Source organism: Phyllobates terribilis, unplaced genomic scaffold, assembly GCF_046119375.1.
Source record: "Phyllobates terribilis strain yellow unplaced genomic scaffold, ASM4611937v1 Scaffold_3__8_contigs__length_932513732, whole genome shotgun sequence".
Classification (NCBI taxonomy): Eukaryota; Metazoa; Chordata; class Amphibia; order Anura; family Dendrobatidae; genus Phyllobates; species Phyllobates terribilis.
In genome coordinates this window covers 867007648-867079736 of record NW_027362763.1, presented here as the reverse complement: position 1 = coordinate 867079736, position 72089 = coordinate 867007648, and positions in this window count along the sequence as shown.

Below are 72089 nucleotides of genomic sequence, written 5' to 3'. Positions count from 1 at the left end.
CAGGACCTGCAATACTTTATTATTTCCCGGTGACATCTGGGCCAAAAGAACCTCTGTACGATCCATTCCTGCATTTTTTCCACTCCCAGATGTCCTTCCAAGATATGTGAATGGGCCATGTCCGACACCCTCCGTCTATAGGGCCCCGGCAACAATAACTGTTCCACAAGCCCCTCCCTCACTTTCGTAACACGGTACAACAACTCATCATAAAATAGGGAAATCTTGTGTCAGCCCCCGGCTCCTGTGCAATCCCATTTATGACTGTGACATTGCTAATAGTGTGGTCCAGGCACCCGGACACATTTCAGAATCTAAATTATTTCTGCTAATATTGTGGTCCAGCCAGCACAGTGGTACGTCTTGTAGATGAGGGCGGGAAAGATTATAAGCTCCAGTGGATGGTAAGTGCTGCATTAAGTGGCCTCTCTTTCTCTTCCTCTACCTTAACATCACACACAGTATAATCCTCAGAGGTGGCATCCCAATTATCCTTGTTTCCCCCTGCGTCACAACTCTCCAATCGCAAAACTGACTTTGGGGAACCACAGATGGGTGAGTCTGCAGAGCAGTTCACACATTCTATTCCATGGGCATCAGAGGTCTGCTCCAAAGATTCACAGACTCAAGAGGAGGAAAGCATCTGCGCCAAAGCCCAACATTTTTTTCAGTTGGATCCTGTGCCGGAAGAAGTAGGGTCTGAGCAGAATCGAAACCCTCGTCACCAGATGTTAATCCCCGGGGGTGGAGGTGATACTGATGAGACTCAGATTCCTGAGGTTCATGCGAACAGTACTGTGCTGTCAGGGAAGGAAGAGGAGGAGGATGACTCTCAGGGCAAGGAGTGGGAAAACAGACAAGATGATCATGAGGTTGTAGATCCCACTTGGTGTGAACCCAGAGGCACGCAGCTGAGTAGCTCAGCAGAGGAAGTGGAGGAGGAGGAAGTGGAGGAGGTTACGTTGCAGCCTTCCACTAGTCACAGAGTGATGTAACTAGGAGAAGCACTGCATCATCAGCCACAACTGTGGCTGTGGACAGCTGCAGTCACGGGTCTGCAGTTCGCAGTGGCGGAAACGGTTGCCTAGCCTGGGCTATATTTAAGACCGCAAAGGATGAGCCAACTCTTGTTATCTGCCAACTTTGTAAAAAATGACTCAATAGAAGCAAAAATTGCAATAATTTGACTACAACATGCATGAACTTGCACATGCGCGATCAACATTCCTTAGTCTGGGAATCTCACTGCGATAAAATGTGGACTAGGCCTTACTAACCAACGTCCGCCCCGTCAACCACATCCCTTGCTTCTTCATCCTCCGTCACTATGGCAAGTGTTCTCAGACAGGTTTCCATTCGCAGAACCTCCACTTGTTTACCCCCTACAGTCAGAGTGAGTGAGTGCCCGTCAGCTGTTATGGAAGTGAACATGCCTGCTGTTTTTGTTTCACTGAGCACACCACATCTTTCTCAATCCACCATAACATCTCTGCCTGCACCTCACTCACAGTCCAACAGTGTGTCATGTTTACCCTACTCCACCCTCTCTTAGCACAGCATCCAGTCCTCGGTCCCACAATTGTGTTCACGTAAAAGATTGCTAGTTAGAAAAGTTAGAAGCTTGAACTCCACCATCTCCAATCTGTTGGCCTTGGAAATGCTGCTTTCATGCCTGGTGGATACAGACAGTTTCCAAAAGCTGATGGCCGTCACAGTCCCCCAGTGCCAGTAGCCATTACTTTACTTACAAAGCTGTGCCCACGCTACACCAGCATGTCGCAGACAACATCATCTGTTCCGTGAAAAAATTCATGTCTGCCAGGGGCATTTCACCACTAACACTTGGACAAGCAAGTATAGCCAGGGGCGTTACATCATGCTGACTGGGCACTCGGTGATGCTGGTGGCTGTGGGGGAAGGTTGGTAAGGGGCTGCTCCCCAAGTCTTGCAATGGTCAAGGCTTGCGGGACAAACCTCTGTATCTAACATTTTCTCGGCTGCTTTTGCCTCCTCCACCTCCTCTAGGGCCTCCACCTCCACCCTTATCCCTCCCTTTATAAGACACGATTTCCAACTGTGCAGAGAAAATCCTTCGCCCATCTCCGTACTGCGCAACCGAGGCTCACTGCAATCAGGCAGTGTTTAAATTAATATGACTTGGAGATCTCAGTCACACAGCACAAGAGTTGTGAACAGCTATCCAGGCTGAGTTTGAGCAATGGCTGTCTCCACTAAACCTGGAGCCAGGGGAGGCTGTGTGCGATAATGGTGCAAACGTGGTGGCGGTCCTATGCCTGGGCACCCTCACACACGTCTCTTGCATGGCTCACGTCCTCAACCTGGTGGTACATTAATTTCTCTGCCACTATCCCAGCCTTGATGCGCTGCTGCAGAAAGCAAGGTCACTATGTGCTCACTTCCACCATTCGCACCCCGGCGGGTCATCGACTTGCATCGTGGCAGAGGTCTTTCGGCCTACATGTTAACCGATTGATATGCGATGTGCTGACACAGTGGAATTCCACTCTGCACATATTGCAACGACTGTGGCAGCAGCGAAGAGCACTGATGCAGTATGTAGTTTTGCATAGCCTGAGCCAATGCATTACAGACGTGGTGCAAATCATGCTTGCAGAGTGAGCACAGATGAAGGACCTCTGCTCCCTTCTGCACAGTTTTGAAATGGCTACTAAGATGGTTAGCGCTGATGATGCCATCATCAGCATCACTATTATGGTCATCTACATGCTGGAGCACACTTTGAATAGTCTGCCGGAGGAGGTGGTGGTCCCAGGTGAAGAGGAGGAAGCAGAGGAGGATGCGGAAGGGATAACAAATATCTCTAAGCTCCGGACTGTCGTTGCACAAGCGGGTGCCATTGGGGGGGGGGGAATTCAGCGATCGAGAGGTGCTCATTGTACCAGACTAACTGTTAGTGAAGGTGCAGGAGCCGAGGAACAAATGGAGGAGGACAAGAAGGAAGAGGTGATGGGCGCGCAACCCAAAACAGGTCGATTTCCCCCAAACAGACAGCTGTCTCGACGGGAACGTCGAGTCATCAATGCAAAAACTTTAGCAGCAGCAGAGTAAGTTGCAGAAGCAATTTCTGTGAGATGTTTCAGACATATTTTAGACAAGTCAGTGCACGATCAGAATAGTGTACAAGTCTGACACATTGTGAATGACTGGAGAGGATGGTGCAGGAGTATCTCGCGCTTAATATCAATGCCATCAGGGGCATTGCATTTTGATCTTCAAAAATGGAAGAGTGGACTGAGCTTTCCTGTCACGCCTTTGAGATTTTGTCATGCCCATCAGCCTGCGCTCTCTCAGAACGTGTCTTCAGCGCAGCTGGTGGTGTCCTGATGGATAAGCGCATCCGGCTGTCCCCTGAAAGTGTAGACCAGCTAACTTTCATCAAGATGAATAAGCCATGGATCTCTAATGACTTTTGCACTTCAGTCACAAACTGTACTCACTAGGCAATGGTGTAGTTTTTAGTGTGCTGCACTGATCTCGCACTATTGCTGTCTGTGACACTTTTATCGTGACTTCTGTGCCTGCTGTTGCTACTGCTGCGGATGTTACTATCAATTTTTTGAAATGTGGAGACTCCAACTTGGGCCTCCATCTGGGGTGTCAGAGCCTCATCAAACTATTTCTACTCTGGGGAAATTTATGAAACTTTAGTGGTGTCTTATCCTAATTTTAGGAAATATTTGGACTCCAAGTTTGGTCTTCTTCTTGTGTGTTGCCTGTAGCAGTAGGGGTCCCAGAACAGCAGGCCTGCACTTACTTTCAGTCAACTACCTGTGTTACTACCCATATATTTTTCAAGCAATAGTAGTCTACAAAGCTGATATTTGTGCCACCTGAGTGTGGTTAAGCAGAAAAGCAGTTTGAGCTGTTGCATGAGGTATCAGGGCTCCCAGCACGGCAGGCCTACACCGGTCAATCACCCACCTCTTAATTTGAACTTAAATTCAAAGCTGTAAATGCTGGGCCAGACCCTGTCTCATACAAGGCCCTTGCCTGACTGCTGTTGTACCATTATAAAAATTTTACTGTGGGTCAATTGATGCCACTTTTCCTGGTACCTGCTCCTAATTTTTGGAAATGTTTGGACTCTAAGTTGGGTCTCCTTCATGTGTGTTGCCTGAGTTTGGCAGGGCTATCAGAGCACAAGGCCTACACCTGTCACTCATCCACCTGTTACTGATAAATGTTTAAGCTAGAAATGCTGGTCCAAGCATTGTCCCAGGCCCTGTCCCGTGCATCCATGCTGCGCAATAATACTATTTGTTCTCTGGGTCAATTGATGCCACTTTTCCTGGTGTCTGCCCCTAATTTGTGCTGTTTTGGCAGCTTTTGTCCTCCCCAAAGGTGTTGCCTATGCGTTTGGTATTGCCTCCCATTGAATTTAATGGGGTTCAGATATGTTTGATGAACTGTTCGGCGAACTGTTCGGCGATCCAAAGTTCAACGATCCGAACTGAACCGAACCTTGAATGGTTCGCTCATCTCTAGATAAAACTACTTTCTTTAAACATAGATTTCAATGAATAACATTATACAGGGTAAAAATTGTAAAAATTAGATAAATTTTTTTTCATTTTGCAGTAAGAAATAAGTATTTTATCCCCTACAAACCATTATGAGTTCTGGCTCCTAATCAACTCGTTACCTGCATTAAAGACAGCTGTCTTACATCGTCACCTGTATAAAAGACTCCTGTCCACAGACTCAATTAATCAGTCAGGCTCTAACCTCTACAGCATGGGCAAGACCAAATAGCTTTCTAAGGATGTTAGGAACAATATCATAGACCTGCACAAAGCTGGAATGGGCTACAAAACCATGAGTAAGACGCTGGGTGAGAAGGAGACAACTGTTGGTGCAATAGTAAGAAAATGGAAGAAATACAAAATGACTATCAATCGACATTGATCTGGGGCACCAAGCAAAATCTCACCTCATGGGGTATCCTTGGTCATGAGGAAGGTGAGAGATCAGCTAAAAACTACACAGGGGGAACTTGTTAATGATCACAAGGCAGCTGGGACCACAGTCAACAAGAAAACCATTGGTAACACATGACACCTTAAAGGTTTCAAATCCTGCAGTGCTCGCAAGGTCCCCCTGCTCAAGAAGGCACATGTGCAGGCCTGTCTGAAGATTGCCAATGAACACCTGGATGATTCTGTGAGTTATTGGGAGATAGTGCTGTGCTCAGATGAGACAAAAATTGTTCTCTTTGGCATTAACTCAACTCGCCGTGTTTTGAGGAAAAAGAAGGATGAGTACAGCCCTAAGAACATTGTCCCAACCGTGAAGCATGGTGGTGGAAACATTATACTTGGGGGTGCTTTTCTGCAAAGGGGACATGATGACTGCACTGTACTGAAGGGAAGATGGATGGGGTCATGTATCGCGAGATTTTGGGCAACAACCACCTTCCCTCAGTAAGAGCATTGAAGATGGGTTGTGGCTGGGTCTTCCAGCAAGACAATGACGCAAAACATACAGCCAAGGCAACAAAGGAGTGGCTCAAAAAGAAGCACAGTAAGGTCATGGAGTGGCCAAGCCAATCTCCAGACCTTAATCCTATAGAAAACTTATGGAGGGAGTTGAAGCTCCGAGTTGCCAAGCGACAGCCTCAAAATCTTAATGATTTAGAGATGATCTGCAAAGAGGAGTGGACCAAAATTCCTCCTGACATGTGCGCAAACCTCTTCATCAACTACAAAAAATGTCTGATTGCTGTGCTTGCCAACAAGGGTTTTGCCACCAAGTAGTAAGTGTTGTTTGCCAGAGGGATCAAATAATTATTCCTCACTGCAAAATGCAATAAAAGTATCTAATTTATACAATGTGATTTTCTTGATTTTTTTGCACATTCTTTCAATGTTAAAATTAACCTACCCTTAAAATTATAGACTGCTCATGCCTTTGTCAGTGGGCAAACTTACAAAAACAGCAAGGGATCAAATACTTATTTCCTTTACTGTATATGGTAATGCTGCTGGGTTTTTAGGGGACCTGACAAGTTCCCTTTTAGGAAGGCTACACTAAAAATTGGTTGAGGAGAAGCTTTATTTCTTATATATTAGTAACTTTGTCAAAATCATGTCTCCAACACATTTGTAAAAATAAAAACAAAGTCAAAGCCATTGGCAAAACATATGTCAGGAGTGCTTGATGGGTGAGCAGTAGTGTTGAGCGAATGTATTCGTTACTATTCGCTATTTGCACGTATAGTACGGTATTGAGGTTACTCACTCTATTGCGAGTATTTGTGTACTCGCATCACTATATTTGGATGTCCCGCCCCGTAGTTTTGGCACCTCCTTTTCAGCCACTAAACATGCTGGGCTTCTTAACCAATCATAGTAATGCCGCAGACATCTTGGTTGTGACATTACTGTGATTGACTGGCCGCCCAGGGTCATAGGGTCTATTTAAGCCCTGCCACCGCCATTTTGTGCACATTGCGTCCAGAGCCTGCGTTCTATAAGCATAGGGAGAGATGGCTGAGCTGCTAGGGAGAGTGTTTAGGCCTCTTGATAAAAACAAAAGCCCTTGTAAGGGCTACCTGCAGTGTATACTAGTTCAGTGTTTAAAGGAGCCGCTCACTAGCTCCATAATACCACCAAAAAATAGCTCTTTTCAGAGCTGAAGACTCACAACAAATTCAGAGTACAGGGAGGGAGAGATTGTGTATTATGTAGGGAGAGGTTAAAGTGTTCTTGCAGTGTCCATCTTAAAACAACTCTTGTCAGAGGCAAAGCAATATTTTCAGAACACAGAGTAGTAGCATTTTGTGCTGCCTTTTTTTTTAAAAGCACCAGTCTATTTTCCCCGCTGTTTTAGGGGTCAGAGCCTGGCTTCTGCTGTCCTCATTAGTCCACAAAAAAGGCGGTTAGTGCCCTACACAAAGCAGTAGTCCAAACATTTCCTACTGCCTTCTACCAAGCACGCACCAGCCCATTTTCCCTGCTGTTTTTTTGGGAGACAACCTGACTCCTGTCCACATTAGTCCACTTAAAAAAGCGTTTAGTGCCCTACACAAAGCAGTAGTCCAAGAGAGAGAGAGGATTCAAAAAGACCTAAATAAACTGGAGCAGTGGGCAGCAACCAACAGAATGGTTTTTAACAGGGAAAAATGCAAAGTACTACATCTGGGCAATAAAAATGAAAAAAGCATATACAGAATGGGAGGAATAGAGCTAAGCAACAGTACATGTGAAAAAGACTTAGGTATACTAATAGATCATAGACTGAACATGAGTCAACAGTGTGATGCAGCAGCAAAAAAGGCAAATACATTTCTGGGATGTATTAACAGAAGCATACAGTCTAGATCACGTGAAGTCATTATCGGTCTTTACTCCTCTTTGGTCAGACCTCATCTGGAATACTGTGTACAGTTTTGGGCACCACATTTTAAAAAAGACAAAGACAAACTGGAGCAAGTTCAGAGAAGAGCGACCAGAATGGTGACTGGTCTGCAAACCATGTCCTATGAGGAACGGTTGCAGGATTTGGGAATGTTTACCTTGCAAAAAAGAAGACTGAGAGGAGACTTAATAGCTGTCTACAAATATGTCAAGGGCTGTCACATTGTAGAAGGATCATCTTTATTCTCATTTGCACAAGGAAAGACTAGAAGCAATGGGATGAAACTAAATGGGAGGAGACACAGATTAGATATTAGAAAAAACTTTTTGACAGTTAGGGTGATTAATGAGTGGAACAGGCTGCCACGAGAAGTGGTGAGTTCCCCTTCAATGGACGTCTTCAAACAGAGGCTGGACAGACATCTGTCTGAGATGATCTAGTGAATCCTGCTTTGAGCAGGGGGTTGGACCAGATGACCCAGGAGGTCCCTTCCAACTCTACTATTCTATGATTCTATGATTCTATGATTTCCTACTGCCTGCTACCAAAAACACAAAAGGCCTTGTTCCCCGCTGTTTTTGAGGTGACTGCCTGCCTTCTGTCCATATTAGTCCAATTAAAAAAGCGTTTAGTGCCCTACACACAAGCAGTAGTCCAGACATTTTCTACTGCCTGCTACTAAGCATGCACCAGCTCATTTTCCCCGCTGTTTTTGGGGTAACAGCCTGCCTTCTGTCCACATTAGTCAACTTAAAAAAGCGTTTAATGCCCTTCACAAAGCAGTAGTCCAAACATTTCCTGTTGCCTGCTACCAAGCACGCACAAGGCCATTTTCCCCGCTGTTTTTGGGGTGACAGCCTGCCTTCTGTCCACATTAGTCCACTTAAAAAAGCGTTTAGTGCCCTTCACAAAGCAGTAGTCCAAACATTTCCTACTGCCTGCTACCAAGCAAGCACCAGGCCATTTTCCCCGCTGTTTTTATGGGAGACAGCCTGCCTCCTGTCCACATTAGTCCACTTAAAAAAGCATTTAGTGCCCTACACAAAGCAGTAGTCCAAACATTTCCTACTGCCTGCTGCCAAAAACACAAAAGGCCATTTTCCCCGCTGTTTTTGGGGTGACAGCCTGCCTTTTGTCCATATTAGTCCACTTAAAAAAGCGTTTAGTGTGCTAGACAAAGCAGTAGTCCAAACATTTCCTACTGCCTGCTGCAAAGCATACACCAGCCCATTTTCCCCACTGTTTTTGGGGTGACAGCCTGCTTTTTGTCCACATTGAAAAAGCATTTAGTGCGATACACAAAGCAGAATTCCAAACATTTCCTACTGCCTGCTACCAAGCACACACCAGGCCATTTTCCCTGCTGTTTTTGAGGTGACAGCCTGCCTTCTGTCCACATTAGTCCATTTAAAAAAGCGTTTAGTGCCCTTCACAAAGCAGTAGTCCAAACATTTCCTACTGCCTGCTATCAAGCACGCACCAGGCCATTTTACTCACTATTTTAGCTGTGACAGCTAGCTTGGCTTGTGCCATCAAAATCTGTCAACAAAACCCAAAATGCAAAAAAAGCCTGTTGTTAAGGGACGTGAATGTTGTTTAATCAGTGGTGAATGAGAAGGCACCCAGTCTGTGTCAGGTCAGAAGAAGCTTGATGCATCCACTATGTTCCTGGAAAAATTTCACGGTCTGAAACATAAACGTGTGTGGAAGCCAGAAGAGCGAGAGCAGATTCTTTTTTGGGTAGCAGACAAGGCCTCTACGCATTTGCCAAGCAGCAACAAATCTTCCACGACCACACAGTCTACTGTCTATACGCAGAAAGCTGGCCCATACAATCCTGATGCTGCTTCTCCTTCCTCCCGCCATTATCAGTCACAGGAAACATATGACCCTAAGCTTGGCCACTATGAGGATCTGTTTGGTACGTATCCTTTGGTTAGCTCTGGCCTACCACCATGCAGAATTGAAAAGGGACAAGAGGACAAGAGGAGGTGGCGTGCATTGATGTTCAAGTGTTTGAGGACCTATGGCCATTAGAAAGCCACTTGAAGGAACGTCATTACTAGAGATGAGCGGTGTTCGACTCGAACTGTTCGCCAATCTCAAATTCGAGGTTATGTTCGATAACTGTTCGTGCACCAAAAGCGTAACTGGATTTTTTCACAGTAATACTGTTAATTAGTGATGAGCGAGCATGCTCGCCACTGCTCGGTACTCGCCCGAGAATCTCAGTACTCGAGATGCTTGGGCGGGAGCTCGGGTCATAGTTCTGCATGTCTGGTGCTATTTAGAGCACCAATCATGGAGGGATTGTTTGGCACTCACTCTAATGCCACAGCCATGGTGGTGGTCAATTTTTGACCTTCTGCAGACCGCCGGGGGGGACCGCCAGAAAAATGCTCGAGTTTCCCATAGACTTACATTGGGCTCGTTGCTCGGGTCGAGAACCCGAGTATTCCAATGTGCTCGACCCGAGCTTCAAGCACCCGAGCATTTTAGTGCTCGCTCATCACTACTAGTGTTGAGCCACCCCCGTAGTGTTCGAGTTCGGTTCGGTTCGTCGAACACCCGTGTGTTCGCCGAACTGTTCGTCGAACTGTTCGTCGAACACCTTCGAACACCGTTAAAACCAATGGCAGGCAAACAAAAACACATAGAAACACATAGAAAACACCTTCAAAGGTGTCCAAAAGCTGACAAACTGCTCAGAAGACACAACTAACACATGGAAAAGTGACAAGTACATATAGTCATGCGAAAATAAAAGAGGTGGAGGAGTAAAAGGAGGGGGATGTTAGAACCTTGCTCTTAGTTTTTTTTTCCTTTGCTGGTCACATGACCTTGTTGGCCTATTTAAGCCTGCTCCGCCCTTCTGGCTTTGCTGGACTTCATTGTATATCTACTTTCTAGCTAGCCTGTGCTCTGTGTCTTGCTCTGTTAGTTTGCTTGGTCTACTGACCTCTATGTTCTATATATTTTGTTTGTTCGTCTGTCTGCTACTATTTCTGTTAGGAGGTGTCCCATATTCCTCCCAGTCCTTAGTACTTGTAGGGATTCCTTCCCCACATCTATAGGTCTCCGTACAGACTAGCTTAGGACTTTAGCAGGTCTGATCGCAGGATCAGGTCCCCTGTTACATCGTAGGGATTAAGCTGAGTTCTATCGTAGGGACAGATCTCCTCTCTTTCCTTAGCTCTGGTAGCAGAACATAACAGTAAGTCCAGCCTGCAAATTCTCTAAGGAAAGATTTTTCTGTTCCATCATGGTGTCGGTTCAGGATTTGGTTCATCGCCTGCAGGGACTCTCTCTGGAGGTGGCCGAGCTCCGTCAGCACGTGAGTAACTGTCCTGGAGCACATTTCTTGGAGCCTAAGGTATGTTTGCCGGATTTATTTTTTGGTGAACACCGAGAATTTTTTTCATTTAAAAATGCTTGCTTATTGTATTTTCGTTTGAGACCTAAGTCCTCTGGGGATGAATCCCAGCGCGTAGGGTTCATAATGTCACTTTTGCGCAAAGAGCCTCAGGAGTGGGCCTTTTCTTTGCAACCTAGTGATACATGCTTCAGATCAGTGGATAGTTTTTTTTCTGCTTTGGGACTATTATATGATGATCCTGACCGTGTCGCATCAGCTGAGACTGAGTTGAGACGTTTAAAACAAGGATCAGGTAATGTGGAAAAATATTGTACTCATTTCCGTCGTTGGTCTACTCAAACAGGGTGGAACGATTCTGCTCTGAAAAGTCTATTTCTTGCTGGGCTCAGTGAAAGGGTTAAAGACCTGCTAATTGCTTATCCTACACCTGAAGATTTGCAACAGGCTATGCAATTAGCTATACGGGTGGATAGAAGACTGCGTGCAAGGGTTAATGAGAGCAAATCCTCTGCTATGTCAGTTTCTGGTTATGAGAATGTGTGTACTAACAGTGGTGAACCGATGGAGATTGGAGTGATGGCACCTCGCTCTCAAGAAAAAGACCGTTGATTTTCTGAAGGCTTGTGTTTCTATTGCGGAAAATCTGGTCATTTGATTAAAGGCTGTGAGCTTCGTATGAAGAAAGAAAAAAAAATGGTCAGTCACGCCCGTATTGCCTGTTTAAATTCCAAGGGTATAGTTTTAGCTGCTTCCACGATTGCTCAGAAAAAATTAATGGAATTTCGGGTATTTGTTGATTGCGGGTTTACTCTGAATGTAATTGATGGGGGATTCGTGGAAAGACTCAATTTAAAACCTGAACCTTTATCATCCCCCATTGCTGTGGTTTCTGTGGATGGTTCCCCTTTGAAGAATATTACTCTCAAGGTCTGTGAATTTCCTCTCACTATTAATGGTGTTCACCATGAGAAATTGGATTTGGTAGTGTTGAATAACTTGCCTTCTCCAGTAATATTGGGATTGCCCTGGTTAAAATTTCACAATCCTGTACTGGATTGGTCTACCAGTGAAATTAAATCCTGGAGCCATAAATGTTATGACAAGTGTTGTAACGGGCGTATTGCAGCTTTGGATAGGGGAGAATTTCCTGTTCCTATTCAGGATTTTTGGAGAGTTTTTTCTGAGAAGGAATCGCAGGTTTTGCCTCCCCATAGAGACTATGATTGTTCTATTGAATTTGTCCCTGGAGCGACTCTTCCTAAAAGTCGTTTATTTAACCTTACTATTCCTGAGAGGAAGGCTTTGGAGGAATACATACAGACAAGTTTGGCCGCCGGTCACATTAGGCCCTCTAAGTCTCCTGTGGCGGTTGGATTTTTTTTTGTAAAAAAAAAGGACGGCGGTTTACGTCCTTGTCTGGATTTTCGTGAGATTAACAAAATTACTGTATGCAATCCTTACCCACTGCCATTGATTCCTGATCTGTTTAACCAGTTAATGGGGGCCAAGTGGTTCTCTAAAATTGACCTTAAGGGGGCATACAATCTGTTGCGCATGAAGGAGGGTGACGAATGGAAGACTGCTTTTAACACTCCTGTGGGTCATTTTGAGAATCTGGTTATGCCTTTTGGTCTTACTAATGCTCCTGCATTTTTTCAGAATTTGATTAATGACATCCTTAGACCTTTGATCGGCAAAAATGTGGTTGTGTATTTGGATGACGTTTTGATTTATTCGCCGGATCTGGAGTCTCATTGGCGGAGCGTGCGTGAGGTATTACAGTTATTAATGGACAATTCACTTTTTGCTAAGCTGGAGAAATGTGAGTTCGCTGTACAGAGAATTCGTTTTTTGGGCTACATTATCTCCAGCAAAGGTTTTGACATGGATCCGGTTAAGGTTCAGGCTGTGCAGGAATGGCCTAGGCCTATTGGTTTGAAATCGATACAGAGGTTTTTGGGTTTCGCCAATTACTACAGAAAATTCATAAAAAATTTTTCTAGTATTGTCAAACCTCTGACTGATCTCACCGGGAAAGGTGCTGATGCTGTTCAGTGGTCTTCTGAGGCCATTGAAGCTTTTGTGTATCTCAAGGAGAGGTTCACCACTGCTCCCATCCTTATGCAGCCTGATGTTACTAGGCCGTTTTTGGTTGAGGTTGATGCTTCCTCTGTGGGGGTTGGCGCAGTATTGTCTCAGAATAACGGGGATGGATTACATCCCTGTGCCTTTTTTTCAAAAAAAATTTCGGAGACTGAACTGAATTACGATATTGGTAATCGGGAATTATTGGCTATTAAACTCGCATTTGAACACTGGCGCCACTTCTTGGAAGGTGCAGAATTTCCCGTTCAGGTTCTTACGGATCATAAAAATCTGATATATCTTGATGCTGCCAAGCGCCTGAATGCCCGTCAGGCTAGGTGGGCACTGTTTTTCTCGCGGTTTAATTTCTCCGTTACTTACATCCCTGGTACTAAGAATGTTAAGGCGGATGCCTTGTCTCGCAGTTTTTCTCCCATAGTCGGTGCTGAGAAAGAGGAGAACATTTTACAAGAAGGTGTTGTGATAGCTGCTTTGGACTCCGTTTTGGAAAATGAGATTCTTAAAGCACAGGAGAATGCCCCTTCTAACACTCCTCATGGGAGGTTGTTTGTGCCTGGGACCTTTAGGAGAGATTTGTTTGTTGAGTGTCACGAATCTCGGTTGGCAGGTCATCCCGGAATCTCTGAGACCAAGAGACTGGTGGGTCGCAGTTTTTGGTGGCCTGGATGGCAGAAGGAAGTCATTAAGTGGGTGCGTCAATGTACTATATGTGCTAGATCTAAGTCCTCACATACTCCTGCTGCGGGGTTGCTTTGTCCTTTGGAGGTTCCCAGTGCTCCTTGGACACATTTGGCTATGGACTTTATAACTGACCTTCCCCCCTCTGAGGGTTTTACTGTCATCTGGGTGGTCGTGGACCGTTTTAGCAAGATGTGTCACTTGGTTCCCTTTGTCAAACTGCCCTGCGCTAAAACTGTCGCTAAGGCCTTTGTCAAGGAAATTGTCAGACTTCATGGCGTTCCTACTGACATTGTTTCTGATAGGGGTCCTCAGTTCGTGGCTCGTTTTTGGCGTGCCTTTTGTGACAGGTTGGGAGTTCATTTATCGTTCTCGTCCGGATATCATCCTGAATCTAATGGCCAGACAGAAAGGAAAAACCAGGATGTTGAGCAGTTCTTGCGTTGTTTTGTGACAGACAATCAAGAGGGGTGGTCTGAGTTTCTGCCACTTGCTGAATTTGCTCTGAACAATCATACATCTTCTTCTGCTGGTTGTTCGCCTTTTTTTTGGTGTTCTGGGAGACATCCGTCGTTTGGGTCGTTCTCCAAGTTGGGATCTGCCGTGCCTGAGGAGGAGAATTTTTCCGGTGATTTGGAGAGAGTTTGGACGGATGTGCGTGGTAATCTTCAGGAGGCCAACAGAAAATCTAAGGACTACTTTGATAGGAAACGACAGGAGGTTTTGTTCGCTGTTGGTGACATGGTTTGGTTGTCCTCTAGGAATCTGCGGTTGAGGATTCCTTCTAAGAAATTGGGTCCCAAGTTTGTAGGGCCCTTTAAGGTGCTTCAGGTTGTCAACCAATCTGCTGTTAGGTTGGAGGTTCCTACCTCCTGGAGAATTAATCCGGTATTTCATGTCTCTCTGTTGAAAAAAGCTGTTGTATCGGATTGTGACGCCTCTGCCTCTGTTCCTCCGGTGGTGGAGGACGGGGAATATGAAATTTCTCGCATCCTTAACTCTAGACTGTATAGAGGTAGTTTGCAGTATCTTGTGGCCTGGAAAGGTTTCGGACCCGAGGATAACTCTTGGGTGAGGTCGGATGATGTTTCCGCGTCCAGACTTATCAGAGCGTTTCACAGGAGATTTCCTGATAAGCCTGGTCCTAGGGGATCCGGAGGATCCTCTTAGAAGGGGGGGTACTGTTAGAACCTTGCTCTTAGTTTTTTTTTCCTTTGCTGGTCACATGACCTTGTTGGCCTATTTAAGCCTGCTCCGCCCTTCTGGCTTTGCTGGACTTCATTGTATATCTACTTTCTAGCTAGCCTGTGCTCTGTGTCTTGCTCTGTTAGTTTGCTTGGTCTACTGACCTCTATGTTCTATATATTTTGTTTGTTCGTCTGTCTGCTACTATTTCTGTTAGGAGGTGTCCCATATTCCTCCCAGTCCTTAGTACTTGTAGGGATTCCTTCCCCACATCTATAGGTCTCCGTACAGACTAGCTTAGGACTTTAGCAGGTCTGATCGCAGGATCAGGTCCCCTGTTACATCGTAGGGATTAAGCTGAGTTCTATCGTAGGGACAGATCTCCTCTCTTTCCTTAGCTCTGGTAGCAGAACATAACAGGGGAGACACAGATATAGGCATGTCATGCCCTTCTAAAATCCAAAAAGTGAGAAGCCGACACGGCCAGTCCGCTCCTGCCCGTGCCACCTCCGTGTCGCCGGGTTTGTGCCAGAGCCGCGGTGAACCCTGATGGCCAGCCCCCCTCTCCCAATACTGGTGCCTGTCCGCTGGTGGGTCGAGCGAGCCCCCCTGTGGTGGAGGCAGCTCTAAGCTTTTTAATTTAAATTGTCTCTCTAATTTGAATGAATACACTTTAAATCCATTTACAAGGATCTATTGGAGGGCAAGTCTCATGCCAGCAGCCGCGTAATTCCAGCTCCAGTAGCGTCCACTAAAGCTGCTGCAGTTAAAAAGCTTTTATAAGGATCGAGCTCGGCTGTCCACCGCAAGGCATCCTACTGCCAGTCCCAGCCCCTATGCCTTGGGGTGCCTCCTGATGCTCTTCACTGAGTATCCCATGGTCCCGAAGCATTTCCTTTGAAAAAATTAAGTGTCTAAACTACAGGTGGTGTAGCTTGCTTAACAGCCGGGATAATCCGCTGACTAGCAGACACTGCTACTAGGCACAAAGTATTTCCTGGGCTAGATGCAGTTAAAAATTTGTAATTAGATACTCTCGTTGGATGCTGAGAAAGCATTCCATAGAGTCTCCTGGCACGCCATATATGATTCTCTTAAAAAGCTTGGGGTAGGGGTCTAGGGGACCCTTTTATAGCCAAAATCATGGCCCTGTATCGCAATACGTCACCTAGGCTGAAGATAAATGGAACTGTAGCACCCTGAGGGCTCGGTTGCTACAGACGTATTGCACCTCACCCAGAGGTGTGATATCTCACTCTCAGGTAAGGATGGAGTGTGGATCAGGACCCGACACCTGCATGCATTACACCACATTGCCGTGGGGCAGGGCGACCAATATGCCCCTGAGATGGGCACGACAGTCCCTGTCCCTGGCTGGAGTGGGGGGAGGGAACACTGAGGAAGGGGAACCCTGTAGTGCAGGAGCAGGGAGGAAGCAGTTCCTGGGTGCATTGAGAAGGGAGTATAAAAGGTGGGCACCATCTTAGTTCAGTGCAGAGAAGTCTGAGCAGAAGTGGCAGGGAGCAGGGGCTCTGCATGAGCTCTGCTCCGGAGGCGGGCCTAGTAACAGAGGCCCAGGCCTGGAAGAGGGAGAAGGAAGGAAGAGGAGCGGAGAAGGCTCCAGGAACGAGGAATGAAGGGATCCCAGGGGTGCGGACGGGCGAGTCGCCACCGCACGCCCGAATCCACCTGCGTGGAGGGGTCAGGCCAAAGGGGGAGACCGGTCCCCGAACTAGTGGAGGCAGGAAATGACCCTCAGCTAGAAACCGGAGGCTCTGACATTTTATGTGGCGCAGCCCCTCGCTACACCCGCTAGGAAGGCACCACATAGGGTCAGATAAACTGGCGCCAAGTTTACCAAGAGGAGGCCCGAGGCAGCCGGACAGAAGTGTTGGTAAGAAAGGCCAGACAAAGGACACACAAAGGGGGTCCTGTGAAGTGCTCCAAAGTTATCTGGGAGTTGTCTGAGCCCCTCACCTGGTGAGCACAGTACGACGTGGGCAGCCGTTACCTGCAGACGTGGTCTGGATAATAAGAACTGTGAGTAAAGGCCCTGGACTGCATCACTGACTCCGTGTCGTTACTGCTGCTGCCCTGCACCATCACCCCCATCCTCCGCATACACTGCCCTGAGGCTATACTCCTCCCGTGGGGAGTTATGCTACGCTCTGCTGCACCCACAACACCAGCCTCAGCGGTCTGCCCTGTAGCGGCGGTTCACTCTGACCGCAATCCACGGGTGGCGTAGTCGGACATTTAAACATCAAAACCACATAAATAGTTCCGCCACTGGTTTGACCGCCCTGAGCCATGGAACCGGGTCGCCGCCACGAAGACTACAACCACCAGCATCCACCAAAAAGGGTCCGGCTCCGGGTGTCCCAAGGCCCAGGGGGTGCGTCAGAACATTTTCATCACCTTTCACAATCACCAATGGGACAAGGCAGGGATGTCCTCTGTCCCCTCTCTTATACATCCTAGTGACGGAGCACCTGCTCTCATCAATTCGCCATAACCCCAATATTAGGTGGATTGAGGTGGGAGGCACCGAGTACAAGTGCTCTCTATTTGCTGATGATGTCCTAGTATATATCACTCAATCACATATATCCATCCATGCTGTTATGGCTGAAATAGATCACTTTGTTACATGGTAAAATTTTAAAATCAATGCAGCGAAGTCTGAGGCCCTCGATGTCTCCCTCCCCAAATCCATATAGGATTCCATCCAGTCCAACTTTCCCTTTGCCTGGCCCTCACAGGGTATCAAATACTTAGGAATTCCTATTCATAGAGACCTCTCCCATCTATGTTATCTTAATTTTGGGCCCTTTATTGAACAATTCCATACAGACCACGGTTGGCAAGTTAGAACTGTAAGATTCACTACGTGAACCGCTGGTGTTTTGTGGAAAAGCACATGTACACCGCGTTCCAAATTATTATGCAAAAAGTGTTTAGGAGTGATAAGGGAAGAATTTGTTTGTTTGTCAGTTAAACTCATTGATGGTGATGTGTGTCAGGGCTCTTTATATCACTGTAAGCAATTGCAGACACCTGTGCTAATTAGTTTGGCAGGTGTGTCCAATGAAAGGCAAGACTACTTAAGAAGGCTCTCTCACATTATTAAGCAGCCTACATTTTCTGCCAAAATGGGAAAGAAAAAGGATGTGTCGGCTGCTGAGAAGCAACAAATTGTGGAGTATTTAGGTCAAGGCATGACTACAATCAACATTGTGCGATGATCAGGATGAAGTGTCTTGGCAATCAAGAAGTATGTAGCTGATTCACAGTACACACGTATGCGTGCTGATAAGGGCAAATTGAGGACTCTTTCCTACAGGCAATTACGTCAGGTTGAAAGAGCAGCGGCAAAAAAGCCTTGTCATAGCAGCAGACAAGTTTTTGAAGCTGCTTGTGCCTCCAACGTCCCCCGAACAACAAGATGCAGGGTCCTTCAGAGGTTTGCAGCTGTGCATATGCCATCCTGTCGACCTCCTCTATCCACTTCACACAAGCAGAAACGGCTCCAGTGGGCCAAACATTACATGAAGACTGATTTCAAAACTGTTTTGTTCACGGATGAGTGCCGTGCAGCGCTCGATGGTCCAGATGGATGGAGTGGAGGATGGCTGGTTGATGGACACCCCACGCAAACACGGCTACAGCGCCAACAAGGAGGAGGTGGAGTAATGTTTTGGGCTGGAATCATGGGGAGAGAGATTGTCGGCCCCTTTAGGATCCCTGAAGGCGCTAAAGATGAACTCCATAATGTATGTGGATTTTCTCAAACAGCACTTCCTGCCATGGTTCAAGAAGAAGAACCGTGTATTTCAGAGCAAGATCATTTTTCTGCATGATAATGCACCTTCTCATGCTGCACATAAAACATCTGCATCTCTGGCTTATATGGGCATAAAAGGGGACAAACTTATGGTGTGACCCCCATGCTCCCCTGACCTCTACCCCATTCAGAACTTTTGGAGCATCATTAAAAGGAGTGTCTATGATGGCGGGAGGCAGTTCACATCTAAGCAACAGCTCTGGGAGGGTATTCTGTCCTCATGCAAAACAATTGAAGCAGAAACCATCCAAAACCTGACAAATTCAATGGACGAGAGAGTTCAGAAGCTCCTTTCGAACAAGGGGTCCTATGTGAAAATGTAACATCACCTAGAATAAAGTTTTGAGTTGAAAACTGTTTGATTTCAGCTTCTAACAACCTGCTAATGCTTATAATTTCAAAAATGACCATTTTTTTGGTCTTTATTAAAATGAAAAGGTTGATCGAAAAGTTTGGGGGATCTAAGAGTGTGGCAACCCAGTAGTCATGATTACTTCGAATTCTGACAATATGAGGGTCATGCTGCAGGTAGTGCAGCAAGAAGGCACTTATGTGTCTTGCGCATCTCGGAGCCCCAAAATTATTTTCCGGGCTAGATGCAGCTAAAAATTATTTTTAATTTTAAATCTGGTGGAGCTTATTATAGATGGCCTAATAGGATCAGTGCTGCACACTGCTACAAAGCCCAAATTATTTTCCAGTCAAGATACAGATAAACATGATTAGTAATTTGAAAGCTTAAAACGTTTGGTAGGGTGATTTTAACCAATCATCAAGCTTTTACTCTCCCCAGGATGACACAGGGGTAGAAAAGTCGTTTCGGATCCATGATTTGTTCATCTTTATGAACGTGAGTCTGTCTACATTATCAGTGGAGAGCCGCGTGCGCTTATCTGTCAGCACACCACCAGCAGCGCTGAACACACGTTCAGACAGAACGCTGGCTGCGGGGCATGACAAGATCTCCAAGGCGTAAGTGGCTAGCTCCGGCCATTTATCCAGATTGGAAGCCCAAAAAGAGCAAGGGTCCAGTGACACAGTCGTGGCTTCAATGTTTACTTGGAGATACTCCTGTACCATCGTCTCTAGGCGTTGACTATGTGTCAGACTTCTTGTCTCCTGTGGCCTTGCAAAGGATGGGCTAAAAAAGTGGTGAAATGATTCCGCAAAATTGATGTTACCAGCAGATACTGTGGTTCTGTTACGGTTTGAGTGCTGAACACTTGACGGTCCCACGGTTGGCAAGTTGGAACTGTGAGATTCACTACGTGCACCACTGGTATTTTGTGGAAAAGCACATGTAAGATTCTGCAACAGTCTCTGCTGATACTCCTGCATGCGTGCATCCCTTTCTATGGCAGGAATAATTTCTGCAAATTTACTTTTGTACCGGGGATCTAACAGTGTGGCAACCCAGTAGTCAGGATTATTTCTAATTCTCACAATTCGAGGGTCATGTTGCAGGTAGTGCAGCAAGAAGGCACTCATGTGTGTTGCGCATCCAGGAGCACCAAGTCCCTGTTGTGTTGGTGGCGAGGTAACAATCATGCTTCCTTCCTCTGTCCTCTCCCCCCAACCTCGCACAACAGAAATGTGATCAAGGTCTCCCTCATCTGATGAGTCTTCCATCAGTTCGTCCTCCACTTCTTCCTGGGCTCCTGCACCTTCCTCACTAGTTTGGCTGCTACCATGCGCCCTGGTAAAACCATCTCCCCCACCCTCACATGCCTGCCGCCTTGGTGCTGCCGACCTTCTGGACCTTGCAGATGTTAGCCCTTCCGCATACAACTCCTCCTCCTCTACTTCCTCCACTTCCTCTTGTGCCACCACCTGACTCCGAATTCTGTTTAACATGTGCTCCAGCATGTAAATCACTGGAATAGTCATGCTGATAATGGCATCGTCAGCACTAAACATCTTCATCGCCATTTCAAAACTGAGCAGAAGGGTGCATAGGTCCCTGATCTGAGACCACTCCTCCAGCGTGATTTGCCCCACCTCTGAATCTCGTTGGCCCAGGCTATACGTCAGAACGTATTGCACCAGGGCTTGTCGGTGCTGCCACAGTCGCTGCAACATGTGCAGAGTTGAATTCCACCGGGTAGGCACATCGCATTTTAGCCGGTGAAGTGGCAGGCCCAACGACTTCTGTAGAGATGTAAGTCGCTGAGCTGCGGGATGCGAACGGCGGAAGTGAGCACACAGCGACCGTGCCCTCTGCAGAAGGCCATCTAGTCTGGGATAGTGGGCTAAAAATTGCTGGACAACCAGGTTCAACACGTGAGCCATACAAGGCACGTGTGTGACATTGCCCCGGCGAAGGGCCGCTCCCAGGTTTGCAGCATTGTCGCACACGGCCTTCCCTGGTTTCAGGTTCAGTGGAGACAACCATTCATGAAATTGGTTCTCCAGAGCTGACCACAACTCCTCAGCTGTGTGACTCACATTTCCCAGACATTTCAATGTAAAAACCGCCTGATGACGTTGAGCCCTACTGCCAGCATAGTAAGGAGGTGTGCAGGATCCCTTCTGCGCAGTTAGAAAGCTTGTGGCATGACCAGACAGGCTTTGGGTGCAGGTGGAAGACTGAGAGGAGGTTGAGGAGGCAGAAGCAGTGGAGGAACTTTGACATAAAGAGGATTGACGCACAACTCGTGGGGACGGCAAGACTTGGACAGCAGCCCCTTGTCCTGCTGTCACCATAGTTACCCAGTGCCCAGTCAGCGACATGTAACGCCCCTGTCCATGCCTACTCGTCCAAGTGTCTGTGGTGAAATGCACCCTGTCACACACAGAGTTTCTCAAAGAAGCGGTGATGTTGTGTGCGACATGCTGGTGGAGCACAGGCACACCTTTCTTTGAGAAGTAGTGCCGACTGGGCATCTGGTACTGGGGCACTGCGACGGACATAAGGTCTCGAAAATCCTCTGTGTCCACCAGGCGGAAAGGCAGCATTTCTGTAGCCAAGAGCTTGCAGATGGTGAAATTCAACCTCTTAGCTTTCTCATGGCTAGGAGGAAATGGTCTTTTACTTGTCCACATCTGAGGGACCGAGGGCTGGCTATTGTGCTTAGACGGGGTTGATAAGGGTGTCCCCGGCAAACTGCCGGTCTGTGAGGAAGATGCAGGCGGACATGTTAGGTTGCCTTCATCCAAAGGTGGTGCTATCGATGTCGGACAGCGCTCAACACCAGCTGGTGTTACCACCTCCAAAGAAAATGATGACCTGCCAATCACGCTGGCTGTTGCGGGTAAAGAGGTGGCAGGTCTGCGCCCCAAAACAGGTGTGACTGCTGTCCCCCCAGTCACAGAGGATGAAGAGGCCGCGGATGCACAAGATATGGCAGACGGTGGTTGGCCCGGCCGGCTAGGCCGCATTGTAGCACACTGAGCTTCCCACTGCAACTTATGCTTCATGTCCATGTGCCGGTTCATGCATGAAGTACTCAAACTATGTATTTTTTGGCCTCTACTTAGCTTTTGCTGACAAATGTTACAGATAACACGAGTTGGGTCATCTTTATCGATCTGAAAAAATGCCCAGGCTATGCAAGGCTTAGCACCCATGCGACCTGAAGAGCCACCACGACTTGTGGTGAGAGGCAGAGTTGTGTTTGAGGATGCAGTTGTTGACGTGCTTCCAGTACTACGTCTCTGTCCAGGAAGGCGCAACCTGACCTCGTCGTCACTAGCATCTTCCTCCACCTCCTCTGCTGACCTCATCTCTTGGCTGACTGTGGGTTGACAGTAAGTGGGATCTCCGACCTCATCATCATCACCCTGTGCGTTATCACACCCGTCGTCCTCAGAGCCAACCTGTTCCTGCCCTGACAAAAAACTAAAGTTGTCGCTCCAATCAGGTATTTGAGTCTTATCATCGTCTTCCTCATTGTCTCCACCAACAGGAGTTACAGTTTGGGAATGAGGGTCTACATTATGGTCAGAACCTTCTGCGTCTGGTCCTGGATCCGACTCATAAAGATTCTGGGCATCAGTGCAGATCATTTCCTCGTCTGGATTCACAGAAGCGCTGGAGTCGACCTCTGATTCCCAGGCTATAGTATGAGTAAACAGCTCTGCAGACTCAACCATCTGTTCTACCTCATACTCAGACGGGCAGCTGGAGATTTGGGAGCTGTGAGGAAGCAAGTGCGATTTGGGTGACACCTTTGAGGACTGGAGTATTTGTGATGTTGAAGTTGATGTGGAGGAGAGCCCACTTAAAGGAGCACTTGATATCCGTTGAAGCACCTGCTGTTTTTGTGCCTCATCTGGAATTTGTAGCGATTGGCGTGGCCGTAAGAAAGGGATCTTATCACATTGTCCGCTAAAAGAAGTAGACATTTTAGTTTGGCTGGAAGATGGTCTTTCTTCTGCAGATGTTACTGTTGCTTTAACACCTACCCCACGGACACAACCTTTTTTCCCCTTCCCAACACGCCTATTCCCCTTTCCACCAGCAGCAGGCCTTTTTCCACTCATTTTGGTGGTTAACTAATTCACAACTCTGGAGTTGTTTGCACAAAAAAACAATGGATGGTAACCGAGCAGAGCTGAGTGGCCAAACTGTGGTATTAGGCCAAAACTATTGGCTGGGTTAGATGCAGAAAAAAATTATTTTGAATTTGCAACCTGATGGAGGTCAGTATAGATGGACTAATAGAGAAAGTCCGACACACTACTAGAAGGCCAAATATTTTTTCAGAGGTAGATGCAGAAAAATATATATTCAGTTTGCAACCTGATGGAGGTCAGTATAGATGGACTAATACAACAAGTCCCGCACACAGCTAGAAGCCCAAATATTTTTTCAGAGGTACTGTAGATGCAGATAAAAATTATTTTTAATTTGCAACCTGATGGAGGTCAGTATAGATGGACTAATAGAGAAAGTCCGACACACTACTAGAAGGCCAAATATTTTTTCAGAGGTAGATGCAGAAAAAAATATATTCAGTTGCAACCTGATGGAGGTCAGTATAGATGGACTAATACAACAAGTCCCACACACAGCTAGAAGCCCAAATATTTTTTCAGAGGTACTGTAGATGCAGATAAAAATTAGTTTTAATTTGCAACCTGATGGAGGTCAGTATAGATGGACTAATAGAGAAAGTCCGACACACTACTAGAAGGCCAAATATTTTTTCAGAGCTAGATGCAGAAAAAAATTATATTCAGTTTGCAACCTGATGGAGGTCAGTATAGATGGATTAATAGAACAAGACCCACACACAGCTAGAAGCCCAATATTTTTTCAGAGGTAGATGCAGAAAAAAATATATTCAGTTTGCAACCTGATGGAGGTCAGTATAGATGGACTAATAGAACAAGTCCCACACACTGCTAGAAGCCCAAATATTTTTTCAGAGGTACTGTAGATGCAGATAAAAATTAGTTTTAATTTGCAACCTGATGAAGGTCAGTATAGATGGACTAATAGAAAGATGCTATGCCCAAAAGATTTTACTTCACTAGGTGCAGTAAAAAAATTGGTATTCTATACACAGGTGGTATATCTTGCAACACAGATAGGCTACTCCACTGACTAACACACTCTGCAATAGGCCAAAAAGGATTAGCTTTGCTAGATTCAGCCAAATGCTGTGAAAAAAACTTGCACAGCACTGGCACAGACCTGCCTGGCAAAAACTGATAGGAACTCATGTAACCTAGTCCTGAAAAGGACTCCAATTACAATTAGTCTTTACTCCCACAACCTATCTATTTAAGAGCACAGACCTCCCTGATAAAAGTCGTAGGAAATGCTGTAACCTAGTCCTTAAAAGGACTGCAATCACAACTATTCCCTACTCCCAAGCTATCTGTATATTTGTGCGAAAATTGGCTTGAAATTAACAAGGTATAGCGCACACAGCAACAGCGGTGCCGTCTAACACGCAGCTGCAGCAGTGAGAAAATGGTGGCGACGGGGAAAATGGCTTGGTCTTATAGGGCAAGGACATGTGACATACACTGCCAATGACACATGCCCTTGCTTGTGTGAAAAAAAGCACTTTGCTCCGTGTGTGCGCTGCTGATAGGCTGACAGATTGCACCTCCCCACTGTAAATGCGGGAAAGAGAAAAAAAAATGGAGATCTTCATTGTTCCTGCAGAGATCCATCCCCTGCCCCTCCCCCCACCCCGCTGTACACTCAAACTGCGTATTAACATTAATTTTCATCATTACTGAGAAAAAATCCAGTTATGATTTTGGTGCACGAACAGTTATCGAACATAACCTCGAACAGCCGAATTTTTCTCAAATTGTTCGTGTTCGCCGAACGGCTCGAACACCGCCCAAAACAGCTCGAATTTGAGATTGGCGAACAGTTCGAGTAGAACAACGCTCATCTCTAATCACTACTGTTAATCAATGTTAATAGACAGTTTCAGTGTAGAGGGGCGGGGGGAGGGGCAGGGGATGGATCTCTGCAGAAATAATGCCGATCTCCATTTTTTTTTTTTTTCCCGTATTTACAGTGTGGCGGTGCAGTCTGTCAGACTATCAGCAGCGCACACACGCAGCAAAGTGCTTTTTTTTCACAAAAGCAAGGGCATGTGTCATTGGCTGTGTATGTCACATGTCCTTGCCCTATAAGACCCAGCCATTTTCCCCGTCGCCACCATTTTCTCACTGCTACAGCTGAGTGTTAGACGGCACCGCTGCTGCTGTGGGCGCTATACAGTATAACTGTGTAAATTGCAAGCGAATTTCCAGTTACATAGAGAGATAGGTTTAGGGAGTAGGGACTAGTTCTGATTGCAGCCCTTTTGAGGGCTAGGTTACAGCACTTTTTGCCAGGCAGCTCTGTGTCAGTGCTGTGCAAGTGTTTTTCACAGCATTTGGCAAAATGTAGCTCAGCCAATCCTTTTGGGCCTGTAGCAGTGTCTGTTATTCATTGGAGTAGCCTATCTGTGTTGCAAGCTACACCACCTGTGTATCTAACACCAATTTTTTACTGCATCTAAGCCAGCCAATCCATTTGGGCCTGTAGCAGTGTCTGGTAGTCAATGGAGTAGCCCATCTGAAGCAAGCTACACCACCTGTGTATCTAATAACATTTTTTTACTGCATCTAACCCAGTAAATCCTTTTGGGCATAGTATCAGTGTCTCATAGTCAGCGGAGTATCCCACCTGTGAAGGAAGCTACACCGCCTGTGTATCTAATTCTAATTTTTTACTGCAACTAACCCAGGAAATCATTTTGGGCCTAGTAGCAGTGTGTGGAAGTCATCGGAGTAGCCCACCTGTGAAGGAAGCTACTCCGCCTGTGTATCTAATTCTAACTTTTTACTGCATCTAACCCAGGAAATCTTTTTGGGCCTAGTAGCAGTGTGTGGTAGTCAGCGGAGTAGCCCACCTGTTAAGGAAGGTATACCGCCTGTGTATCTAATTCTAATTTTTTACTGCATCTAACCCAGGAAATTCTTTTGGGCCTAGTAGCAGTGTCTGGTAGTCAGTGGAGTAGCCCATCTGAAGCAAGCTATACCACCTGTGTATCTAATAACAATTTTTTACTGCATCTAACCCAGTAAATCCTTTTGGGCATAGTAGCAGTGTCTGCTAGTCAGCGGTGTAGCCCAGCTTTTAAGCAAGCTACACCGCCTGTAGATCTAATTACAAATTTTTAACTGCATCTAACCCAGGCAATACTTTGGTCCTAGTAGCAGTGTCTGCTAGTCAGCGGGGTAGCCCAGCTGTTTTTCAAGCTAGACCGCCTGTAGATCTAATTACAAATTTTTAACTGCAACTAGCCCAGGCAATACTTTGGGCCTAGTAGCAGTGTCTGCTAGTCAGCGGAGTAGCCCAGCTGTTAAGCAAGCTACACCACCTGTGCTTTGGACACTTAATTTTTTCAAAGGAAACGCTTCGGGCCCCCGGGACACTCAGTCAAGAGCATCGGGAGGCGCCCCAAGGCAAAGGGGCTAGGACTGGAGGTAGCACGCCTTGTGGCGGACCGCGAAGCATGATCCTTATAAAATCTTTTTAACTGCAGCAGCTTTAGTGGATCCTACTGGAGCTGGAATTACCGTGGCTGCTGGCATCAGACTTGTACTCCAATAGATCCTTGTAAAAGCATTTAAAGTGTATTCATTCAAATTACAGAGCCAATTTAAATTACAGAGCTTAGACCTGCCTCCACCGCGGGGGGTCTCGACCCACCAGCGGACAGTCACCAGTATTGGGAGGGGGGGGCTGGCCGTCAGGGTCCACCGCGGCTCTGGCACAAACCCGGCGACACGGAGGTCACACGGGCAGGAACGGCCTGGCCGTCTCGGCTTCACACCCCAGCATAGTCCCTCTGCCCGCTCGCACCCGTAACCTCAAAGAGATGCGCAAGTGGATTTTCTTCCCAGTGCTGTTCCCCGCCCAGCAGGAACGTGGGGGGGCTCAGGTGGGCCTTCCACCATACTCCCTTACCTCCCTCGCCCTCTTTCCTTCTTACGTTCTCCCTCTAACCCCTCGGCTCTGTGGTGTCCGCTCTCCCTCCAGCTCTCTCCTTCCCACAGGTGGACTACCGCGTGTATTCACACTGTGGCGAATCTTTTGGGCCCAGGCATAAGAAGTCGTCGAGGTAATGGATAATATGTGCCCCTTTAGAAACGCCCATGACGACCCATTCGAGGAAGCAACTAAGCGCCTCAAATAGTGAGCAGGATATGGAGCACCCCATGGGCAAACAACGATCTATATAGTATGCTCCTTCCCCGAAGCAGCCCAATAGGCGGACACTATTCGGAGGCACAGGTAGTAAGTAACTGGAACGCTCCCTCAATGTCTGTTTAGGCCATTAGGGTGCCACTTCCCAACTTCTTGACCCGCCTGATTGCCTTGTCAATGGAGGTACAGTATATACTACTGTACTTGGTTCCACGTCAATGTTGTCGTTTACTGACCTGCCCCTTGGATATGACAAATGGTAGATAAGTCCAAATGTATTGGGTTCCGATTTTGGCATGACTCCCAATGGGGATACCACTACATCTTGTAAGGAAAGTGTTCTGAATGGAACCGCCATTCTACCTAAAGAAATTTCTTTTTTTAATTTTCTTGTCAAGACGTCTGGGTGTTGTCTGGCTGATTTTAGATTTTTACTCTAGCCTTTCTTGATTTTAGAAGGGCATGACATGCCTATATCTGTGTCTCCTCCTCCTTTTACTCCTCCACCTCTTTTCTTTTCGCATGACTATAAGTACTTGTCATTTTTCCATGTTTTAGTTGTGTCTTCTGAGCAGTTTGTCAGCTTTTGGACACATTTGAAGGTGTTTTCTATGTGTTTCTATGTGTTTTTGTTTGCCTGCCATTGGTTTTAACGGTGTTCGACGGTGTTCGACGGACCGTTCGACGAACCGTTCGACGAACATGCCGGTGTTCGATGTACTGAACGCGAACACTACGGGGGTGGCTCAACACTAGTCATTACTGTCTCCAAAGGTGGAGGCTGATGATGATGAGACAGAGTTGCCATCAAGTCATCCTACAATGTCAACTGGGAAGGAAGATGAGATGGAATACGATGTGGTCAATGATGAGTCCACTGATCCGACATGGACCGTTGGCATACAAAGCCATGACAGCAACACAGAGGAAGATGGATATGTAGCACCAACACAGACAACAAAGGGTCGTGGTTTACCTAGAGTCAGAACTGGGTTAAATGTTCCCAAGAGAATCTGCATACCAAGTTAAGCAGGGGCGGACACTGACAGCTTGGGACCCCTGTGCAAGAAATGTGTCTGGGCCCCCCTCCCTTCCCGGCTCGCCGCTTATGATCAGGGCAATCTGGCCGTGAGGCCCCTGTAGCCTTGGGCTACATGCAATATGCCAGGTTTTCCTCATTCTTGCCACCCTGCAAGAAGGGGCGAACATAAAAATCACAGGGCTCCATAGCAAAGGTTCTAATTGGGCCTCCGCACACCACCAAAAAATATTTATTTTTATTCACTGAGATACATACACACATGAACTTATACCGTACATACACATATACTGTACATACTCACATACCATACATACTGTACATACACACACTATATACAGTGGTGGCCAAAAGTATTGGCACCCCTGCAATTCTGTCAGATAATACTCAGTTTCTTCCTGAAAATGATTGCCATCACAAATTCTTTGGTCTTATTATCTTCACTTAATTTGCTTGCAAGGAAAAAACACAAAAGAGAATGAAGCAAAAATCAAATCATTGTTCATTTCACACAAAACTCCAAAAATGGGCCAGACAAAAGTATTGGCACCCTCAGCCTAATACTTGGTTGCACAACCTTTAGCCAAAATAACTGTGAGCAACCACTTCCGGTAACCATCAATGAGTTTCTTACAATGCTCTGCTGGAATTGTAGACCATTCTTCTTTGGCAAACTGCTCCAGGTCCCTGATATTTGAAGGGTGCCTTCTCCAAACTGCCATTTTGAGATCTCTCCACAGGTGTTCTATGGGATTCAGGACTGGACTCATTGCTGGCCACATTAGAAGTCTCCAGTGCATTCTCTCAAACCATTTTATAGTGCTTTTGGAAGTGTGCTTTGGCTCATTGTCCAGCTGGAAGACCCATGACCTCTGAGGGGGACCCAGCTTTCTCACACTGGGCCCTACATTATGCTGCAAAATTTGTTGGTAGTCTTCAGACTTCATAATGCCATGCACACAGTCAAGCAGTTCAGTGCTAGAGGCAGCAAAGCAACCCCAAAACATCATGAACCTCTGCCATTTTTGACTGTAGGGACCGTGTTCTTTTCTTTGAATGCCTCTTTTTTTTTCCTGTACACTCTATGTTGATGCTTTTTCCCAAAAAGCTCTACTTTTGTCTCATCTGACCAGAGAACATTCTTCCAAAACGTTTTAAGCTTTCTCATGTAAGTTTTGGCAAACTCCAGCCTGGCCTTTTTATGTCTCGGGGTAAGAAGTGGGGTCTTCCTTGGTATCCTACCATACAGTCCCTTTTCATTCAGACGCCGACGGATAGTATGGGTTGACACTGTTGTACCATTTGACTGCAGGGCAGCTTGTACTTGTTTGGATGTTAGTCGAGGTTCTTTATCCACCATCCGCACAATCTTGCGTTGAAGTCTCTCGTCAATTTTTCTTTTCCGTCCACATCTATGGAGGTTAGCCACAGTGCCATGGGCTTTAAACTTCTTGGTGACACTGCGCACGGAAGACACAGGAACATTCAGGCCTTTGGAGATGGACTTGTAGCCTTGAGATTGCTCATGCTTCCTCACAATTTGGTTTCGCAAGTCCTCGGACAGTTCTTTGGTCTTCTTTCTTTTCTCCATGCTCAATGTGGTACACACAAGGACACAGGACAGAGGTTGAGTCAACTTTAATCCATGTTAACTGGCTGCAAGTGTGATTTAGTTAATGACAACACCTGTTAGGTGCCACAGGTAAGTTACAGGTGCTGTTAATTACACGAATTAGAGAAGCATCACATGATTTTTCAAACAGTGCCAATACTTTTGTCCACCCCCTTTTTTAGGTTTGGTGTGGAAATATATCTAATTTGGCTTTAGGACAATTATTTTTGTGTTTTTTCATTGAAGACAAATTAAATGAAGATAATAATACCAAAGAATTTGTGATTGCAATCATTTTCAGGAAGAAACTGAGTATTATCTGACAGAATTGCAGGGGTGCCAATACTTTTGGCCACCACTGTACATATTGTACATATATATACCGTACATACACATATGCCGTACATACACACACAAACATATACTATACACACACATATACCATACATACACACACTGTACATACATACTGTACATACACACATACTGTACATACACACACACACTATATACTTACTGTACATATACAGTGGTTACGGAAAGTATTCAGACCTCTTTAAATTTCTCAATCTGTTTCATTGCAGCCTTTTGGTAAATTCTAAAAAGTTATTTTTTTTCTCATTAAAGTACACTCTGCACCCCATCTTGACTGAAAAATAAACTGAAATGTAGAAATTTTTGCAAATTTATTAAGAAAGCAAAACTGAAATATTACATGGTCATAAGCATTCAGACCCTTTGCTCAGGCACTCATATTTAAGTCATATGCTGTCCATTTCCTTGTAATCCTCCTTGAGATGGTGCTACTCCTTCATTAGAGTCCAGCTGTGTTTATTAAACTGATAGGACTTGATTTGGATAGGCACACACCTGTCTATATAAGACCTCACAACTCACTGTGCATGTCAGACCAAATGAGAATCATGAGCTCAAAGGAACTGCCCAAGGAGCTCAGAGACAGAATTGTGGCAAGGCACAGATCTGGCCAAGGTTACAAAAGAATTTCTGCATTACTCAAGGTTCCTAAGAGCACAGTGGCCTCCATAATCCTTAAATGGAAGAAGTTTGGGACCACCAGAAGTGTTCCTACACCTGGCTGTCCAGCCAAACCGAGCAATCATGGTAGAAGAGCCTTGGTGAGAGAGGTAAAGAAGAACCCCAAGATCACTGTGGCTGAGCTCCAGGGATGCAGTAGGGAGACAGGAGAAAGTTCCACAAAGTCAACTATCACTGCAGTCCTCCACCAGTTGGGCCTTTATGGCAGAGTGGCCTGATGGAAGCCTCTCATCAGTGTAAGACATATGAAAGCCCGCATAGAGTTTGCTCAAAAACACATGAAAGACTCCCAGACTTTGATAAATAAGATTCTCTGGTCTGATGAGATGAAGATAGAACTTTTTGGTGATAATTCTAAGTGGTATGTGCAAAGAAAACCAGGCACTGCTCATCACCTGCCCAATACAATCCCAACAGTGAAACATGGTGGTGGCAGCATCATGTTATGGGGGTGTTTTTCAGTTGCAGAGACAGGATGACTGGTTGCAATTGAAGGCAACATGAATGCGGCCAAGTACAGAGATATCCTGGATCAAAAAATATTCCAGAGTGCTCTGCACCTCAGACTTGGCCAAAGGTTCACCTTCCAACAAGACAATGACCCTAAGCACACAGCTAAAATAACAAAGGAGTGGCTTCAGAACAACTCTGTGACCATTCTTGACTGGCCCAGCCAGAGCCCTGACCTAAACGCAATTGAGTATCTCTGGAGAGACCTGAAAATGGCTGTCCACCAACGTTCACCATCCAACCTGACAGAACTGGAGAGGATCTGGTGTGAAAAACTTGTTGCATCATTCCCAAGAAGACTCATGGCTGTGCTAGCTCAAAAGGGTGCTTCTACTCTATACCGAGCAAAGGGTCTGAATACTTATGACCATGTGATATTTCAGTTTCTTATTTTTTAATAAATTTTCAAAAATTTCTACATTTCTGTTTTTTTCAGTCAAGATGGGGTGCAGAGTGTACTTTATTGAGAAAAAAATGAACTTTTTAGAATTTACCAAATGGCTGCAATGAAACAAAGAGTAAAAAATTTAAAGGGGTGTGAATACTTTCCGTACCCACTGAATATACTGTACATACACATATACCGTAAATACACACACATACATATACTATACACACATATACTGCACATGTACACACTATACATACATACTGTACATACACATATACCCTACATGCACACATACTGTACATGCACACATATACATATACACACATACTGTACATACAGACACATCCTGTACATACACAGACACACACATATGCATACACATATACCGTACATACACATGTGTATACACAGATATACACACACTGTACATATACTGTACATATATGCACAGAGATACACATAGATACACACATACATAATCACACATACATACATACACAAATACTACCCTTCTATTTCAGGTGTTCAGATGAGCTGCGTAGTCAGAGATCAGCAGGAGAGGGCTGCAGAAACCACTGTGGGGGATGCAGACACAGCAGAAAAGTCTGATAGGGCACTGCTGCTGCCGTCCCTTGCAGTGAGCCTACTCCCCCAACCTCTTCTTTACAAGATGCTGCTGGACGGAACGGAGGGAGCAGAATACTCACAATCACTCCTGCTCTTCCTCCATTATTGTCCCCACCCCTGTGTACTGTGCGCTCGGGTCCCCTGACTACAGGTGAGTACTCACCATTGGGACATGCCATGCAGGAGGACAGAGGCTGCAGCCAGTGAGCGCTCTCATCAGTGGTCTGCTGGGGAAAGCGTTCATTGGCCAGCTCTCCCTCCGTGTATGACACACCCACTTTTTGAAGTCCTGCACTCTGCGCACCCTCTCTCCCCGGCTCTGGGTCAGAATGATTAGAGGTGGGAGTAAGAGGGGCCCCATGCTGTTTGATACAGGGCCCGTTTCACTCCCGCCTGTAATCTTTACTAAGAGTCTCGATAGCAGCTGTGTGCGCTGCTGCTATGGCCAGTATGCACCTGCCTGCAAGGGCCCCCCCTCAACCTCCGGGCCCTGGTGCAGCTGCACCGGCTGCACCGGCGGTATGTCCGCCCCTGAAGTTGAGCAGAGGCCAGGGCAAAGGCATCCTGAGCACCACCAGTATGCGAAACCACATGGCAGCCAAGCCCCCCAGTAGGTGGGCGGAACACCAGGGAACCAAATCTGTGTCTGTGGATCAAACCAATGCCATGTCGCCTGGGCTATGTCCTTCAGAATCTGCTGTTCAGTAAGCAGGCACTCATACCTCCTACCCACAAGCTGTGGTTGCTCACACACAACAAACATCAACCACATCCACTTCCTTGTCCCAGTGAAGCATTCAATTGTCCGTGCCTGAGAGCTTGGAAAGAAAGCGTAAATACCCAGCCACGCACCCACAGGCACAAATACTAAACTCACACATTGCCAAATTGCAAGCTGTGGAGATGTTGCCATTTAGGCTTGTGGGAACACAGTCTTTCCATGATCTCTTAGCTGTGGCTGCCTCACAATACAGTGCTCCCAGCCGCCACTATTTTGCCTGGTGTGCCGTCCCTGTGTTACACAAGCACGTGTTAAACAATCTGAACCGAGCTCTCACCAACACCATAACTGGAAAGGTCCACCTAACAACAGACACCTGCACAAGTTGTTGTGGACAGGGACAATACATATCTGTCACAGCACACTGGGTGAACCTGGCGGAGGGTGGGACAAAGGCGCAAACTGGAACATCACACATCCTACCCACGCCAAGAATAGCGGGCCCAACTTCTGTCAGCGTTTCCGCCTCTTCATATTCCACTTCCTCTCTCCCCTCCTCCTGCTCCTCATCCTCTGCTGAATTACTCTCCCCATCACTGCCAAACTGGGACCTGTGCAGCAGCGCATTGTCAAAGCGGCAACACGCTCTGCTGAAGAAAATCTGTTTAGGTCAGAAGCACACACCGCAGTAGAGCTGTGGCAAGCTTTAAAACAACAGACCAATCAGTGGCTCTCCCCGCTGCACCTCCAACCCGGTCTGGTCATCTGCGATAAGGGCGTAACCTGGTGGTGGCTTTAAAGGTCGGCAAGCTGATACATGTGCCATGCATGGCTCATGTGCTGAACCTAGTTGTGCAGAAATTTCTGAAAACTTACCGTGACTTGCCATACCAACTTGAGAAGGTGCACTGTATTAGCAGCCATTTTCGCCATTCCTCTACCATTTTTGCTGCTCTTACAGCGCTGAAAAAGTGCTTGAATTTGCCAAGTCACCAACTCATTTGTGACCTGCCCATGCGGGTCTCTTGAAACAGTCACTGCATAATCTCAAAGAGGAAGCTTTGAGTGCCCAGCATGTTGGTATGGAGCCAGATTTCCCAATGGGTGATTCTACCCAGCCCAGCCAATATTCTGAGGCAACATTGGGTGATGAGGTGGAAGATGAGGAGGATGAGGAGGGAGAGGACTTGTTTTTCTGTGCTACCGAGGGGACTCGTAATGCTACAGAGGGGACACCCAACCCAAGCTTCATGTCTGTCCAGCCTGGATGGGCTGGTGAGGAGGAGGTGGAGGAGAAGGAGGCGAGTCAGCGTGAGGAGAGCATGGGTACTGTTTCTATTGTTGGGGACACAGAACATTTGCCTTTTTGCAGCTGGCCCACATGGCACAGTTCATGTGTAAGTGTCTGTGGCAAGACCCTCCTATGATACACATTTTATCCAACAACCTATACTGGTTGGCCACCTTTCTCAATCCACAGTACAAGGAGAAATTTCTTTCTCTCCTTTTGGAATCACCAAAGAGTTTTACAATGGAATCGTTCAAGAGTGCTGTTGTAGATCAGTTGCTGAAAACATCAACCTCAGACAATGCTGGTGGCAGAAGTACCGGCTCTTTTCAACACCAAGGGATAATGGGGAGAGACACGACCACCAGCTCCAACAGAGGTGGGGGGAAAATGGGCACAAATTGGGCAGTTTTCAATAAATCAGCACAACAGCAAGGGCTATCTGTGCCTGTAACAATGCCAAGGAGGGATAACTTGCAGAACATGGTCAAGGGGTACTTAAGTGACCGCACGTGCATCATTTATGACACTTCAGTTCCCTTTAATTATTGGGTGTCTAAGCTGAACACTGGGCCCAACCTCTCCTTATATGCCTTGGAGGTGCGGGCCTCCCCGGCTGCTAGTGTGGTGTCAGAGCGTGTTTTCAGTTCCGCTGGGGCAATCATCACTGATAGGCACACACACCTCTCCACGGAAAATGCAGACAGACTTATTCTGATTAAATTCAACAAGGACTGGATATCTCCACAGTTTGTAATCACTCCAGATGACAGCAAGCCAACCTAAATTCACCAAAAATGCAGATTCATGCTACTGCTGTTAACATCATCCCTTTCGCATAAAAACCCATTTCCTTCCTTCATCAACCATGACTCAGCCCATAGGGCTAATTTTTACAAACCTTATGCACATTGTCCAGTGGACAAACCAGGACAGTATTCCTACTCCAGCCTAACTACTATTTTTGATTGGAGGCCCTTGGGATGGAGGCTTCCTGCATCAACCATGACTCAGCCCATAGCGCTAGTTTTAAAAACCCTATGCACATTGTGCAGTGGACAAATCTGGAATGTACAGTGGTCCTACCAAACTAATATTTGTCATTGGAAGCCCTTGTCACAGGTTGTGCCACATTGTGACTGAGATAGGGGATACATATTCTATAGATATGTACTGTCAGTCACCCTATTTGGCAAAAAAACATGCCTGGCTTGTGCCACATTGTGACTGAGATAGGGGATACATATTCAATAGAAATTTACACTGACTGTTGATGACCAACTGATGGCCCCCTGAAAACTTGAATTGAGTGCCACAATTACTACCGTACTATATCGTAGATAATGTTTGTCAAGGGAGGCCCTTGTCATGGAATCTTCCTGCATGTATGACACATCCCCCAGGAGTAATTTTTGGAAATACGATGCACTGGACCAAGTAGTACAGTATCAAGAAATCTTCTCTTGCTATATAATCTGGGGAATATTGACAATCAAAATCTCTGAGCCATTTGGAGAAGCTTCTCCAACCCATCCTGGAGGGGGGTCACCATATATCCTTTGTCCATTGACTTGCACAAGTGATATATTTGAGCTTGTCATCCAGTTGACTAGTGCAGCTTTATTTTTCCGGTTCACAGAGTTCAGCCATACCTGAGGATCGCAGGCCGCACTCACTGCTACCTTCTAGTAGTCCATGTCTCTTGGCCTTTTTCTCTGTAGTCTCTGCCCTTAAATGAGTTAAAAAATAGAGTGTGGGCCCTACAATATGAATGAGTGAGAGCACTCTCAAATGTACACAAGCGGGATCTCCAAAATTTCTAGAGGAGGGCACTTCAAAATGTATGTTACCGGGTCACACGAGGGCTTTCACAAAACTCAGCTTTCCTGCCTACTGCAGGCCGTCTGAACATTTGAATTTCGGGCTGCAGTATCACATAGTGGTGGAGGAGGAGGAGGAGGAAGGTAAAGCCCAACGCTACAATGGGCACGTTTTAAACTGCTATGGAATATGTATTCCACAAACTGAGTGTCAATAAAGGAGAGACCACCCAAATGTCTAAGTAACAGCTGTCCCTCCAAAACTCATGTTACAGAGCCACCTGAGGCCTCTCAGGTCAAAGATCAACATACCTACTGGTACGTTCTAACTGTGAGTGTAAAGTGCTGGGGAATAGCGAACTAAAAATGATGTATGACAGAGAGACCTTCAAAATGTATAAGTCAGGGTCCTCACAATTGTAAAATGTGGAAAAAAGCCACAACAGTATGTGTGAACAAACGCTAAAAGAGATATTTTTTTGGTTTCTCTTGTTTATTTAGCCTTATATACAAGTGATTATGCAGGAAAAACTGTTTCTTAACCTAAATTGCATTTAACAGGCCAAAAAGGTTAAGTTTGGTAGTTGTTCTTATGTGTCTGTAAAAGTGGCGTAATACTGTGACAAACTTATTCCCAGAAACAATATGTGAGTCATAAATTCATGCAGGCATATTCTCCAGGCTCTTCCCATTCTGTTTCATCACTTTCCCATCCATTTCAGGCTTTTCCTCAGGCCCCCAGACCCCTTTGTAGTGTCCAGCAGAAAATTACTCGCATTTCCCATTGACTTACATTGTAGTCGCTATTCGGAATGAATACGCGATTATTCCAAAGTACTCGTTACGAGTATAGCGATTACAAATATTACGGTACTCGCTCATCACTAAGCATCATATTATGGGCAGCACATGTCCTGTTTATACTGTGCTCCCGAAAACAATGATTTTTTTCCGAGAATCAATGCAGTCATCTGATGAATGAGCCTTTTTTTTGGTTGACTGCTGACATGCTTTTACCTATGAACTTTGTCTGCACTGCTGGTACGCAGTATAGTGATTACGAATTTTACTGTACTCGCTCATCACTAGTGAGCAGGCATTTTCTTTATGTTAATGTTTTGATTTCTTTATTGCTTTATTACATCTGTTTCTATCTATGGGACATATTTTCTATGTTCTAAGTCTTCCTTTCTCATGCATTTGACTTATGTGCTGCTATGCTATGTGCACACAGAGTTTTTAAGGAGTAGTTTTAGTAGATCTTTTCAAAATCCTCCGGAAATATCACTTCAAAAACTTTTGTTTTGAAAATATATCAGTAAGATACATATATGCATATATATATATATATATATATATATATATATATATATATATATATATATATATATACACATACAGTACATAGTACAGTTGTGCTCAAAAGTGTACATACCCGGCAAAATTTTTCCTTTCTTGGCCTTGTTTCAGAGAATATGAATGATGACAAAAAACTTTTTCTCCACTGATGTTTATTGGTTGGGTGAAGCCATTTATTGTCAAACTACTGTGTTTTCTCTTTTTAAATCTTAATGACAGCCAAAAATATCCAAATGACCCTGATCAAAGGTGGACATACCCCTGTTCTTAATACCATGTATTGCCCCCTCTAACATCAATGACAGCTTGAAGTCTTTTGTGGTAGTCGTGGATGAGGTTCTTTATTTTCTCAGATGATAAAGCTGCCCATTCTTCTTGGCACAAAGCCTCCAGTTCCTGTAAATTACTGGACCGTCTAGCATGAACTTCGTGCTTGAGATCTCCCGAGAGTGGTTCAATGATATTGAGGTCAGGAGACTGAGATGGCCACTCCAGAACCTTCACTTTGTTCTGCTGTAGCCAATGACAGGTCGACTTGGCCTTGTGTTTTGGATCATTGTCATGTTGGAACGTCCAAGTACGCCCCATGTGCAGCTTCCTGGCTGATGAGTGCAAATTTTCCTCCATTATTTGCTGATAACGTGCTGCATTCATCTTTCCTTCAACTTTTACCAAGTTTCCTGTGCCTTTGTAGCTCACACATCCTCAAATCATTAGCAATCGACCTCCATGCTTTACTGTAGGAATGGTGTTCCTTTCATCATAGGCTTTGTTGACCTTTCTCCAAATGTTTATGGTTGTGTCCAAAAAGTTCAATTTTGGTCTCATCACTCCAAATTACCTTGTTACAGAAGTTTTGAGGCTTGTCTCTGTGCTGTTTGGCGTATTGTAGGAGAGGTACTTTGTGGCATTTGCGCAGTAATGGCTTTCTTCTGGCGAATCGACAATGCAGCCCATTTTTCTTCAAATGCCTCCTTATTGTGAATCTTGAAACAGCCACACCGCTTGTTTTCAGATAGTCCTGAATTTCAGCTGATGTTATTTATGTTTTTTCTTTGCATCCCGAACAATTTTCCTGGCAGTTTTGGCCAAAACACTTGTTGGTCTACCTGACCGTGGTTTGGTTTTTACAGAGCCCTTGATTTTCCATTTGTTAATCACAGTTTGAATGCTCCTGACTGGCATTATAAATTCCTTGGATATTTTTTTGTACTCCTTTCCTGTGTTAAACAGTTCAACTACGTTTTCCCGTAGATCCGTTGACAATTCTTTTGCTTTCCCCATGACTCACAATCCAGAAACGTCAGTAGCTGGACAAAAGATGCAAGAGTCTGTCTGGAACCCAGAAACTCACTCAGCTTTTATGTACACACACTGATTACAAGCAAACAGGTCACAGGTGAGGATGTTACCTTTAGTAGCCATTCAAACCCATTTGTGTCAAATTCTGTGCATGTTATCAGTCCAAAATCACCAGGGTATGTGAACTTTTGAGCAGGGTCATCTGGATATTTTTGGTTGTCATTAAGATTTAAAAAGAGAAAACACAGTAGTTTGACATTTAATGGCTTACACCCAACCAATAATCATGAGTGGAGAAAAAGGTTTGTGTTAACATTCATATTCTCTGAAACATATACCCCATCCTGGTCCATGCTTCCTCATCCTGGCATGTGCAGCCCCCATGCTGTTATGTGCTGCCCCTATCCTGTTATGTGCTGCCCCCATCCATTTATGTGCAGCCCCCATCCTGTTATGTGCAGCCCCAATCCTGGTCCATGAACCCCCATCCTGGCATGTGCAGCCCCCATCCTGTTATGTGCAACTAAATCCTGTTATGTGTAGCCCCCATCCTGTTATGTGCAACCCCATCCTGTTATGTGCAGCCCCCATCCTGTGCTCCATCCTCTTTTGTGCTGCCCCCATCCTGCTCCCCCATCCGGAGGCCAGGGGAGGTGTTTGGCACCGGAGTGCGCATGGGCCCATACCACACTGTCCGGCGCCATTTTATTCAAGACACACTGCAAATGTCTCTTCACTAAAATGTCGCCAGATAGTGCACTATGTGCATAGCATATGCCAATTCAGATGCCGCAGTCCTCCGGCCTGAACAGAAGCGCCGTGGCAACACTCCTCCCGGTCAAGTATGTACTTTTGGCCCCGGAGATCGCTATATGCGTTCAGTGCTTACGCATACCGCGTTCTCCGGCGCCATACTCCTCTTACCTATAATGGCTGGATGCGTTCTTCTGTCTGGAGCCAGACTCTATAGAGGCTTCGGACAGAAGGACACATCCCTGATTATATTATAGATGTCCCCCAATTCTGTTAATATCCCCCATCCTGGTATATATGGCCCCCACTTCCTATTATACATAGCCCCCATTTCCATCCTGGTATGCATGGCACCCCTCCATCCTGGTATACATGGCACCCCTGATCCCCATCCTGGTATGCATGGCACCCCTCCATCCTGGTATGGAAGGCACCCATGATCTCCATCCTGGTATGCATGGCACCCCTCATCCTAGTATGCATGGCACCCCTCATCCTGGTATGCATGGTACCCCTCCATCCTGGTATGCATGGCACCCCTCCATCCTGGTATGTATGGTACTCCTCCATCCTGGTATGTATGGTACCCCTCCATCCTGGTATGCATGGTACCCCTCATCCTGGTATGCATGGCACCCCTGCATCCCGGTATGCACGGAACTCCTCCATTCTGGTATGCATGGCATCCCTCCATCCTGGTATGCATAGCACCCCTCCATCCTGGTATGCATGGCACCCCTCCATCCCGGTATGCATGGCACTCCTGATCCCCATCCTGGTATGCATGGCACCCCTGATCCCCATCCCTGTATGCATGGCACCCCTGATCTCCATCCTGTTATGCATGGCACCCCTGATCCCCATCCTGGTATGCATGGCACCCCTCATCCCCATCCTTGTATGAATGACACCCCTCATCTTCATCCTGGTATGTATGGCACCCCTCATCCTGGTATGCATGGCACCCCTCATCCTGGTATGCATGGCACCCCTCATCCTTATCCAGGTATGCATGGCACCCTCATGCCTATCCTGGTATGCATGGCACCCATCATCCTGGTGTGCATGGCACCCCTCATCCCCTTCCTTGTATGCATGGCATCCCTCATCCTCATCCTGGTATGCATGGCACCCCTCATCCTGGTATGCATGGCACCCCTCATCCTGGTATGCATGGCAACCCTCATCCTTATCCTGGTATGTATGGCACCCTCATGCCTATCCTGGTATGCATGGCAATCCTCATCCTGGTATGCATGGCATCCCTCATCCCTTTCCTGGCATGCATGACACCCCTCATCCTTATCCTGGCATGTATGGAACCACTCATCCTTATCCTGGCATGCAAGGCACCGGCCATCTTGATATGTATGGCACCACTCATCCCCATCCCACTGCACACGCAAAAAATAAACACTTCTACTCACCTTTCTTCCCTGTGCTCCAGCGTTTGTCCCGTTTTGCTGCCAGCACTGATCTCACCGTGTGAGCTGCGCATGATGTCCCTGCCATGCTCCCTCACACAGTGAGATGCTGAGAAGGAATAGTCCTCCAGAGGTCGGGGGAGGAGTGTGGCACAGGAGTACGCGTGTGCCCATACCGCGCTGTCTGGCGCCATTTTGTTGAAGACACACTGCAAATGTCTCTTCACTAAAATGGCACCGGACAGCGCTCTATGCACATGCGCCAATTCCGACACTGCACTCCTCGCCCGGCACGAACAGAGGCACCTCGGCAACACTCCTCCGGGTCCGGTATGTACTTATGGCGCCGGAGATCGTGGTATGCATTCAGTGCCTACTCAAACTGCTATCTCCGGCGCCATATACTCCTCTTACCTAAAACGGGGCAAAAGACAATGCTTTTTCATCATACCACCAAACAAAAAGTGGAATAAAATGTGATAAAAAGACGAATGTAAATAAAAATAATATCACTGAAAACATCATCTTGTCTTGCAAAAAACAAGCCACCATACAGCTCCATCAGCCGAAAAATACAAAAGTTATAGCTCTTATAATTTTTATTGTGTAAAAGCGCCAAAACATAAAAAAAAGATAGAAATGTGATACCGCTGTAATCATACTGACCCAAAGAATAAAGCTGCCTTATCAATTTTAGCACACTCAGAATGACATTAAAAAAATACCCAAAAACAACTCCTGAATTGCTGAGTTTTGTTCACTCTGCCTCCCAAGAATCGGAAGAGAAAGCAATCAAAAAATGTCATGTGCACAAAAAAAGGTACTAATAAAAACGTCAACTCATCTCGCAAAAAACACACCCTCACATGACTCTGTCTGCCAAAATAAGGAAAAATTATAGCTCTTAAAATATGGCAATACAAAAAATAGTATTTGCAAAAAAAAAGCGTCTTTTACGGTGTGACAGCTGCCAAACATAAAAACCCAATATAAGTCTGGTATCAATGTATTCGCACAAACCCGAAGATTAAAGTTGTGTAATCATTTACACCGCACGAGGAACGGAGTAAAAAATAATTAAAACCAATTCTTCACATCCTGTTGATTTGCTCATTCTGCCTCCCACAGATAGCAGTAAGGCTCGGCCCACATTTATTCTATGCTCTGCGCTGAGTGCTTACACCCGGGTTTCCATGTAAATCTCTGAAATATGTGACTTAGACGGAACCTCCGGCGGAAGATTCCCAATAATGTGGCAGATGGAGGCTCTGTGGATGCCGCAGGACCTGTGATCCTGCCGTGTCCGTCTTTTTAGGCGTGCTTAAAGGTGCCGTTGGCCACAGTTTTGTGAACTTTTGAAAAGAAGAACACCACTAAACAGAGACCAGATGGAGTCCAGAGAAACTATGCTGCCTCATTATAGTGAATGGATCCCACGGGGTTTCATCTGAATCAAGTCTTTCGGAGATTTAGATGGAAATCCCGATATAAGTGCTCAGCACAGAGCGCTGGATAAATGTGATCCCAAACATTATGTTAAATGTTCTCAACAAAACCCCCATTCAGATCTGTCATCTATTAATGGAAATATAGGGGCTTTGAAGTTACTGGTAGTACAAAGGCTCTAGAAAAGCGCTATAGCTTCCCATCCCCCAAAAGAAATCCAATGAATTCTGTACTCCCAAATCCAAATGCCCCCTCCCTTCTGAGCCCCACCGTGTGCCTAAACCGCAGTTAGCATCCACATGTTTGGCATTTTTGTAACATAGTAACGTAGGTTGATTAAAGACCATCCAGTTCAACCTTCCTCTCCCAATTGTACTCCCTACACTAACACACTAACTTACTGGGACTAGGCCTCACAAATGTATTATTACCATTTTTATTATTGCTGCACTATTACAAATAAAAATTAACCCGTTTATAATTTTTTAATTAGTTTTATATTTTGTATTACTCTTGTGATTGTAATAATAAAGGCAATCAGTCCTAGAACCCTGGATCAAACCAAATTATGATACTAGTTATGTAATTACTATTATCGTTTTAAATGTACTACTATAGGTGTAATATTTTGTCTAATTTAACTGTAGCCCACAATGTTATGTGTATCGAGGAAATCGTCCAGCCCTTTTCTGAAAGCTGTTATAGTGTCTGCCATTACTTCATCTTGTGGTAGGGAATTCCACAGTCCAACTTCTCTTACTGTAAAGAAATCTTTCCTGTTTAGGTGCCAGAATCACCTTTCTCTCACCCGTAATGAGTGCCCCCTGATCCTTCGTATGGTCTTTGAAAGTAATAAGTCATGTGCTAGTTTTTTGGACTGACCACACATATATTTATACATGCAAATGAGATCTCCCCTGAGCCGTTGTTTTTCTAAGCTAAACAGACTCAACTTTTTCAACCTCCCATCATATGAGAGACCATCCATCCCTAGAAATAATCTAGTTGCAAGCCTTGGAATTGACTCTAACTTCTTAATATCCTTTTTAAAATGTGGAGCCCAAAACTGGACTCCATATACCAGATGTAGCCTCACCAGTGATTTATAAAGGGGTAACAATACAATTGAGATCGCAGGATTTTATTTCTCTTTTTATACATCCTAAAATCTTGTTTGCTTTTGCGGCTGCTGCTTGACATTGAGTACTGCTGCTCAGTTTACTTGTAACCAGAATACCCAAGTCCTTCTCCTGTGCTGTAGTCCTGAGTATCCTCCCATTTAATATGTATGCAGCAACAGGATTACTCCGTCCTAAGTGCATTACTCTACCTTTATCTACATTAAACCTCATCTGCCAAGTATTTGCCCATTCAGTCATCTTATCCAGATCGTTCTACAATATTGTAGTGTCAAGATCAGATTTTAATATCCTACAGAGTTGGGTGTCGTCAGCAAAACTAACACTTTACTCTCAATCTCATCCCCAAGGTCATTAATAAAGAGGTACAAAGTGAAGGTTCTGGAGTGGCCATCTCAGTCCCCTGACCTCAATATCATTGAGCCACTCTGGAGAGATCTAAAGCACGAAGTTCATGCTAGACAGCCCAGGATTTTACAGGAACTGGAGGCTTTTTGCCAAGAAGAATGGGCAGCTTTACCATCTGAAAAATGAAAGAACCTCATACACAACTACCACAAAAGACTTCAAGATGTCATTGATGTTAGAGGGGGCAATACATGGTATTAAGAACAGGGGTATGTCAACTTTTGATCAGGGTCATTTGGATGTTTTTGGTTGTCATTAAGATTAAAAAAGAGAAAACACCGTAGTTAGACAATAAATGGCTTCATTCAACCAATAACTATGAGAGGAGAACAAGTTTTTTTGTTATCATTCATATTCTCTGAAACAAGGCCAAGAAAGGAAAAATTCTGCTGGGGTATGTAAACTTTTGAGTATAACTGTATCCCATTTAGGGAATGTACCATTTATGATGACTCTTTGTTTCCTATCATTTAGCCAATTCCTTACCCATCTGCATATAGTTCCCCCAAGTCCTTGCTTCTGTAGCTTCAGTATAAGGCTGCTATGTGGTACAGTATTAAATGCCTTTGAAAGTCCAGATAAATCACATCAGCCGCATTACCAACATCCACATTTGCACTTACCTCCTCATAGAACCCCAACATGTTGGTTAGACATGACCTATTTTTCATGAATCCTTGCTGATTATCATTTATTATATTATTCTCTGCGATATAACTCTGCAGGTCATCTCTTATGATGCCCTCAAAAACTTTGCACACTACTGATGTCAGACTTACCGGACCGTAGTTACCTTGATCCACCTTTTTACCTTTCTTAAATATCAGTACCACATTGGTTATCCTCCAATCCTGTGGCACTACCCCTGTTACCAAAGAGTCGAAGAATATGAGATACAGCAGTTTATCAGTTACTGAGCTTAATTCCCTCAGTATTCCTGGATGAATACCATCTTGGTCGTGGTATTTTTCAATGTTTAATTTGGTCAGATGCAGGCGTACTTCTTTTTGTGATAAAATAGTTATATTAGGAGGTGAACTTTGATTTTTGCCCTGATGAAAGATCCCTTCAACGGATGGTTTGTTGGTGAACATGGATGAAAAGTGGCTGTTTAATATCTCAGCCTTTTCTTTGGCCTCTATAATTATCTTGTTGTGATCATTTTTTAAGGGGCCAATACCATCTGCTTTTTTCTTTTTGGCATTAATGTATGTATAAAATTTTTGGGAATTTATTTTAATGTTGCTGGCGATTTGTTGCTCTGTAGACTAAGGGGTAGCGTTTCTCCTTATGGAGAATGACACACCAGCTCTGGCACGTCAAGGTAAGGAGGCTTATTCGCCATGCAATGCTCCTCTGGGAAATTTAATATGCAAATTGCCTCTTCAGAGAAAAAGAGGACTTGTACTCGATAGCGCCACCTATTGGAAGTAGCAATCCTACAAGTCACAATCAACCCTTTAACGAGTCGTGCAATATGACTTAGGATAAAAGCCAAATCAGAAACTCAATTTGCAGACACGGTGTTTGGGGCTGTTGGCCCTCGTCAGTGCAAAGTATGAGAACTGATTTGCGAATAAGCCTCCTTATATTTACGTGGCAGAGCTGGTGTGTCACTCTCCATAAGGAGAAACGCTACCCCTTTGACCTCAATCCAGAGCCTCGCACCTAGCCAAATCAGTTCTCATACTTTGCACTGACGAGGGCCAACAGCCCGAACACCGTGTCTGCAAATTGAGATTCTGATTTGGCTTTTATCCTAAGTCATATTGCATGACTCGTTAAAGGGTTGATTGTGACTTGTAAGATTGCTACTTCCAATAGGTGGCGCTATTGAGTACAAGTCCTCTTTTTCTCTGAAGAGGCAATTTGCATATTAAATTGCTCTGCAGATAATTTTGCTAGCTTGATTTATTTTTTTACATTTCTTATTTAGGTCTTTATACTCCTGAAATGCTATTTCTGTATTCTTGGCCTTCAAGATTTTGAATGCCCTTTGTTTTTGTCTTATTAAACTTTTTAAACTATTCCTGGACATTTTATTACCAGAGGGTATAAATTTTCTACAGGATTCTAGTAGTATTTCCTTAAACATGCCCCATTTACGTTCGGTATCCCCAGTTACCATGACATGGTCCCAGTCTACACAATTAAGCTCTTCCTTTAATTTGTTGAAACCAGCTTTCCTAAAGTTCCAGATTTTTGCATTTCCTTTTTGAAATGTTTTATTGAATATTACATTGAAATTTACCATATTATGGTCGCTGTTTCCCAAATGCTCCCGGTCCTGTAGATCTGAAACAGTATCTGGTCTATTTGACAAAATCAGATCCAGCAGATTACCTCCCCTGGTTGGTTCATCTACCAGCTGAGAGAGGTAATTATCCTGAACTGTGAATAAGAACTTGCAGCTTTTAGCACAACTGGACAATTCTATGTCCCATTGAATATCTGGATAGTTAAAATCCCCCATAATAAGGACCCTATTATTATTTGCTGCCTTTTTAATTTGTTCCAGCATTTCATCCTCTACCTGTTCAGCTATATTAGGAGGCTTGTAACAAACTCCAATTAAAAGCTTTCCATTATGGCCATCCCCATGTACATTAACCCAGACAGATTCTACATTGTCGCAGCTCCCCCCAATGTTGTCATTGAGCAAAGATTTTAAGTTGGATCTTATGAAAATACACACCCCTCCAACTCTTTTGGTTTTCCTGTCCTTTGTAAATGTAGTGTATCCCTCCATGTTTGTCACCCAGTCATGGCTTTCATCCAGCCAGGTTTCCATAATATCCACCAAATCATATTCCGTGGCCGACGTAAGAGTCTCCAATTTAGCCATTTTGTTTGCGAGACTTCTTGCATTTGCCAGCATACATTTAATACCATTAGCACATTTGTTACTCCTACACAGCTCCCTGCATTCCTTGCGTATCCCAGCCCCCCCAGATCCTCTATATCCCCTGCTGTCCCACTCTCTCTGTCTACTCTCTCTCTGCCCTTTTTAGCACGAATATCCTCCCTCCCCCAGATCCTAGTTTAAAAGCTCCTCCATCCATCTGACCATTTTTCCCCCAGCATGGCTGCACCCTCCCCATTGAGATGCAGACCGTTCCTACCATAGAGCCTGTAGCCGACAGCAAAGTCAGTCCAGTTCTCCATGAAACAGATCCCTTCCTTCCTGCATGAATTTTAAAGCCACTTATTTATCTCCCTCCAGCTGTCTATCTAGTGACGCATGTGGTGAGTGATGCCTAATTTACGGGTGTGTGTCTTCAGAAGCACGAACTGTACACTACAGCATACTGGGCACTAGAGACTAATGGGCACTACAGCGTACTGGACCCTACAGCGTACTGGACCCTACAGCGTACTGGCAATACAGCTTAATGGTCGTCACTACAACAGCCATTTGCAATTTTCCCTCAGCAATATCCACTGCTGCTTGTTTCTGGAAAACACCCATGGAGGCAAAATCGTCATTACACCTGTAGATAAATTCCCAAATGTGTATAATTTCCAAAATGGCGTCACTTGATGAAGGATTCTGCTCTCATAGCACTTAGGGACTCCATATATGGAGTCCGCAAACTATTCTAGGAAAATCTGCTCTTCAGGAGGCAAATAGCGCTCCGTCCCTCCCAAATTTTGCCGTGTGACTAAGCAGTATGGTACAGCCACATATGGGGTATCACCAGAAATTGTGGGACAAATTTTGGTTACAGTTTTACCCATTTCTCCATGTGAAAATGTAAAATATGAGGTTGAAACAAAATTTTGGTGGTAAAAATGTAATTATTTTTTCTTCACTGCCCAATGGAATAAAATTCTGTGACACACCGTAGTGTCAATATGATCACTGCACCCGTAGATGAAGTTGTTGAGAGGTGTAGTTTGTAAAATGGGGTCACTTATGGGAGATTCTGCTGTTCTGACATCTCAGGGGCTCTTCCAGTGATTCATAGCACACACAAATCATAACAGTAAAATCTGCACTATAATATGACGCTCCTTCCCTTCTGAGCTTTGCACTGTGCCTGAAAAGTATTTCCCAATTAAATGTAGGGAATTGGCTGACTCAGAAAAAATGGAGCTCAGATCGTTGTAAAAAATTTTCCGATTAGCCCTTAAAAAAATTAAAAATTTGAGGTTAAAGCAACATTTTAGTGGTAAAAATGTAATTTATTCTTTCTTCACCACTAGTGATGAGCGAGCATGCTCGCAACTGCTCGGTGCTCACCCGAGCATCTAACTGCTCGAGATGCTTGGCCCTCGGTGAGTATTTCCGGGATTGCCGGGCGGGAGCTCGGGTCTCCTCCCTGCATGCTTGGCACTTTTTATAGAGCCAATGAACATGCAGGGATTGCCTACTAGTGTTGAGCCACCCCCGTAGTGTTCGAGTTCGGTTCGGTTCGTCGAACACCCATGTGTTCGCCGAACTGTTCGTAGAACTGTTCGTCGAACACCTTCGAACACCGTTAAAACCAATGGCAGGCAAACAAAAACACATAGAAACACATAGAAAACACCTTCAAAGGTGTCCAAAAGCTGACAAACTGCTCAGAAGACACAACTAACACATGGAAAAGTGACAAGTACATATAGTCATGCGAAAAGAAAAGAGGTGGAGGAGTAAAAGGAGGGGGAGACACAGATATAGGCATGTCATGCCCTTCTAAAATCCAAAAAGTGAGAAGCCGAGACGGCCAGTCCGCTCCTGCCCGTGCCACCTCCGTGTCGCCGGGTTTGTGCCAGAGCCGCGGTGAACCCTGACGGCCAGCCCCCCTCTCCCAATACTGGTGCCTGTCCGCTGGTGGGTCGAGAGAGCCCCCCTGTGGTGGAGGCAGCTCTAAGCTTTTTAATTTAAATTGTCCCTCTAATTTGAATGAATACACTTTAAATCCATTTACAAGGATCTATTGGAGGGCAAGTCTCATGCCAGCAGCCGCGTAATTCCAGCTCCAGTAGCGTCCACTAAAGCTGCTGCAGTTAAAAAGCTTTTATAAGGATCGAGCTCGGCTGTCCACCGCAAGGCATCCTAGTGCCAGTCCCAGCCCCTATGCCTTGGGGTGCCTCCTGATGCTCTTCACTAAGTATCCCGTGGTCCCGAAGCATTTCCTTTGAAAAAATTAAGTGTCCAAACTACAGGTGGTGTAGCTTGCTTAACAGCCGGGATAATCCGCTGACTAGCAGACACTGCTACTAGGCACAAAGTATTTCCTGGGCTAGATGCAGTTAAAAATTTGTAATTAGATACTCTCGTTGGATGCTGAGAAAGCATTCCATAGAGTCTCCTGGCACGCCATATATGATTCTCTTAAAAAGCTTGGGGTAGGGGTCTAGGGGACCCTTTTATAGCCAAAATCACGGCCCTGTATCACAATACGTCACCTAGGCTGAAGATAAATGGAACTGTAGCACCCTGAGGGCTCGGTTGCTACAGAGGTATTGCACCTCACCCAGAGGTGTGATATCTCACTCTCAGGTAAGGATGGAGTGTGGATCAGGACCCGACACCTGCATGCATTACACCACATTGCCGTGGGGCAGGGCGACCAATATGCCTCTGAGATGGGCACGACAGTCCCTGTCCCTGGCTGGAGTGGGGGGAGGGAACACTGAGGAAGGGGAACCCTGTAGTGCAGGAGCAGGGAGGAAGCAGTTCCTGGGTGCATTGAGAAGGGAGTATAAAAGGTGGACACCATCTTAGTTCAGTGCAGAGAAGTCTGAGCAGAAGTGGCAGGGAGCAGGGGCTCTGCATGAGCTCTGCTCCGGAGGCGGGCCTAGTAACAGAGGCCCAGGCCTGGAAGAGGGAGAAGGAAGGAAGAGGAGCGGAGAAGGCTCCAGGAACGAGGAATGAAGGGATCCCAGGGGTGCGGACGGGCGAGTCGCCACCGCACGCCCGAATCCACCTGCGTGGAGGGGTCAGGCCAAAGGGGGAGACCGGTCCCCGAACTAGTGGAGGCAGGAAACGACCCTCAGCTAGAAACCGGAGGCTCTGACATTTTATGTGGCGCAGCCCCTTGCTCCACCCGCTAGGAAGTCACCACATAGGGTCAGGGAAACTGGCGCCAAGTTTACCAAGAGGAGGCCCGAGGCAGCCGGACAGAAGTGTTGGTAAGAAAGGCCAGACAAAGGACACACAAAGGGGGTCCTGTGAAGCGCTCCAAAGTTATCTGGGAGTTGTCTGAGCCCCTCACCTGGTGAGCACAGTACGACGTGGGCAGCCGTTACCTGCAGACGTGGTCTGGATAATAAGAACTGTGAGTAAAGGCCCTGAACTGCATCACTGACTCCGTGTCGTTACTGCTGCTGCCCTGCACCATCACCCCCATCCTCCGCATACACTGCCCTGAGGCTATACTCCTCCCGTGGGGAGTTTTGCTACGCTCTGCTGCACCCACAACACCAGCCTTAGCGGTATGCCCTGTAGCGGCGGTTCACTCTGACCGCAATCCACGGGTGGCGTAGTCGGACATTTAAACATCAAAACCACATAAATAGTTCCGCCACTGGTTTGACCGCCCTGAGCCACGGAACCGGATGGCCGCCACGAAGACTACAACCACCAGCATCCACCAAAAAGGGTCCGGCTCCGGGTGTCCCAAGGCCCAGGGGGTGCGTCAGAACATTTTCATCACCTTTCACAATCACCAATGGGACAAGGCAGGGATGTCCTCTGTCCCCTCTCTTATACATCCTAGTGACGGAGCACCTGCTCTCATCAATTCGCCATAACCCCAATATTAGGTGGATTGAGGTGGGAGGCACCGAGTACAAGTGCTCTCTATTTGCTGATGATGTCCTAGTATATATCACTCAATCACATATATCCATCCCTGCTGTTATGGCTGAAATAGATCACTTTGTTACATGGTAAAATTTTAAAATCAATGCAGCGAAGTCTGAGGCCCTCGATGTCTCCCTCCCTAAATCCATATAGGATTCCATCCAGTCCAACTTTCCCTTTGCCTGGCCCTCACAGGGTATCAAATACTTAGGAATTCCTATTCATAGAGACCTCTCCCATCTATGTTATCTTAATTTTGGGCCCTTTATTGAACAATTCCATACAGACCACGGTTGGCAAGTTAGAACTGTAAGATTCACTACGTGAACCACTGGTGTTTTGTGGAAAAGCACATGTACACCGCGTTCCAAATTATTATGCAAAAAGTGTTTAGGAGTGATAAGGGAAGAATTTGTTTGTTTGTCAGTTAAACTCATTGATGGTGATGTGTGTCAGGGCTCTTTATATCACTGTAAGCAATTGCAGACACCTGTGCTAATTAGTTTGGCAGGTGTGTCCAATGAAAGGCAAGACTACTTAAGAAGGCTCTCTCACATTATTAAGCAGCCTACATTTTCTGCCAAAATGGGAAAGAAAAAGGATGTGTCGGCTGCTGAGAAGCAACAAATTGTGGAGTGTTTAAGTCAAGGCATGACTACAATCAACATTGTGCGATGATCAGGATGAAGTGTCTTGGCAATCAAGAAGTATGTAGCTGATTCACAGTACATACGTGTGCGTGCTGATAAGGGCAAATTGAGGACTCTTTCCTACAGGCAATTACGTCAGGTTGAAACAGCAGCGGCAAAAAAGCCTTGTCATAGCAGCAGACAAGTTTTTGAAGCTGCTTGTGCCTCCAACGTCCCCCGAACAACAAGATGCAGGGTCCTTCAGAGGTTTGCAGCTGTGCATATGCCATCCTGTCGACCTCCTCTATCCACTTCACACAAGCAGAAACGGCTCCAGTGGGCCAAACATTACATGAAGACTGATTTCAAAACTGTTTTGTTCACGGATGAGTGCCGTGCAGCGCTCGATGGTCCAGATGAATGGAGTGGAGGATGGCTGGTTGATGGACACCCCACGCAAACACGGCTACAGCGCCAACAAGGAGGAGGTGGAGTAATGTTTTGGGCTGGAATCATGGGGAGAGAGATTGTCGGCCCCTTTAGGATCCCTGAAGGCGCTAAAGATGAACTCCATAATGTATGTGGATTTTCTCAAACAGCACTCCCTGCCATGGTTCAAGAAGAAGAACCGTGTATTTCACAGCAAGATCATTTTTCTGCATGATAATGCACCATCTCATGCTGCACATAAAACATCTGCATCTCTGGCTGATATGGGCATGAAAGGGGACAAACTTATGGTGTGACCCCCATGCTCCCCTGACCTCTACCCCATTCAGAACCTTTGGAGCATCATTAAAAGGAGTGTCTATGATGGCGGGAGGCAGTTCACATCTAAGCAACAGCTCTGGGAGGGTATTCTGTCCTCATGCAAAACAATTGAAGCAGAAACCATCCAAAACCTGACAAATTCAATGGACGAGAGAGTTCAGAAGCTCCTTTCGAACAAGGGGTCCTATATGAAAATGTAACATCACCTAGAATAAAGTTTTGAGTTGAAAACTGTTTGATTTCAGTTTCTAACAACCTGCTAATGCTTATAATTTCAAAAATGACCATTTTTTTGGTCTTTATTAAAATGAAAAGGTTGATCGAAAAGTTTGGGGGATCTAAGAGTGTGGCAACCCAGTAGTCATGATTACTTTGAATTCTGACAATATGAGGGTCATGCTGCAGGTAGTGCAGCAAGAAGGCACTTATGTGTCTTGCGCATCTCGGAGCCCCAAAATTATTTTCCAGGCTAGATGCAGCTAAAAATTATTTTTAATTTTAAATCTGGTGAAGCTTATTATAGATGGCCTAATAGGATCAGTGCTGCACACTGCTACAAAGCCCAAATTATTTTCCAGTCAAGATACAGATAAACATGATTAGTAATTTGAAAGCTTAAAACGGTTGGTAGGGTGATTTTAACCAATCATCAAGCTTTTACTCTCCCCAGGATGACACAGGGGTAGAAAAGTCATTTCGGATCCATGATTTGTTCATCTTTATGAACGTGAGTCTGTCTACATTATCAGTGGAGAGCCGCGTGCACTTATCTGTCAGCACACCACCAGCAGCGCTGAACACACGTTCAGACAGAACGCTGGCTGCGGGGCATGACAAGATCTCCAAGGCGTAAGTGGCTAGCTCCGGCCATTTATCCAGATTGGAAGCCCAAAAAGAGCAAGGGTCCAGTGACACAGTCGTGGCTTCAATGTTTACTTGGAGATACTCCTGTACCATCGTCTCTAGGCGTTGACTATGTGTCAGACTTCTTGTCTCCTGTGGCCTTGCAAAGGATGGGCTAAAAAAGTGGTGAAATGATTCCGCAAAATTGATGTTACCAGCAGATACTGTGGTTCTGTTACGGTTTGAGTGCTGAACACTTGACGGTCCCACGGTTGGCAAGTTGGTACTGTGAGATTCACTACGTGCACCACTGGTATTTTGTGGAAAAGCACATGTAAGATTCTGCAACAGTCTCTGCTGATACTCCTGCATGCGTGCATCCCTTTCTATGGCAGGAATAATTTCTGCAAATTTACTTTTCTACCGGGGATCTAACAGTGTGGCAACCCAGTAGTCAGGATTATTTCTAATTCTCACAATTCGAGGGTCATGTTGCAGGTAGTGCAGCAAGAAGGCACTCATGTGTGTTGCGCATCCAGGAGCACCAAGTCCCTGTTGTGTTGGTGGCGAGGTAGCAATCATGCTTCCTTCCTCTGTCCTCTCCCCCCAACCTCGCACAACAGAAATGTGATCAAGGTCTCCCTCATCTGATGAGTCTTCCATCAGTTCGTCCTCCACTTCTTCCTGGGCTCCTGCACCTTCCTCACTAGTTTGGCTGCTACCATGCGCCCTGGTAAAATCATCTCCCCCACCCTCACATGCCTGCCGCCTTGGTGCTGCCGACCGTCTGGACCTTGCAGATGTTAGCCCTTCCGCATACAACTCCTCCTCCTCGACTTCCTCCACCTCCTCTTGTGCCACCACCTGACTCCGAATTCTGTTTAACATGTGCTCCAGCATGTAAATCACCGGAATAGTCATGCTGATAATGGCATCGTCAGCACTAAACATCTTCGTCGCCATTTCAAAACTGTGCAGAAGGGTGCATAGGTCCCTGATCTGAGACCACTCCTCCAGCGTGATTTGCCCCACCTCTGAATCTCGTTGGCCCAGGCTATACGTCAGAACGTATTGCACCAGGGCTTGTCGGTGCTGCCACAGTCGCTGCAACATGTGCAGAGTTGAATTCCACCGGGTAGGCACATCGCATTTTAGCCGGTGAAGTGGCAGGCCCAACGACTTCTGTAGAGATGTAAGTCGCTGAGCTGCGGGATGCGAACGGCGGAAGTGAGCACACAGCGACCGTGCCCTCTGCAGAAGGCCGTCTAGTCTGGGATAGTGGGCTAAAAATTGCTGGACAACCAGGTTCAACACGTGAGCCATACAAGGCACGTGTGTGACATTGCCCCGGCGAAGGGCCGCACCCAGGTTTGCAGCATTGTCGCACACGGCCTTCCCTGGTTTCAGGTCCAGTGGAGACAACCATTCATGAAATTGGTTCTCCAGAGCTGACCACAACTCCTCAGCTGTGTGACTCACATTTCCCAGACATTTCAATGTAAAAACCGCCTGATGACGTTGAGCCCTACTGCCAGCATAGTAAGGAGGTGTGCAGGATCCCTTCTGCGCAGTTAGAAAGCTTGTGGCATGACCAGACAGGCTTTGGGTGCAGGTGGAAGACCGAGAGGAGGTTGAGGAGGCAGAAGCAGTGGAGGAAAAATGACATAAAGAGGATTGACGCACAACTCGTGGGGACGGCAAGACTTGGACAGCAGCCCCTTGTCCTGCTGTCACCATAGTTACCCAGTGCCCAGTCAGCGACATGTAACGCCCCTGTCCATGCCTACTCGTCCAAGTGTCTGTGGTGAAATGCACCCTGTCACACACAGAGTTTCTCAAAGAAGCGGTGATGTTGTGTGCGACATGCTGGTGGAGCGCAGGCACACCTTTCTTTGAGAAGTAGTGCCGACTGGGCATCTGGTACTGGGGCACTGCGACGGACATAAGGTCTCGAAAATCCTCTGTGTCCACCAGGCGGAAAGGCAGCATTTCTGTAGCCAAGAGCTTGCAGATGGTGAAATTCAACCTCTTAGCTTTCTCATGGCTAGGAGGAAATGGTCTTTTACTTGTCCACATCTGAGGGACCGAGGGCTGGCTATTGTGCTTAGACGGGGTTGATAAGGGTGTCCCCGGCAAACTGCCGGTCTGTGAGGAAGATGCAGGCGGACATGTTAGGTTGCCTTGATCCAAAGGTGGTGCTATCGATGTCGGACAGCGCTCAAGACCAGCTGGTATTACCACCTCCAAAGAAAATGATGACCTGCCAATCACGCTGGCTGTTGCGGGTAAAGAGTTGGCAGGTCTGCGCCCCAAAACAGGTGTGACTGCTGTCCCCCCAGTCACAGAGGATGAAGAGGCCGCGGATGCACAAGATATGGCAGACGGTGGTTGGCCCGGCCGGCTAGACCGCATTGTAGCACACTGAGCTTCCCACTGCAACTTATGCTTCATGTCCATGTGCCGGTTCATGCATGAAGTACTCAAACTATGTATTTTTTGGCCTCTACTTAGCTTTTGCTGACAAATGTTACAGATAACACGAGTTGGGTCATCTTTATCGATCTGAAAAAATGCCCAGGCTATGCAAGGCTTAGCACCCATGCGACCTGAAGAGCCACCACGACTTGTGGTGAGAGGCAGAGTTGTGTTTGAGGATGCAGTTGTTGACGTGCTTCCAGTACTACGTCTCTGTCCAGGAAGGCGCAACCTGACCTCGTCGTCACTAGCATCTTCCTCCACCTCCTCTGCTGACCTCATCTCTTGGCTGACTGTGGGTTGACAGTAAGTGGGATCTCCGACCTCATCATCATCACCCTGTGCGTTATCACACCCGTCGTCCTCAGAGCCAACCTGTTCCTGCCCTGACAAAAAACTAAAGTTGTCGCTCCAATCAGGTATTTGAGTCTTATCATCGTCTTCCTCATTGTCTCCACCAACAGGAGTTACAGTTTGGGAATGAGGGTCTACATTATGGTCAGAACCTTCTGCGTCTGGTCCTGGATCCGACTCATAAAGATTCTGGGCATCAGTGCAGATCATTTCCTCGTCTGGATTCACAGAAGCGCTGGAGTCGACCTCTGATTCCCAGGCTATAGTATGAGTAAACAGCTCTGCAGACTCAACCATCTGTTCTACCTCATACTCAGACGGGCAGCTGGAGATTTGGGAGCTGTGAGGAAGCAAGTGCGATTTGGCTGACACCTTTGAGGACTGGAGTATTTGTGATGTTGAAGTTGATGTGGAGGAGAGCCCACTTAAAGGAGCACTTGATATCCGTTGAAGCACCTGCTGTTTTTGTGCCTCATCTGGAATTTGTAGCGATTGGCGTGGCCGTAAGAAAGGGATCTTATCACATTGTCCGCTAAAAGAAGTAGACATTTTAGTTTGGCTGGAAGATGGTCTTTCTTCTGCACCTACCCCACGGACACAACCTTTTTTCCCCTTCCCAACACGCCTATTCCCCTTTCCACCAGCAGCAGGCCTTTTTCCACTCATTTTGGTGGTTAACTAATTCACAACTCTGGAGTTGTTTGCACAAAAAAACAATGGATGGTAACCGAGCAGAGCTGAGTGGCCAAACTGTGGTATTAGGCCAAAACTATTGGCTGGGTTAGATGCAGAAAAAAATTATTTTTAATTTGCAACCTGATGGAGGTCAGTATAGATGGACTAATAGACCATGTCCCACACATCGCTAGAAGCCCAAATATTTTTTCAGAGCTAGATGCAGAAAATTTTTTTATTCAATTTGCAACCTGATGGAGGTCAGTATAGATGGACTAATAGACCAAGTCCCACACACTGCTAGAAGCCCAAATATTTTTTCAGAGCTAGATGCAGAAAAAAATTATTTTTAATTTGCAACCTGATGGAGGTCAGTATAGATGGACTAATAGACCAAGTCCCACACACTGCTAGAAGCCCAAATATTTTTTCAGAGCTAGATGCAGAAAAAAATTATTTTTAATTTGCAACCTGATGGAGGTCAGTATAGATGGACTAATAGACCAAGTCCCACACACCGCTGGAAGCGCAAATATTTTTTCAGAGCTAGATGCAGAAAAAAATTATATTCAATTTGCAACCTGCTGGACGTCAGTATAGAAGGACTAATAGAACAAGTCCCACACACTGCTAGAAGCCCAAATATTTTTTCAGAGCTAAATGAAGAAAAAAATTATTTTTAATTTGCAACCTGATGGAGGTCAGTATAGATGGACTAATAGACCAAGTCCCACACACTGCTAGAAGCCCAAATATTTTTTCAGAGCTAGATGCAGAAAAAAAATATTTTTAATTTGCAACCTGATGGAGGTCAGTATAGATGGACTAATAGACCAAGTCCCACACACCGCTAGAAGCCCAAATATTTTTTCAGAGCTAGATGCAGAAAATTTTTTTATTCAATTTGCAACCTGATGGAGGTCAGTATAGATGGACTAATAGACCAAGTCCCACACACTGCTAGAAGCCCAAATATTTTTTCAGAGCTAGATGCAGAAAAAAATTATTTTTAATTTGCAACCTGATGGAGGTCAGTATAGATGGACTAATAGACAAAGTCCCACACACCGCTAGAAGCCCAAATATTTTTTCAGAGCTAGATGCAGAAAATTTTTTTATTCAATTTGCAACCTGATGGAGGTCAGTATAGATGGACTAATAGACCAAGTCCCACACACTGCTAGAAGCCCAAATATTTTTTCAGAGCTAGATGCAGAAAAAAATTATTTTTAATTTGCAACCTGATGGAGGTCAGTATAGATGGACTAATAGACCATGTCCCACACACTGCTAGAAGCCCAAATATTTTTTCAGAGCTAGATGCAGAAAAAAATTATTTTTAATTTGCAACCTGATGGAGGTCAGTATAGATGGACTAATAGAACAAGTCCCACACGCTGCTAGAAGCCCAAATATTTTTCCAGAGATAAATGAAGAAAAAAATTATTTTTAATTTGCAACCTGATGGAGGTCAGTATAGATGGACTAATAGACCAAGTCCCACACACTGCAAGAAGCCCAAATATTTTTTCAGAGCTAGATGCAGAAAAAAATTATTTTTAATTTGCAACCTGATGGAGGTCAGTATAGATGGACTAATAGACCAAGTCCCACACACCGCTAGAAGCCCAAATATTTTTTCAGAGCTAGATGCAGAAAAAAATTGTATTCAATTTGCAACCTGCTGGAGGTCAGTATAGAAGGACTAATAGAACATGTCCCACACACTGCTAGAAGCCCAAATATTTTTTCAGAGCTAAATGAAGAAAAAAATTATTTTTAATTTGCAACCTGATGGAGGTCAGTATAGATGGACTAATAGACCCAGTCCCACACACTGCTAGAAGCCCAAATATTTTTTCAGAGCTAGATGCAGAAAAAAATTATATTCAGTTTGCAACCTGATGGAGGTCAGTATAGATGGACTAATAGAATGATGCTATGCCCAAAAGATTTTACTTCACTAGGTGCAGTAAAAAAATTGGTATTCTATACACAGGTGGTATATCTTGCAACACAGATAGGCTACTCCACTGACTAACACACTCTGCAATAGGCCAAAAAGGATTAGCTTTGCTAGATTCAGCCAAATGCTGTGAAAAAAACTTGCACAGCACTGGCACAGACCTGCCTGGCAAAAACTGATAGGAACTGATGTAACCTAGTCCTGAAAAGTACTCCAATTACAATTAGTCTTTACTCCCACAATCTATCTATTTAAGAGCACAGACCTGCCTGATAAAAGTCATAGGAAATGCTGTAACCTAGTCCTTAAAAGGACTGCAATCACAACTATTCCCTACTCCCAAGCTATCTGTATATTTGTGCGAAAATTGGCTTGAAATTAACAAGGTATAGCGCACACAGCAACAGCGGTGCCGTCTAACACGCAGCTGCAGCAGTGAGAAAATGGTGGCGACGGGGAAAATGGCTTGGTCTTATAGGGCAAGGACATGTGACATACACTGCCAATCACACATGCCCTTGCTTGTGTGAAAAAAAGCACTTCGCTCCGTGTGTGCGCTGCTGATAGGCTGACAGATTGCACCTCCCCACTGCAAATGCGGGAAAGAGAAAAAAAAATGGAGATCTTCATTGTTCCTGCAGAGATCCATCCCCTGCCCCTCCCCCCGCCCCGCTGTACACTCAAACTGCGTATTAACATTAATTTTCATCATTACTGAGAAAAAATCCAGTTATGATTTTGGTGCACGAACAGTTATCGAACATAACCTCGAACAGCCGAATTTTTCTCAAATTGTTCGTGTTCGCCGACCGGCTCGAACACCGCCCAAAACAGCTCGAATTTGAGATTGGCGAACAGTTCGAGTAGAACAACGCTCATCTCTATTGCCTACCACTCACTGTAATGCTGTAGCCATGTTGGTAGTGGCATTACAGTGATTGGCTGGCCATACAGCGTCATCAGGTCTATATCAGACCTGGCACCGCCATGCTCGTCACAGTCACTCCGGAATCAGACAGTCTAGGGAGAGGTGTTGCTGAACTAGGGAGAGATTTGCTTGTTTCTAGTTAGTGTAGGTGTATCAAACTATATTAGAGACACATATCCATCTCAACAAACAGTCCTTCTGAGGACTAATCCATCTGCAGAGATATCAGGCAGGCAGTGTATATAGGCAGGCAGGGTATATAGCAGACTGCAGTGCACATAGCACAAGAGGCTCGATTCCAGTTTTGTCTGATGCTGCTGTTAGATATTTCTAGAAATAGGCCCAGGTCTCAGGGACCAGGAATAATAATTCTTTGGATCTTAATCCTCATTATTTGCTTAAAAAGCAATAAAGAGAACACCGTTTTTCTGCGCCATTTGCTTGTTGGCATTGAAGAATACAGCCAGGTCCTTTCCATATTACAGCACTAAAAATCCAGCTATTTAAAACAGTGGTTTGTCCATCACACGGATCACATATAATTGCGCTGCAAATACTGCCATTTCTGGCCTCCGATAAAAGTTTGTTTCAGTGTGTCAGTGAAGCAATTGACACCAGTGTGCTGTTCAAAATAGGACCTACAGGCCAGGTATTTAAAACTGTAGTTTTTCCTTCACACGGATCACATATACATTTTCAGAAAATACTGTAATTTCTGGCCTCCATTAAAAATTTGTTTCAGTGTGTTAGTGAAGCAATGGACACCAGTTTGCTGTTCAAAATAGTTACCTACAGGCCAGGTATTTTAAACTGTGTTTTCTCCATCACACGGATCACATATAGATTTTCACAAATTACTGCAATTTCTGGCCTCCATTACATTTTTTTTTTTAGTGTGTCAGTGAAGCAATTGACACCAGTTTGCTGTTCAAAATAGTTACCTACAGGCCAGGTATTTAAAACTGTGTTTTCTCAGTCACACAGATCACATATACGTTTTGAGAAAATACTGCCATTTCTGGCCTCCATTAAATTTTTTTTTGAGTGTGTTAGTGAAGCAATTGACACCAGTTTGCTGTTCAAAATAGTAACCTACAGGCCAGGTATTTAAAACTGTGGTTTTTCCATCACACAGATCACATACACATTTTCAGAAAATACTGTCATTTCTGGCCTCCATTAAAAATTTGTTTCAGGGTGTCAGTGAAGCAATTGATACCAGTTTGCTGTTCAAAATAGTTACCTACAGGCCATGTATTTAAAACTGTGTTTTCTCCGTCACACGGATAACACCCACATCTTCTCACCTGACCTTCCTGTCCCAATTCCTAGGGGACCGCAGCACACCACTTTTGAACACAGAGCAGTCTCAAAAGATTGTTGGTTGGATAGCGGATAATGCTTCCAGTCACTTTGCCACCACCACAACCACCACCCTATCTTCCACACGTTCAAGTCTCAGTAGCCGTGAGTCTGGCTGCATATTCCTTACTCTGATCCTCCTTCCTCCCATCATGTCGAGTGCACAGAGACAAACTGATCCCACACTTGGACACAGCGAAGAGCTGCTCACTTTTCCATTTATAGATTCAGGCCTCTCGCCTGGCCCACTTGAAGCGGGGCAAGAGGAGATCGCAACTAGCGATGCCAAAATATTTGAGCAGCCACGGTCACACGAAGGCGACGGTAGGAAAGTGTCACAAGAGGTGGTGGACGATGATGAGACACAATTGCCAGAAAGTCAGGAGGAGGACCAAGGTGCGGAAGTGGAAGACGAGGTGGTGGATGATATAGTAACTGACCCAACCTGGCAGGAGGACATGCAGAGCGAGGAAAGCAGCACACAAGTGGAGGGAGGCAGAGCACCCCAACAGGCAGGAAGAAGCAGCGTGGTTGCCGCAGACAGAAGGCAGGCAATCATTCTTCATAACACCAACGCGAAGGAAGTTGCCAGTACAACTGTTAGGTCTTCCAGAGTCTGGTTGTATTTTAAAGACACAGCCGATAACCCCAAAAAGGCCATTTGCACCACCAGCCAGGCCAGCATCAGCAGGGGTGTCAAAACGACCAGCTTGACCACTACCAGCATGACCAGGCACATGGCAGCAAAGCATCCGACTAAGTAAGCCGAACTTGAGGATCCAGGAGCAGTGTCTGCGGGTGGCACCACTGCTTCTTCCACTGTTGTGCATGCAAGCCAATCCCCTGTCTATGGCACATGCGAATATGCCTCCTGCCCTGCACCTGTCGTTGCACACTCTCAAGTAGCAGCATCAGGAAGCACGTCCACGTCCTTGTTCCAGCGCTGCATACAGTTGTCCATACCCCAGTCCTTGGAGCGCAAGCGTAAATACGCAGCAAATGCCCCACAGGCCACACTGCTAAATTCCCACATTTCACTACTGCTTGCGCTCGAAATGCTGACTTTTAGGCTCATGGAGATGGAAGCATTCCGCAACCTGATGGAGGCGGCCATCCCTCGGTACTCGGTCCCCAGCCACCACTCTTTCTCCCTGTGTGCCGTCCCCGCATTACACATGCACGTGTCCCAAAACACATCCTCCCGACGCCAAGGATTGATGGCCCTAGGTCAATCAGGGTTGCCCCTACAGTCTACAGCTCCTGCACGTCATCCCTCTCAGCCTCCTCCTCCTCTTCAGCCTCCATCTCCGAAATGTCCACATCAGTCACAAGCTGGAAGCACTGCAGCACTGCCTCGGCCAAGTGGCAACAGGCTGTACTGAAGCTAATATGCTTAGGTGACAAACCGCACAATGCTGAAGAGTTGTTGACAGCTCTGAAAGAACAGGCAGATCTGTGGTTTACACCAGTGAACCTACAGCCAGGCATGGTCGTGTGTGACAATGGCCGGAACCAGGTGGCGGCTCTGAGGCAAGGCGAGCTCACACACGTACCGTGCCGGGCCCATGTGCTTAACCTCGTGGTTCAGCGGTTTCTCAAATCCTAACCGGTGCTGCCAGATCTGCGTGATAAAATATGCCACCTGTGTGCCCATTTTAGAAAGTCACTTACAGCTTCGGCCGCCCTTGCCGTGTTTCAGCAGCATATGCAGCTTCCGGCTCACAGACTGGTGTGTGATGTCCCCACTCATTGGAACACTACACTGCAGATGTTGGGAAGGATTTGTGAGCAGAAGAGGGCAGTTGTTGAGTACCAGCATCAACAAGGCAGCTGGTATTCAGTTCAGACTCCACATATAAGACCTCAGGAGTGGACATGGATGTCAGACATATGCACCATCCTCCAAAACTTTGAGGACTACACCAAGATGGTGAGCGGCGATGACGCCATAATTAGCATCACCATCCGGCTTCTCTGTCTTCTGAAATGCTCTCTGCTCACAATCAAAGAGGATGCATTGCAGGCGGAGCACGATGAGATGGAGCAAGGAACCATACAGGGTGATTACACACAGCCCAGCCTCATCTCAATCCAACGTGGATGGAGTGACAATGAGGAAGAGGAGGAGGAGGAAGAACAGGAGCTAGTTTCATGCACTATAGACGGTACTACCTGCACAACTGTCATACCGTCTGTTCAGCGTGGATGGCCAGAGGACAGAGAGGAGGAGGAGGAGGAGGAAAGCATGGTCAGTCATCCTCTTGGTGAGGACACAGAAGTCTTGCCTGTTAGCAGTCTGGTACACGTGGCTGAGTTTTTGGTACGCTGCCTTTCCCATGACTCTCGCGTTCTCCAAATTTTGGGTGACAGTGATTACTGGTTGGTGACACTTTTAGACCCACGCTATAAGGAGAACTTTATATCTCTTATTCCTGAGGCGGACAGGTCTAAAAAAAATGGGGTCACACCAGAAGGCTCTTGTTGAGGAACTATTAAAAAAATTCCCATCTGAAAACTCTGGCTGCAGAGGTCACAGTTCATTGGACAACCAAGGAGTACAGGCAAGAAAGACACAACTTCAATCAAGCAGAGGCAGGGGAACACTGTCAAAGTTCTGGGAGAATTTTCTCAGCCCCTCCCATTGCACAGGCACTGAGGTGTGGGGTACTCTCACAAGGAGTGCAAAGTTTGGAAGATGCTGAGGGAGTACCTTGCCGACCGTACCAACGTCCTCCGTGATTCCTCTGTGCCTTTTAATTATTGGGTATCCAAGCTGGATACGTGGAATGAAATTGCTCTCTACACCTTGGAGGTCCTGGTCTGCCCTGCCACCAGTGTTTTATCAGAGCGGGTTTTTAGTGCCGCTGGTGGAATTATAACTGATAAGCGCATCCACCTGTCAACTGAAAATAATGACAGGCTGACTCTTATAAAAATGATCAAGGGCTGGATTGGGCCAGACTTCTCAACACCACCGAATGATAGCAGCGTAACATAAGCTCAAATCCAGTGTCTTTTTTTTGGGAGGTGTATTTCCATGCACCTCATCACACCCACACATGGGTATACGGTTCCTGATTTTGGCTATTTGCTCTTGTCCTCCTCCTTCTCCTCATCCCCATCCTCCACCACCATATCACCTGTGTGACCGTGGTCCGTGATGCAATACCCACATAATTTTTTTAAATGGTGTTTATGATGCCCGTAAAAAAAAATTTTTATACAGTATGTTCATGTATACCCCCCAGGGGTAAATGTTTGTCATTCCATACACTTAGTGCATGGGCATTACAAGTATAGGAGACCTGCTCCTTTTTAATGGGAACATTTTTTTATGAGGCCCTCCTCCACCTCTGTTCCAAGGGGCATTAGAGTGCCTCCAAATTTTTAGCACGCCTTTCATTCACTGCAAAGTCAAACACAATGGGAGATCCACTTCCGAATAATGGGAACATTTTTTTTCAGGAGGCCCTCCTCTACGTCTTTTCCAAGGGGCATTGGAATGCCTCCAAATTTTTGGCAACCCTTTCATTCACTGTAAAGGCAAACACAATGGGAGACACACTTCCTGATAATGGGAACATTGTTTTCAGGAGGCCCTCCTCTAAGTCTCATCAAAGGGGTATTGGGGTGCATCCAAATTTTCAAAGTGGTATTGGGGTGTGTCCAAATTTTGGGCAGCCCTTCCACTCACTGCATATGCAATAACAGTATAGGAGACCCACTCTTTAGTAATGGGAACAATAAAACATAGCCGGCTGATGGCTCTCTAAGAATTGTGAGGGCCGACTGCTGGCCCTTTAAGAATAGTAAAGGCCTCCTGATGGCCCATTAAAAATAGGCTTTCTGACTTTCAGAGTCCCTCCTTCATAAATGAAACACGATGTGTCTGATGATATTTCACACACCACATGGCCAGATAAGGTTGTAAAATGTTAAAATGACATTTCCTGGTGAATGCATTTGTCACGGTTGAAAGCAATGCAAAAGTGCAAAAACGCATCAAAAATGTGAAGTGTGAACATAGCCCAAGTTGTGGAGGAGTATTTTTGCTTTTGGTTATTTATTTTGCTTTATACACAAGTCATTACCCTGGAAAGGATATTCATTAACATATTTCCCAGGAAAATCCATTTTGGTTTCGTTTTGTATGTTTTATTGTGAGTCTGTAAAAGTGGCGTAATTGTGGCGCCCTTGAGGGTTCAGTCGCCAGAGAGGTACTGCATCTCACCCAGTGGTGTGGCATCTCACTCTCAGGTAAGGAAGGAGTACTGCCCGGACCCTAACACCTGCATCCAACACTACACTACTCCAGACCAGCAGGAGGGGCAAGATGCGTCACTTCTCTGCTGAGCCTTGTCACTGGCTGGAGTGGAGGTAACCAAAGTAGGGGGAACCATGTAGTGGGTGTGGGTGGAGGAAGTAAAAAAGTGGAGCACTTGTTAGGGATAGTATATAGAGAGAAGCTATTTTGAAAGGACAGATCAGTCTGATAGGAGAAATAGAGGGAACAGGAGCTCTGTAGGAGTTCTGCTCTGGAGGAGGGCCTAGCCAGAGAGGCACAAGACTGAAGAGAGGAGCAGGAGAAAGGCTCCAGAAACGTGGAAGGGACCCCAGGGTTGCAGGTAGTGCTGGAGGCCACCCGTACACCCGAATCTACCAGGAGGTGAAGGGGTCAGGTCACACAGAGGGGACCAGTCCCTAAACTAGCAAAGTTCTTTAAGCCTCAACTAGGAAACCGGAGGCTGCAGTATTTCAGGTACTGCAGCCAAAAAAAACACATCTAATCACCAGAAAGATGGCCATAGAGGACCCAGGGGACAGAGAAGACGTCGCCCGACAAGGTCTGCGGCCACTGACCTGAGACACTGGGTGTGAGGTGCAGGGAGACGGCCAGAAGGAACACACAGAAGGGGGTCCCATTACATACTCCAGAAAGACCTGGGAGTTTGCTGAACCCCACCCTGAGTGAGCACAGAACGCAGTGGGAAGTTACTCTAGTACTGGTAATTGGAAGTCTAAGAAACCGTGAGTAAACCCTGAGGACTGCACCTTACTGTCTCTGTGATCATTATCTACGCCATCCTCTGCACTACACCATAACAGCAACATATACACTGCCCTGGAGCTAAGCTCTACCTGTGCAGAGCTAAACCAACTCTGCTGCATTCACACCAGCTCCAGAGGACCTGCTCCGCAGCGACGGCTCCCTTTAGCCGCATAGCACAGGTGATGTCACGAACTGTACATAAAAACTATAAATCCCCTGTAAATAACTGCATTTACTGACCGCCCTGGGTCACGGATGAGGTCACCGCCACTGTGACATCTCCCCTAGCAACTGCCGACCCGGCACCGAGTACCCCACAGCACAGGGGGCGCGTCATATAATACCTCTGACAACATTGTTGACAGAGTGACCTGGAAGTCAGAAATGCTTTCAGGGGTCTTCTAAAAGACTAATTTTTTGCGGGAAAAATATATTTTTTTCATTTTCACAGATCAAATTTATAAAATTCTGTGAAGCACCTTGGGGTTCAAAGTGCTCACCACATGTTAGATAAATTCCTTGAGGGGTCTATTTTCCAAAATGAGGTCACTTTTCAGGGTTTCCTCTGTTTAGGCACATCAGAGGCTCTTCAAATACTACATAGCACCTGCAGATTATTCCATCAAAATCTGCTTTGCAAAACGTCTCTCCTTTCTTTCTGAGCCCTGCTGTGAGCCCAAACAGTAGTTTTCCCCCACATATGAGGTATCAACATATTCAGGAGAAATTGCACAACAAATTATATGGTGAAATGCCTCCTGTTAGTGTTGTGAAAATTAAAAAATTGGGGCTAAAACTAAATTTTTGAGTGAAAAATGTGATTTTTTATTTTCACAGTTCAACGTTATAAACTTCTGTGAAGCACCTGGGAGTTCAAGGTTCTCACTACACATTTGATACATTCATTGAGGGGTCTCGTTTCCAAAATAGTGTCACTTGTGGGAGTTTGCACTGTTTAGGCACCCTAACCCTAAGGGGCTCTCCAAATGGGACATGACATCCGCTAACGATTCCTGCAAATTTTGTGTTCAAAACTTCAAATGGCGCTCCTTCCCTTCCGAGCCTTACAGTGCGCCCAAACAATAGTTTTCCCCATGGGGTGTTGGTGTACACAGGAGAAATTGCACAACAAATTGTGTGGTACAATTTCTCCTGTTACTCTTGTGAAAATGCTAAATTTTGGGCTAAAAGAACATTTTTTGTGGGAAAAATGTGATTTTTCTATTTTCACGCCTCAATGTTATAAACTTTTATGAAGCACATGGGGGTTCATTGTGCTCACCACACATCTAAATTAGTTCCCTGAGGGGTCTAGTTTCCAAAAATTGTGTTACTTGTGGGGGGTTTCCATTGTTTAGGCACAACAGGTCATCTCCAAACGCGACATGTTGGCCTCTGATTATTCCAACAAATTTTACAGTCAAAAAGTCAAATGAAGCTCCTTCCGTTCCGAGCTCTGTTATGCGCCCAAACAGTTGTTTTCCCCCACATATCGGGTATCAGCATGCTCAGGAGAAATTGCACAACAAATTTTAGGGTCCATTTTTCCTGTTACCCTTGCAAAAATAAAAAAATGTGTCTAAAGTAAAATTTTTGTGAAAGTTTCATTTTTTTTTCCACATTACAAAAATTGTTGTGAAGCTCTTGAAGGGTTATTAAAACTTCTTGAAAGTGATTTTGAACACCTTAAGAGGTGCAGTTTTTAGAATGGTGTCACTTTTGAGTATTTTCTGTCATATAGACCCCTCAAAGTCACTTCAAATGTGATGTGGTCCCTAAAAAAAAATGTTTTTGTTGGAAAATTGAGATATTGCTGGTCAACTTTTAACCCTTATAACTTTCTAACAAAAAAAAGTTGTGCTGATGTATAGTAGACATGTGAGAAATGTTATTTAGTAACTATTTTTTGCGACATATCTCTCTGATTTAAGGGCATAAGAATTCAAAGTTTAAAAATTGCAAAATTTTCAAAATTTTCACCAAATTTCTGATTTTATTCACAAATAAACGTAAGTTATATCAAAGAAATTTTACCTCTATCATGAAGTGCAATATGTCACAAAAAACTCTCTCAGAATCAGTGGGATCCGTTCAAGCGTTCCAGAGTTATTACCTCATAAAGTGACACTGATCAGAATTGTAATGTGCAAACAGCTTTGGGAGGTAAAGGGGTTAAAGAAATTATGGCTATTTTAGTTTGACAAAGATTTACTGTCTGCCAGATGAAAAAAATAGAAATGGCTGACTTCATATCACACTTTGTGCACATTGTGCTTACTTTCGGAAAAGAAAATAGGCTAAAAACTACACAGACTTTCACTGGCAGCATAATATGGTCAACATTTAATTATGTACTACTCATCTAGCTAGAGCCATAATTGACAACAAATATGCACACCTTTTAGGTATATTGGTCTTGTCAGCTAAGGCGATTTGATGTTGAAACTACTTTACATTCAGAAGGCACAAATTCCAGAGTATAAATCACAAGAACAAGTGATTACTAATATCCGAAAATGGAAATTACAAACTTATTTTGAAGAAAACAATGAAGAAGGTTTATCAAAGCTTACATTTATCCATACCAAGCGGAGTCATCTAAATGCACACCAGTCCTGTAAGCATCTCTGAAATGAAAAATAAAATTGTAAAATTATGCTAAAACTGCTTTATACAACCTAAAAATACAGTATAATCATATTATTGGCAGGTGCAACTCTATTTACAATGTTTTCTAAGATAATGACTTAAAATTGATTCCATAAGCTGTTAAGTGAGTAACTCAAAGTTCGAAAAGTTCTAAAGATTGCAGAACACTGAGACAGAAAGTTTCTTGTATACATGACAAGTAAAGCTTAGGCCCCTTTTACCTTTCTTTAATTAGTGGCACAGCCTTTATATTTTCCCATCTGTTCTGTACACACTTTTCCCATGTTGTTGCTAAGGGAATCGCAGTCTTCTTTTTCTATGTGCTTTCGGAAATAATCTGTAACTGGTTTGCCAGGTCTATCAGATTTCCATCACCTAGCCTTCCACCACTTTTTCTAGCAACTTATCCCTAATTAGGCATGTTTGGGTCTCTAAAAGCCTCCATACCCTTTAGATTCAAATTGGCTGAGCCAGACGATATTGCCATGACAATATAATGTGTATGGGGAGCTCCTGACTTGAGAAGGATCCGTCTTTTTGTTCTCCCAAGACATAAGTATATGGGAGCGCCGGCAGAGATGGCTCTCAGCATTACATTCATCGTTCAGATATCAGCTATATAATGTGTATGGCTTTATGAGGGTTATCAATCGACTCCCGCTGATAAAACTGTTATTTTGTATAATATTAACTGGTTATGTCTCCTTTTTCCTGTCCTTGCTAAATCCACTATTCTACCTACAACAGTTATCAACAAGAACAGCTGTGTGTAAATTAGCCTTGGCATATTTTACCTTATAACTTTCTTGGTGACTATTCTTAGTTTCCTCTTAAGTTTGTTATTCAAATCCTTAACAACCACTGATATGCCTTTAAATGTACTTTAAATGGGTTGTCCTTTCTTAAACTACAAGTTACTTTATGTGACTGCAGACTTGTGAATCCTCCAATCATGCACACTAGAGATGAGCGTTGTTCTACTCGAACTGTTCGCCAATCTCAAATTCGAGCTGTTTTGGGCGGTGTTCGAGCCGTTCGGCGAACATGAACAATTTGAGAAAAATTCGGCTGTTCGAGGTTATGTTCGATAACTGTTCGTGCACCAAAATCATAACTGGATTTTTTCTCAGTAATGATGAAAATTAATGTTAATACGCAGTTTGAGTGTACAGCGGGGTGGGGGGAGGGGCAGGGGATGGATCTCTGCAGGAACAATGAAGATCTCCATTTTTTTTTTCTCTTTCCCGCATTTACAGTGGGGAGGTGCAATCTGTCAGCCTATCAGCAGCGCACACACGGAGCGAAGTGCTTTTTTTCACACAAGCAAGGGCATGTGTCATTGGCAGTGTATGTCACATGTCCTTGCCCTATAAGACCAAGCCATTTTCCCCGTCGCCACCATTTTCTCACTGCTGCAGCTGCGTGTTAGACGGCACCGCTGTTGCTGTGTGCGCTATACCTTGTTAATTTCAAGCCAATTTTCGCACAAATCTACAGATAGCTTGGGAGTAGGGAATAGTTGTGATTGCAGTCCTTTGAAGGACTAGGTTACAGCATTTCCTACGACTTTTATCAGGCAAGTCTGTGCTCTTAAATAGATAGATTGTGGGAGTAAAGACTAATTGTAATTGGAGTCCTTTTCAGGACTAGGTTACATCAGTTCCTATCAGTTTTTGCCAGGCAGGTCTGTGCCAGTGCTGTGCAAGTTTTTTCACAGCATTTGGCTGAATCTAGCAAAGCTAATCCTTTTTGGCCTATTGCAGAGTGTGTTAGTCAGTGGAGTAGCCTATCTGTGTTGCAAGATATACCACCTGTGTATAGAATACCAATTTTTTTACTGCACCTAGTGAAGTAAAATCTTTTGGGCATAGTGACGCGCCCCTGGGCCTGTGTCGCGCTGCGTTGCGCATGCGGGAGCTTACCCGGAGCCGGATCTCTTGAGGGTTGTAGTCTCGTGGCGGTGATCCGGTCCGTGCCCAGGGAGTCAGACTAAGTGGCGCTGTATTAGCGGTAGATGTTGGACGACTACGCCACCCGTTGAGTACAGCTAAGGAGCTGCTGCTGCAGGGCAGACCGCTGAGGCCGGTGGTAGGATTGTGCAGCCTGATAGTATAACCCCCAACGGGAGGGGTATGGCCTCAGGGCAGCCGACGTGGATGATGGGGGTAGCAGGAACCACTCAGAGACGGTACGGTGTAGTTCAGGGTCTTTACTGGTGACAACGATAGACCCTCCCGGAGTACTGGCTAGCGATTGGGGCCTGGTCAGTCCTTGAGCAGATGGGATCTCCCCTGGCCAGGCGGAGTTGTAGGCCTCCCAAACTAATGATACTCTTCTGGCTACCTTGCTAGAAGCGGGTATAAGTAGCCCACGTCCCTGAGTGTACCGTGTGGTGCTCACCCGTATGGCCGGTGACTCGGGGCCTTCTAGTAGCTTCCGCTCCACGACGGCGGTGCTGGTCCCACGCGTGTGACCATGCCTTCGGGTTTCTGGGCCAGAGGACCTGCAATCCCCTGCCGGTCGGTTTCTGCTGCTGGATAGGAGTTAGTCCCCACAGCCTCGGACTCCGGGTCCGGTGATAACTTCTCAGTCAGGGCGAGCTCTGAAGCTGCCAGCCCCTGACTCCTTGTAGCACTGCTCCCACAGAGCTCCTGATGTTCTTTCCTATATCTGCTTCTCTTCTCTGTCTCTACTTCTTCTCTACTCACTAACCCTGCCTCAGCCCTAGGTTTATATAGGGGAAGTTCTTCCCCTCCCAGGACTGGGCAGGAGGTGTGGCATGCACAGGATCCCTGACCAAGAGACCTCCCACCTGCTCTCAGACATAACATTGCCGTTACTGTGGAAACCAGACCCCTGGGGTGCCACATTCCCCCCTAGTGAAATTTAGTACTCCGGGACTAAACATATTTTTAGAAAAACATAACAAGGTATAAACAATAATAATACAATAAGAAAAACACATAAAGATGGTTACGGCGTGTCCGCAACCGGGTGCAGTCTTTGAAGAAAAGCAAGGTGTCCATTTCACCAAAACAGGGAGACGTAACCAGGTAGGGGTCTGTCCTGCCCCGAGTCCTTAACAGTCTTTAGTCCGTCCTGGGTTACGCTCCAACTATACACAAAGGATTCCCGGTAAATCCACCAAGGACTCCTATAAATAACTAGAAACACATAATTATACACAAGCAACAAGAAAAACAGGTAACCACAAATAAAACAATTTATACACTTCAAATCCTCCAACGTGCGGGTAACTGGCCTCTAGTGGCCCTAGTGGACCTACGGAGCTGACTGTCTAGCCCTGAACTACAGGGTGTAGGAGCTGTCAAGGGTAAACTGGGCAGTTGTCTACGGGCTCTTTGGCTCACTAGGGGTATGGCAGGCTCACTATAAGCAGAGGGTTGATCCTCCTGTTCTGCTTGTGTGGAGTCTTCTGCCTCC